At 41.0% G+C, this 52041-nt stretch overlaps 1 protein-coding gene across 2 annotated transcripts; it reads left to right on the top strand.

Moving 5' to 3' along the window:
* Nucleotides 1-3768: 3768 nt before the first annotated feature.
* LOC307226600 (leucyl-cystinyl aminopeptidase-like) lies at nt 3769-46196 on the top strand. Of its 2 annotated transcripts, none has more exons than XM_079995373.1 (18): nt 3769-4428; nt 13580-14426; nt 15474-15612; nt 17827-17958; nt 19385-19505; nt 19923-20077; nt 21601-21714; nt 23263-23394; nt 25263-25394; nt 27276-27439; nt 29382-29470; nt 32908-33091; nt 34435-34591; nt 35622-35806; nt 37584-37745; nt 38581-38721; nt 40132-40213; nt 40858-46196. In XM_079995373.1, exons 1-18 carry the CDS (start codon nt 4407-4409, stop codon nt 40987-40989), a joined length of 3090 nt encoding a protein of 1029 aa, XP_079851499.1. In that variant the 5' UTR covers nt 3769-4406; the 3' UTR covers nt 40990-46196. The 2 variants fall into 2 exon arrangements, with proteins under 2 accessions (XP_079851499.1, XP_079851500.1); XM_079995374.1 differs by lacking the exon at nt 3769-4428 and adding an exon at nt 4550-4666.
* The last annotated feature ends 5845 nt before the right edge of the window (nt 46197-52041 follow it).

The raw sequence follows: 52041 nt of genomic DNA, 5'->3' as shown, positions 1-52041 counted from the left end.
ATGATAATACAAACAGAGGTGTTGTGGTACTCGGGTGGTGAGTTTGGGGTGTTCCTGGACCTGCTCCTGCTTTTTGAGAGGTAGGTGGGGACAGTGGCCAAAAACAGAAACGAAAAGTGCTGACATGGTTCTCAGGAAATGGGTAGCAAAAATTGCTTTCTTGGGAAACAGAAACTTACTTGCTACAGGATTGATCAGTTGAAAGTAGAAAGGAAAAGTACAGTGTTTTCCTGTATTAGGTTGTTAGAGGAAAGCAAAGAAGCAGAGCTGTTGTTCTTTCTTTAGCTATGGATATCTGCAACTACTTCAAGAAGCAGAAGTTAGCTAGAAGGCCTCAGACACATACCTGAGGACTGCCCATGGCACCAGAATTTTGGTTCATCTCAAGAGACCAGTGTGGGTATCAGCCATAATGCAGTCTGGGACATATTCCCCTTTGCCTTCCTCCTCCCTGCTCTGGCCCTCTTGTCTCCATTGAATTCTACATGACATGAACACAAGCATCCTGGCTTTAACCTCAGCTGAACATCAAGGCAAGACGACATATTCAGACTTCAAAAAGGAGTCCCTGATACAGGCCTGTTGCTAAAGCGCACTGCCTAGCTAGAGGTTAATTTCTCCCCATTATGTATCATTCATAGCAAGGCTAAGGGTAGATCAAGGATTGTTTATCTAAAAATTGTTAAGTCAGCACAAGTCGTGCTGCACATCTTCCCTGGGGCAAGGAGAAGAGCCGTAAAAATTTGTGGCCCTACCATTTTCTCAGGTAAGCAAGGAGACATTCTCACCTTTCATTTGGATGTCATTAAAACCACTCCCGCACACTCCCACAGATAGACACATCTGTGAGAGGTAAAAGCATATCCAGGAAATCTGTTTTTGAAATGTTAATTAGCCTTTTTGAGCTCCACCTGGTTCCTCTTTCTAGGTGCTCTCACAAAGGCAGCTTTCATTGGACTGAAGGCCCCAAAGTTCTGGAGGAGGTCCTGGTGCCTCAGGTTTGGAGCATATCCCAAATGGATGAACCTTGCAGGCATGAGGCATCCCACTCCTGCTTTTAATCAAGAGCTCCTCCACATCTTTTCATCCACCCGGCAGCCAGGCGTTTCCCAATCTGAGCCAAGAGAAGTATATCTTTACAACCCATTTCTGTCTCTGGGAATTTGTATGACACTTGGTTGTACTCCAAACCTTCCATTTTTCCTTTTTCTTGTATGGAATTCTTAAATTCTTCCACTTAGAGTTATGAATGTGTTAGGGCGATAATCAAATGCACCTGCTTAGGCTGTTGTACATAAATTAGTCCTCAACTGCACTGTGATTTATATGCCTTCATATCCTTTTTTACTTTACAATAAACGGAAGTTTCCTTTTGAAAATGTTGCCTGGCTCTGCATTCTTGGTTGCACACCACACTTAGGCACATTCAGAACAGTGCCTATTTGCCTTTCAGCAAAAAGGAAAAAGGGGGGGGGGAGTCACCCATCTAAGAGGTGGGTGGAAAGGGACAGTTACAGGTAGGTAGCCGTGTTGGTCTGCCGTAGTTGAGACAAAAAAATAAATAAATTTTATTTTGGAAAGGGACTGTACAACTTGAACAGGAAAACCTGGATATGGGGAACTACATAGAAAGCAGATTCTCTACCAGATGTGTTAAAAGGGGGGCTGCTAACTGAATGCTGGACCCCTACAGTCATGGATTTTGCTATGCATGGCTTTTGAAATATTCTCCCTGATTAGCATACTTAGCTTTTTTGAAAGAACTTGTATATCATTTTTGCATTTTATTTCCCTAACCAGTAGTACAAGGGGTACAGGGCACATGCATTACCAAATTTGTACCAAGTACAAAGACTACAATGAAACTGCAAGAGAGCACTCAAAATGGATGGTACAGTAGATCAGATGAAGATGCTTCTAACATCCTGTCATGAACAGGAAAAAGGCGCCAGTTGCACAGCAGCTTATTGAGTTTTCTGCAAAAGCTTTTGAGGAAAATAAACAGAAGCTGTACAATATAATAACCATCGTGGGTCACGTAACCTCGGTCTTCGTAATAAGACCAGTATATAAAGCAGTTGACATGATAGACCTCTTACAGTTTTGTGTTGAGACAGAGTATGAATTGTTTGGTGTTGTTTTTTTTTAATGGGAGCTGGGTCAGGCATCTGTAAGAACACAGATTGCGTTAATAAAGTTGTGTAGCCAAATTATGAGGGAGATCCTGTAGTGAAGGCTAACACATCTATGAGATTCTCAGTTTTAGCCAAGGAAACAGCGTATATTTCTGGCACAGGGCAACTGTCTCTAGGTGTAAGATTTGTGTAAAAATGTGATCGAAATGCATCTATACATGGGCCAATTTCTTGGGGGACTCTCCACTGCAAACACAACAATAATTTTCACCAATCCAAATTACCATCCTTGCTAAACACTCAATATGCAAGATGATATCCTAGATCATAACAAATCAGGAACTGAGGTGCCACCTGCAAAATACGCCACCACACATCATGCACCCACACATCCAGGTGAGGGTCTTCTACAAGATGACATTGGATCCCACCTGGCCCAGAGCCCCCTCCAAGTGCACGGCATGGTCAAGCGCACTAATGTTCACCAGCAGCAGCCAAAACATGTATGGGGTGGGGGAATCAAGAACTGGGGGTCTCAATCACAGAACATGCTTTGGGCCACCACAAATCAGACACACAACTGGGAGGGTGTCATCTGCGATACAGCATTTTAATCCACCACTCATGGGTCCATGGCACAGTCAAGTGCATCTAGACATACCAACAATAGCCAAAATTGGGGCAGGGCAAGGAACTGGGGAAATGGGAACCCAAAATATAGGTTTTGGCCAAAAGATGGATCATATGACTCAACAAAAGAGGGCAGAGCTTGCATTTGATCTTAATTGACAATGCCCGTCACCATGACATTAACTTGGAGGTGGATTGGTCCAACATGCATAGTCAAATCTTGGCTGAGTACAGTATATGGCCAGCTGGTTTTCCATAGCCGTTTTTGTTTCTTTTAAAAGCTGCTTGGCCAACACACATCAGGTTACCATTTGGTGACAAGCCATGAAACTACTGCACTATCGTAAATTATTTCCCATATGGGTCATTCTCACATTTATCTCCCTCCAAAATGACCAAGTTCCAGTTCGAAAATGATACTGGTATCACACCACCTTTACCAGTTGTGGAAGATAATTTATCAGTTGATGTGGAGAAGCATCGCCTGCCGAATTCCTACTTGCTACGCAGTTGTCACGCAGAGGTGCCCTGTCATAATTTTTGCCCAATAGGAACAGTATGCGCGGTAATTCTTACGCCCTGTTTGATTCAGTGAAACGTGGAAAGGTTAAAGATGGGAGGGGGAAAGCCCTAGAAGCCGCAAATGCATACTCAAAATAATTTAACTCGCCCCCACCCCCGATCTCTTAAAACAGACATATTACTTGCGCTCACAACCAAGGGCTGGGAAAATGGTAGCTCCTAGAATGTCTTTACTGAATGTTTATGGTTAGCAACCCGATCCTAAGCGTGTTTACTCAGAGCTCACGTCTACTTGGCTCAGTGGGATTTATGATTGGGTTTAGGATCGCAGCCGGATCCGATTCTAATCCGGTTATGGGTGGGGTGTGCGTGCAGATCAATGTTTGGCCATATAGCAAACGATGGCGAATTATTCCAGATTAATACACACACACACACACACACACACACACACCCATAGCTGTCAACGTTTCCCTTTTTTTAAGGGGAATTCCCTTATTCCGAATAGGATTCCTCGCAAGAAAAGGGAAAAGTTGACAGCTATGACACACACGCAACTACGGGAACAGATACGGCAAGTGCTGCGAAACGGCGCGTCGACCTCTCCTCCTGGCTGTGGCGCCGATGGCCGCGGAGCAAGGCGCCTAGCCAGGCAAGCTGCGAGCTTCCTCTCCCACCGCCTGCTCTTGCAGCCGAGGCGGCAGGCGCTGCTCCGTCTGAAGCAGCCCAGCCCAGGCAGGGGGAGGGATTGCACAAGCCCCGGAGCAGAAAATGGTCGGCCGGGGTTGGTGCGAGAGGCGAAGCTAGCCGGGGACGCCGCCGTGCCGAGAAGAAGGGGAAGCGCAGCAGCTCCGGAGACCCTCTTTTTTTCCTGCCTTCGTCGTCATCCGGGCTGTTGTTTTCCCTGCTGTCGACCGATATTATTGCATGCACGCAGCGGATTTGAGCACCGGCCGCCGCAGCCGCCCGGGCAACATGCAGCTGTCTCCCTGCGGGGCGGAGGAAGCGGAGTGAGGAGGAGCCGCAGCGGCGGGTTTCTGCTTTCTTCTTCTTCATTTGCGTGCGTCTTTCTCCTCCTCCCGCCACCCCGCCTTGTTTGGGCTTTTTGCTCGCGGGAAAATGGAGCCTTTCCCCAGTAACGGTGAGTACGACAGCTCCTTCCTCCCCTCTGTCTCTCTGTCTGGCCTTTCGGCTCGCTAGCTGTAACCAGACTCCTCCTCGCCCCTCATGCTGTTGCTGCTGCTGGAGGAGGAGAGCTCCGAGGGGGGCAGAAAGCACCCGGCCCCGAGGCGGCAACAAGAGAGAGGCCGGGCGCCCCGGCGGCTGTGCCGGGAAAGGGAGACTTGCTGCATCCGCCCAAGGCCGCGCGCAGCCTGAAGGTCAGGGGGTCGCCTCCCCAAAAGGAAAGCGCCGGGGTGAAGGAGCCATGCACTAGCGCGCCCACCCTCCGCCTCGCCTCCGCCCGCAACTGGAAGCTCCGAGCTAAGCGAGTTCGCACGACCCCCGAGGCTCCTGGAGAGGAAAGTTTGGCGGGAGGAAGCCGCCTCGTGGCCTGAAGCGAGGCGCTTCTGAGGCGCACTAGCGCCTCTGGGTTGGAAAAGGAGGAGCGCCCAGCTAGCCTTCCAGGGAGGAAGAGCTTTCAGTGGGGCTGGAGTGGCCTGTCCGTGTGGACAAGAGCCCTTCTTTGGAAGGGTACCTGCCAACAGCCACAACCTTGGCCTTGGGGCAGCAGCCCCATCTTGAATGAGGCAGACGCTCCCCAACCTGTTGTAACTTGCTCTCTTGGTTCATTGACTTTTCCATTTTCAAAGCTCCTTCGAACTATGCACCGGTTTGCTCAAATGTCCCCGCTGTGTCGTTTTTGTTTTCAGCCCAAAGGCTCAATGCTAGGATGGAAGATGGCGACAAACTTTAGACATGCTGACTGTTGTTCAGTAGGCCGACAAACTTGACTTTAGTGGGGCTTGTTGTGGGGAGGGGACACCTAGCGAACCACTTCAGTGTCTGGGACAAGAAGCATTGCCTTCTCTACCCATGAACTCTAAATAATTGACCATTATTTTTGTTTAATAAACTTGCATATCTCCTTTTTAAAAAGTTACTGCTATTTAGAGAAAATCCACAAAGCACATCTCGCCTAAACAAAAGGAGAACCAAGACTATTACTTGAGTTCTTAGTGCAAGGATTGTTAGCAGCTGTTGGGGGGGGGTGTTATAAAAAGTTAAAACATTTGAAGCCATTCAGTGTAACTGCAAAATTGTTTGTTTGTTTTACTCCCATACTATTTACCGGTACATGATGATTGCGACAGTGAGTCTTGTGGCTCCCTTCAATACTTAATAAACATGGTGTGAGGTTTCATAGACTAGTTTATTTCAGGAGATGAATGAAGTGTTGCCCTGTGTTACAAGTGTATATATATGCATATAGTTGAGGCGGGGGATTGTAAACTGAAGTCAGAAGATAATTGTGTTCTTACTTAGGAGGACAACATTTCATGCACCTAATGAAGTGAAATGTAGTCCATGAAATCTTATGGCATAAAACATTTGTTTGCCTGTAAGGTGTCATAAGATTCGCTCCTGTTTTTACCAACTGTGTTGTTTCTCACGTATAAGATTTCATTCCCTGCCAGAATTTAGCTGTAAAATGCAAGGGGTGCTCTCAAATCTCCAAACTACATGACAGTTTGGAGTGGCAAACATTATCTGGCACCATCAAATTGATGATGTCAGTGAAACTTGTTAGGAAGAATGCAAGAGTAACAGTTCACAGGTGTGAAAATGTCTTAAAGCCGTTTAAAATAGATAGAATGCTAAAATTATGGAAGAATCTCTGTGATCTTTTCCTACATTTTAAAAAAGCTTTATGAAGCAGTAGCACACACATACAAAAACAACAACAACAAAACCCAGAATCAATATTGGAACCTGGGAATTTCCCCCTATATAGAGGCTTTGTATGTGGCTTTAGTCTGTAAAACTGTACTGCTTAAATTGAATTCATGCACGTTGCGCAAAACGCTCACAAGAGTTTATCACAAGAAATAAGAGATGCATGGGACAACATGTTACCTTCATAAAGGCATGATTCCAAATCCAGATTTGCCAGCATAACCAGAGGCAGATGTTGCAAATATGATGCCCTCTGGTTGGATTAAACTCCCATTAATCCTGACCTTTGGCCATGCTGGCTGGGACTGATGGGAGTTGTAGTCCAACAACAGCTGGAGGGCACAGCTTACTTTCTCTGATCTAGGGACAGGAGCATTTGAAGTGTGGGAAGGACTAATGACCTTCCAGGTGTGGGAAGGACTAATGGTACATCCCACCCACCAACCCCACCTCCCCTTAAGTGACTCCAAGGCTGTTTGTTTCTCACTAACTGGGCAAGGCTTTTGGTTTTAAAAACTTGCTGTGGCAGGAAGTGAGAGAATGGAACTTGCTTAAAGGGGCTGGGGGCCATTTGCAGACGAGAGAGGTGGATGGATTAAAAGTAAACCCTTTTCCCCACCTAACAAATGGTTTCCTGCCTTTGATTAGTGTTTTGAGAAAGTATAGTGAGTAACTATTATTATTATTATTATTAATTACATTTCTATAGGATCCTTCATCTAAGGATCACAGGGCAGTTTACAATATAAAAACAGATAGATAGATAGATAGATAGATAGATAGAACGGACAGTACTCCTTTGCTTTGGTATAGTTCTTAGTTGCCTGTACATAAGAATGTTCCTCAAGCATTCGTCTGAGACATGTCAAGGTTTCATTTATGGAGCATGTTATTGCATTTTTAACCACTGGCACCTGCAGCAGGTCCTTTTCCTGAGACTGGAGATACTATAGTAAGACCATACAAATGTCCTCCAAAGTGTCCTAAAATCCTTTTCCTTAAATGATATAGATTAGGAAGAAATGGGCTACTGGGCCAATGCCACTTTGGTTCAATTCACATGGTCTCTTATCCTGGGATATTTTATCTTGCGTCTTATTAACCCCCTCCGTTGGATGGCTTCTTCTTCTTCTTCTTCTTCTTCTTCTTCTTCTTCTTCTTCTTCTTCTTCATTTTGTTGCATTTATATATAGCTTTTCTGACGAGGCACCCAAGGCAGTTTACAATTTTAAATGACTAAAACACAGGGTCCCAACTCTATGATATTTTAAAGTGATATAACATTTGTTTGGTAGAGGGAAGGAGACGGGCTCTGATGTTGCCTGTGCCTTCCTGCTCCCTCATCTTTCTTCCTCCTAACAGTGCAGGTGGTGTCTTTCGGCCCTGTAGGCCTTGTGAATCATGATTGTGTTTTAAAGAATTCATATGTTATAGCAAGCGTCATTCAGGTAGCAGAGTATATTGGCATTTAAATTCTTTGCTTGCTTCTAAGCCACAGCACTTGAATAGGGAAAGGAGACACATAATCTGATCTGCCAAAGCTTTCTCTTGTTCTGGCAGAACAGGAAATATAAGTATTTCTGTTTCAGAGGGTAATCACATATTATGTTTGGGGTTTTTTCTTACTCAGTTACATCTGTGTTGTATCCATTTCTGCTATTTCTCCCCGTTAAAACTTAAAAAAAACACACCACATCTCAGTGCCCTTCCATCTGGGCTCTATTCAAACCTCTTCCATTGTTTAAAACCACCATGTTCCTTTCAGTGTCTTTTCATCTTTGCTTTACTCAAACTTCTCCCTTTTTTTTTTTTAAACCACCACTTTCCCTATCTCAGTGGGGAAGTGCTCTCTCTCTCTCTTTAACACCCCCACCCCCTTCTTATCCCCCACCAGTGCCTTCCATTAACCTGCCCCCACAAGTCATTTACTGTACTACAGACATGAGTTTCCTCCTTTTACTTCCTGCTTCTTCCTCCTTCCCCTGCCTATAGAATAATAGAAACAGACGGAAGACAAAGTAGTGTAAATGCAGTATAGACAGAAAAATCATTATCAGTGAGATGCAAATGTATTCTGGTCTCTAGTCAAGATTTATCTTCTTCTCAGTACTGCCTTGTTATGTTGACTGAATCTCAGGGGCCTGAGGAGAAACCTCTAGTTTCTGGCTGACTCATAAAACCATTTAAATACATGATTCCTTATAACTTTTTTGTAAACGTGCATTGTGTTTGCTAGCACCCAATCAGTCACAGAAATGGATGAAATTATTTGTTAGTAAGCTTACTTGACACCAGTAGTATCACCATACGAAACTGAATTTGCCAGAGATAAAATTGAGAGAATGGAATGGCTAAAGTCGGTTAGCTTAAAACCATAAAGCAATATCCTTTGTATATTACACCTGCAATGTAACCAAAAGATCCGAGAGATAATGGTTATGTATTGTGTTCTATAGTCTTGTTTTCAGTTCTCAATTTAAGTCTTTTATTTCTTCAGTGTGACTAAGTCTATGTGCATATGTGGTTGTGTTCTTGGTTTACCTTAACCGTTATTTGAACTGTGTGCTATTTCCATAAGAAACAGTTTGAGGTGTTCCAATATGTTTTGCTTTGGTTTGGCATCTCTGGAATTGAGAGTTTAATGTGCTAAGACAAGTTATTTGTCAAAGGTAGGTCAAGGAATCATTAGGTTTTAATGGAGGTACTGGAGTAAAAGTTGTCTTGCGTTCTTGTAGAAGAGACTTCGATTCTTTTTACAGAATGACAGGTGTTTTCTCATACCACTATGTTCAGAAAACATAATGTTATGTGCAGCATTCAAAACTCCCATTGTTCTAGGCGCATTTTGCTCTAGGTGCTAAAAAGCGAGCAATTTCTGAGCTCTGGACTCAGCACTGTGCCTAAGATTTCAGTTTAAAATCTCCACTCCTGACACTGAGGGTGTGGGAGGAGAAATTCCTGCCTGCTCGACTTCCAAGAAATCACAGCATCAGGCAAGCTGATAGGTTCTGCCTCTCAGCTGGCCTTACAGAAAGGCACCGTTTGGAGGGACCCTCATAAGAATATTAAGGGGTCTTTGTAGTCTTAAGATGACTAGACCATGTGAAAAATGAATTTAAGATTTTAGCTGCAATTCATTAATTTTCAGCTTTGTGTTCTTGTTATAAAAAAGTGTGCCTAGACATTCCATTGTTGTGCCCATAACCTAGGTTTAAGGTGCCATTTAGCTCCTAGCTTTCATTTCTCAGTTTCTAACACTGGTTATGTGGTTGTCATATCAGATTTAGGGCTGTGTTTATACTTAGCCTTTCCCCCTTCCAGGCAAGCTGATTACGCTTTAATGAGTATATTGGAAGGATGTGATAAGAGCATGCAACTAAACTAATTTTAATTACTATTTTTTTAAAGATGCTTTGGAAGAAAGAATTAGAAATAAACTAGGATTGGTATAGGATTGAATGAGAATGAGCATAGCATTTTGGCCATTTTCCACTACATTAGTAGTTTTTATTTCTATTGACACTTTCTGATGGAATATTAAGGTCAGCCAGGTTAAGAATGCAGAAGGCCATAATCCAAATCTCATTTGTTAAGACCCTTATCTGCTCTGCTGACATTCGTATGCTACTCTGTTTTGGCTTACTTGGCCGGATGTGTACTAGTATTAGCACCACACTATTGAAGAGAGGCTATAATCATATGATAACTCTACGGTGGAATAAAATACCCCCCACAGATTCAAACACTTATTACATTACAGTCAAATACTGACAGAGAGATGGATTGCATACAGGAAAACAACAGGTAATTCTCCAAGGGCAAAGGGGACTCTAGTCTGCTGATTAAACCTTTTATAGAAACACATGAATAACAGGGTGAATTAATTTAAACAATTGAGTTAAGTTGCCAAGGGGGCGAAAGACCAATTTAAGTTTAATGTTGTAAATACACAGCTATATGATGGGAGTTGATCAGATAGGTCCCAACCATGGAAGTGGTAGTCTGCTGCATGCGTGTGTTGATTCTTTGGAAAGACCCATGTGATTGGCCCCCATCATGTTATTAAAAAATGGCTGCCAGACTGCTAGTGCAATCCTTAAAGGAACCACTAATGGAAGATATTGTGGAAAACAAGCAGTTTGTCCTTCAGCACCATTTTTGTGGATGTGCCTCTTAAAAACTTTGTTTTGGGTTTCCTTTTTGACAAGCGTGCAGAAAAGTTGGAATGTGCAAGTTCCTTTCGGAGTCTTATGAAGTCCAGTTTATAAAGAGACCTGGATTCCAAATTGATTTCTAAGATCTCCTGAGTGCAGAGGAAAGATAAAGAGAGGGGGAGGATTTTTGACAAGTGCAGCCTTTGAAGAAGTTCTGATTGTACCCTCTGTGTCCCATTTGTTTCAATGAGATATGGCTTTTGACTTTACCTTCTTGCTATGTTTTTAGGTTGAATTCCTAAGGATTGTGTTGCTCAATGTATCTCAGCAATTTTGTTCTTTAGAATTTAGTCAAGTGTTTCTGAAATTCTTGCTGTTCACATGCTACTTACCGTATTTTTTGTACCATAACACTCACTTTTTTCCTCCTAAAAAGTAAAGGGAAATGTCTGTGCCTGTTATGGAGGGAATGCCTACGGGTGGCATGCCTACGGATTTCCCTCCTCTAAAAACTATGTGCCTGTTATGGTCGGGTGCGTGTTATAGAGCGAAAAATACGGCATATTTGGGAGTTCATAACCCATTTCTCCCCTCCCTCACCAAGGAGGAACAAGTTCATTGAAATAATATGGCTTCTCCTGTTTTCCTTATATTCCTGCAATACCTCACAATTCCACCATTAACTATATGTTCATGGAGTTGTTTCCTAGCGAGAGCAATGAGCAATGTAAATAATTTTAAGTGACCCTGATAGGGACGGAAAGAGCTATGCTTTCATTTTAGAGGAAAAGAGTTGAGTAGGATTTGTATTCATTTGTTCCTTTCACTGGTTAAAATGTTGAAATATTGAAAACTATTTTTAAAGTGCATTAGACTAAAGATGCGGAAAACATGGCCTATGCAGATGTCAGCTGTGGGTAGTTCTCTAGGCAAACAAAAGTCGTACAACGGTACAGGATGCAACTAACTTCTTACATCTACTCTCAGTTTTCAGGAACCATGAAAATGTGGGTGAGTCAGTTGCATGTAATTAAATATACAGCTTTAACCACACAGCTTACAGAGTAGCAGTGAACTTGTTAACTTTAAATATGAAAGACGTGGTTTTTCAATTAACATATGACATGTGTAACTTTTACTTTCTGGCACATCAGAGTTGGAGTTTAGATGTTGCAGACAGTCTCTATTGATCCCCCCCTCCCAATTCATGTTCATAAGTTAATATATGAAAAGTTTCTCTTAAACTGGTGCAAGGTAACCATCTGCCGGGTATTTCAGCAGAACAAGTTGTTCAGCATACCTTTCTCTGCAAAGGACTTGAACCAAAGTTGCCTGAAGGGTTTTGTTGCAAATCTTTATAAATAAGCTCAGGTGAGAAACTCTTAAAACAGATGTTAAGTTTCAGAAGCTGCTGTTACTGCAGTTATATGTGGGCATTTCAGAGTTCTCCAGTTTTTATCATTTACAGAATCTTGTAGCGACAAAGGATCTAGAAAAACCTGATCAGATTCCCTGTTCGCGTGCAACACAGGTCAATATTAACTAAAGTATAGGAATTTGGACACCAATTAATGTATAGCCCTTTTGCTTCAACTAGATGCATATTCCACCCCATTTCTCCCTTCTTCTAATGCACATAGATGAGAGAAGGTATAGTGAGCATTTGCTACTCAGTGTCCTACCGCTTTGAATATTGATTTAAATGCCTACTATCTTTTAAATGGGTCTTAATATTCTACCAGTCATTGCCAATGGGTTGGGGGAAAGAAGTGCTATGAAAAGATCTGTGATACAGCTATCATAATAGCAGCAATTGTACTGTGCTCTCTAAGGTAGCGTTCACCAAACTAATAATAATAATAATAATAATAATAATAATAATAATAATAATAATAATTTATACCCCGCCCATCTGGTTGGGTTTCCACAGCCACTCTGGGCGGCTTCCAACAAAACACTAAAATACAATAACCTATTAAACATCAAAAACTTCCCTATACAGAGCTGCCTTCAGATGTCCTCCATATGTTTTGGACTACAGTTTAAATATTTTTTCTTGGTTTTACTGTTTTATCATTTGTACATTGCCTTGAGGTTTGTTTTGTTTTTTTACAATCAGGCGGTGTATAAATTTTTGTTAAATAAATAAAGCAATTCCGATCAGCTTCAGGCAGCTAGCTTGGGAAGTACAATTTTCTGCAGCGAAATAATTTGCATAATAATGAAAATAGTGCTGGTTATACTTGGCAAGTTATTGGCATAATGTTGCTTGCTAATGCTTTCTTTCTTTTTTAATGAGCTTGCTTTGAAGGGTAGGGTGGGGGAGAATTTTATTATTGGACTCAAATGGTCTATATTGAAGCTTTGCTTTAAAAAAGTCAGGTGAGGTTTTATATGACATAGTTGTTATAAAGTTGTGTGCCTTTGAGCATAGAAAGGCAAGAAAGATGAATAAATGTAAATGTGAACCATAGTTTGGGAAAGTCTTTAACCAAATGCATGATGATGATGATGATGATCTCAATGATTTAGTTGTGGTGCATGTTTTGTTCTGGAAAAAGTCACAGATAGAAGCCAGTGCTATGCTGACTTTGTCGGTCTGACTTGGTAAAAATCCTTATGCATGAACTAACAGAGGCACTTCAATCCTTCTTGGAGGTTTTCGATAAAAGATTGAGCAGGAATCTTGTCACAGGTGCTCAGAGACCAGGCTATTCTGTATTGCTTGATTTCCATTTCATGGCTTGCTCTGAACTGCTGCTTGTCCAGATTTAAAACAGTTAGTATTACATTAATACTCTTTATAAAAGTCGAAATCTATTGCATTTTAATTAAGGCATTTCTAATACACAGTGTTTGGTGGTGAAAGTGTAGCATAAAACTGTTATATGTAGTACAGGTTTCATGTAAGAAGTGTTACTTTGTGGTGTTGGTAGTTTCATTCAGGTGCCGAAGTGTGTAAGAGCCCCTTGGCAAGTGGATAGCCCCAATTTCCATACTATTATGGCACATTGTTGGCTACAGCTAGCATAGACATGGACTCATCCACTTGTTAAGCAACTTTTGCTAATTAAATCTTCTGCATAAAGTTGTCCCTGCATGAACACATGTCCACTGTGTTCCTTCATGGGTACCATAATGAGAGACACAACCATCTGCATACATGCAAACTATGCTTGAAAAGCCCCAAATCCCCAACCACCCAACAATTCAAACAGCTGATATGCTTCTTTTGTGTTTCAGATCGAATTCCATTACCTAGGAATATGATTGAAAACAGCATGTTTGAAGAAGAACCTGATGTGGTTGACCTGGCTAAAGAGCCCTGCTTGCATCCCTTGGAGCCTGACGAAGTGGAGTATGAGCCAAGGAGTTCTCGGCTCCTTGTCCGTGGTCTTGGAGATCACGAAATGGATGAGGATGAAGAGGACTATGAATCGTCAGCCAAACTTCTGGGAATGTCTTTTATGAATAGAAGCACAGGCCTGCGTGGTAACACAGTGGGCTACAGGCAGAGTTCAAATGGATCATGTTCTGCACCATCTGTAAGGACCACAGTGATTTGTGCTGTTGTTCTTGTGATTGCTGTCTCTGTAATAATGGCAATCTACCTTCTTCCCAAATGTACCTTTACCAAAGAAGGCTGTCATAAGCAAAACCACACAATGGGTGATATATATCCTTTGGCAACAAATGGAAAGCCCTTTCCATGGGCAAATTTCAGGCTACCAGGTGCCGTTGTGCCAGTACATTATGATATTGTCTTGCAGCCAAACTTAACCACTATGAAGTTTTGGGGTTCAGTCCAGATAACTGTGAAAGTCCTCCAGATGACCTGGCATATCATTCTTCACAGCTCAAAACTTAACATTACCAAGGTAACTCTTTCTTCATCAGGCTCAAGCCAGCCAAAGCAAGCTGAGCTTCGCGAATATCCACTGAATGACCAGATTGCAATTTTTGCCCCTGAGGCTCTCCTTGTAGGACAACAATATAACATCAACATGGAGTATTCCTCTAATTTATCAGAAAGTTACTCTGGCTTTTACCGAATCGCTTATAACAATGACAACAGAAATTCAACAAAAAGGTAAAGTTGGGAAATGATGTATTTCTACCTCATTTGTAATACATTATGGGAGTTGAAGTATGGCAGTATCTGGAAGCTCACAGGATTCTCACTCATATTTCAAGGAACCTGCCACCTCCTTGAATTTTTTCAAGTGATCTACATGAAGTGTACTGCCCAAGACGAAATTATAAACCTTGTTCAAATCTCTTTGTTGCCATAAACCTAGTAGATAGATTTGGGCAAGCTACGTTCAATTTTAAACCATGTGCAACATGGAGATGATAACATTGCTTTCCTTAACTGGATTGTTCTAAGAATTACTGAGAGTGTATGCAAAGTGTTTTGAATATTCAAGGCACTCCATAAAATGTTAAGTATGTATTGAAAAGTTCAAGCATTCTGAACAAGGAAAACTTCCTTTGTAATCTTTTGATGTTGCAGTTATTGACTGTGCCTTTGGGTCTGGGAATTAAACCTGCTAAAGTGTTCTTCAGGAGTAAAAAGGAAAGTGTTCATCCTCTCCACTAGATTTTGTTCCTTTAGGTAGAATGCAGGCATATATGTAGACTGTAAACTATGTTTGTTTTTTGTTATCAAGCCTTGATCAAAACCAAATTCTAGAATTCAATCTAGAATTTTTGTTTCAGAGCCAGATCTTTGTGTAGCTTAATCCGTTAGGATACAGCAGATCTTTTGCAATGTATATTAAGCTAGGGCTAGTATAAGGAACGTAAAAGGCACAGTGGCAGACAACTCCTTAGAGCTTGTTTACAGGTGGCCTGAGAAACTATTTTTAAGATTCATATACAATTATGAAGTAATAAATATACATCATAATAAATATGCAAATTCCAAGCAGGAGCTGCATTGCCAAATATTCATGTGATCCTAATGTTGTAGTAATAAATTTGGCATTTTTTTAGTACAATTTTTGACAGGGTAGCAGTATTGCCTTTCCTGAACAAATGCATAGGGCTATATAATTTTCCTTTTAAGTATATTTTTCTCAATAGCTAATGGCTAATAATGATAATAGCAAATGGATTTTCTTTTGATTTTCATCAGGTGGCTTGCAGCAACCCAGTTTGAACCCTTGTCAGCAAGGTCAGCTTTTCCGTGCTTTGATGAACCAGCATTCAAAGCCACTTTCCAAGTCTCTGTCAAGAGAGATAATCAGCATTCTGCTTTGTCAAATATGCCAAAGGTAAAATCCTGCCATATTTTTGTTTGTGGGAGATGGGTACCTATGCTGCTATGCTCCACTGGATATATAGCATGGGCACCTCTGGCTGAAGGTGGCCCTCAAGGCCTCTCTTCCCACCCTTGGAATTATCCTGAGGTCATGCCCTACACTGCCTCTGCTCCTTAAGTGCTTTAAGCCTGGCTGGAATGTGACCTTGAACTGTGGTGATGCCTCTTACTCACCTGTATGGAGAGGGAGGGGTGTGTGTGCGTGAGAGAGAAACCTCTGACTCTTGCATGGTTGTAATGTAGCCCTAACTGTAGAAAGTTAAGAGTTGGAACCACTGTCCTAACCATGTTTGTCTGTGGTCGACCTACCTGCAGCCCCCAGAATACTGTCTATCAGAGGATCTGTTTCACAAGCTGAAAAAAGCATCAAACCACTGGTATATAATATATGCCTCAGAACACTAGTGGCTGGCGATCACAGTCTGGAGAACACGTTTGTGTTTTCTGTGTAGTATTCCCATAAGCATCTCATTGCCCACTATGGGAACAGAATGCCCGACTAGATGGGACTTTGCTCTTACATTCTTAATAATGTGCTCATAGTGTTGGCACAAAACAGCTGTTTAGTTCATCACGTGACATGGCATTCTGTGCTTTGCCTTTGCTTTTATGATGCAGAAAAATGTGAATATGTTGGCATTGTGTGGCTATAGGGAATTTGAAAACAAAAGAGCCATACAAAAAGTCCTGTTTTCCACAAAGTCCAGCTGGATGCCTCTGAGAAGTCCACAAGCAGTTTATGAAGGCAATAGCCTTCTCCTGCTTGCTCCCAGAAACTGGTGTTGCATTTGGTAACCTCTGCACTTTCCATTGGAAGGTTAAATACAGTAAGGTCTATGATTTTCCAGCTGGGAAATGTGGTACTTGGTTCTCTGTGCTGTTATGGTAGCTGTGTATAGTTCTTTGGTTGCTATTTATGGCGCTGGTTGGGGTGAAATGGAAAGCACGGCAGCACCATTTTGCCCATGTTCTTTAAGATCCAGGAGACCCAGAAGGTGAAGAACCTGTGGCAGCAAGATGATGTTGTACTCCCAATTCCTATCAGCCCCAGCCAGTCCAGCAACATCTGGAGAGCTGCAGGTTCTCTACCCCTGCTTGAGACAAATGGTGTTGGGGAGGAAGCATCTATGAAATTGATGGAACAGGGAACAGGACTCAGCCATAGCAATCAACAAGTCAGTTAAATCTCAGACAGGTGTTGGTGTTCTTTAGATACCCTATACCAAATACATAAGTTTTTTTGTCTTCTGGTTCTGGCCAGACATTTAAAAAATGTGGTTTGAGAAGCAATCCGCAGATAGGATATCTCTCTGCAGTGTGTCTTCTAGGGAGGCCCAACTGATGAGATATGTATCCGGGATTCATCATATTTGTTTTAGTCTGTTAGATATAATGTCTGTGTGTATCAATAAGTTAGCCTCATTCTATGTATGTGTGGTGATAGGACTGCCGCATCAAAATTGTAGGGGCGAAAGTGGGAGTTGAGCGTGTATGAGTTTTTCCTAATCCTTTGCTTATCTTTTTATCTCTTTTGCAAGCTATTCACGGCCTGTTTGCCACTGCTTCTTTGTCCATTCTGCAGCTTCGGCACAGTTTTTCTTAAAAAATAAGAGCAGCTTGCTGAGGCAACAGAGGTCATACAAGGAGTGTAATGTCATGTAGCCATGAAGCCATTCAGGTTTGGCTAAAGGATATTATGAAACCGCATCAGAGTGAGCTCAGGAAGCATTGCCTTCTGTCTGAATTGACTCTGTGGTGATATCACAGAGCTAAATTAATTGTGTGACATCACTACAGAGCCAAAACTGAGAGAGTGTCCTAACTCTTCGGGTGAACATTTCTCCCCTGTTTCAACTACTTTTCATGGAACAGACAGAAAAAAGGGTGCCTTACCTGGGGGGTGAAGTTTTTCATAAAACATGTTGCCCACTATTTAGTTTCAGTCATCATAATACTAATTGCAAACCATTGGGCAATACAAGCCTAGGGAAATAACGATATGCAACACTTAACATTTTGCATATTAATTCCAGTTCTAGCCTGTATATAGTTTGCATCACTCTATTTTTTTTACTGTGTCAACACAGGGTAGGCATCTTTGAGCTTTACTCTTGCCCCAGGGCCTCTAGGTTTCTATTAAACACTTACATTTTGTTTGTGTTTCCAGAAAGCAACCAAATCTCTGGCAGATGGATTGGTTCAAGATGAGTTCTATCCAAGTGTGAAAATGAGCACTTACCTAGTAGCTATCATCGTTGGAAACTTGGCAAATCGCACTAAGGAAACAAACGGGATTCAGGTATGTGTTCCTTTAGCTCTTGAGCGTAAGCTTTTTCATTCTCAGAATTTTTCAGGAAGTGCCCTTGCTGTGAATTGAAGAAAGCTGTGTCCCCTCCCTTGTGCCAGCATACACTGTCTGAAGTAGGTTGTGGTTTTCTGGCCTAGACCCACCAGAACCAGCCAGCTCTGCTGCTGCTGCTTGCTTGTTTCAAATTACTATGAAGGAATCTCAAAGTTCAGCTAAACCAAATAAGCCACATAGGTGTATATTTGTGAACTGCCGCAGGTGGGGCAGTGGTATTACAAATAACCTTGCAGAAGGAAGGGTAGCTTCTTCCTTGGGTCGTTTTTCCTGGGTGTGGCTACAAACCCGCTGCTGACCCAAATATGAAGTTTTGTGTGTCGGAGCCGTAAACTCATATTTAGCTCTGTAGAGTCTCAGTTGGTAGTAGCAGCCTATGGGGTATAACATAGTCGTGGAGCTGCACTCCTGACACCTGCTTCACTGCAGCGTATCTGGGAGGCAGGGAGGCAGCAGGGTGAGGGCTGCACAGGTACCCTGGTCTCTACTTAGTCCACGCATGCAGTGCAGGCCTCTCTACTGCTTTGCCTTGCCTCAGCCCTATCCAAGTAAGCTAATGTGATGCTAGTGTTAGGAAGGCAGCTCTTCCTTACCACAGAGGTTGCTGCTGCCAATTGTGAAGGCAGCTTTTGGTTTCCCCTGTATTCTCTTTTTTTAATCTCTGGAATAATAACCACTTCTGGTGGTAGTTAGTGGTGGCTCATGGGGGTGTGTGTGGTAGAAGCACATGCACCCCCCTGGGCTCATTGAGAAGATGATGGGGATGAGGTCAGGGGTCCTCTAGGAGGGCAGTCTCCATCCAGGGGGTGCACACCTGTGGGGCAGCCACAACCAAATCAAAGGTTCCCCAAGGATACACAGCCTCCATCCAGGGGGTGGGCACTCTTGTGGGGCAGCCACAACCAAATCCCCAAGGATACACAGCCACATCCCTGTCCCAGTAAACCCAGTACAACCACTGGGAGGATGCCGCTGCCTGCCCCCTCTCTCCCTCTGACCATGAGCCACCAGTGTTGCTGGTGGAGTTACTCAGAAAGTAGCATAAAGCTAAAACATGAACAAGGTTGTATTTACACAGTAGAAGCTGTTCAGAACTGCGGAACTCTTTGGAAATGTCCCGATGTTGTTTGCATTCCGTTTTATTGCCTTGTTTAACAAGTGGTTCTCAGCCATAAAACACAGAAATCGGTTCTTTGAGCTGCCTTGCAAATGCTGCCTTTGCCAACTGTTTTAGTAAAACTGTGTTCATAAGAGCAGTTTTCTCACTTAAAAACTATCAGTGAAGCATATGCGTCTCGTGGGATTTTCTGTTTCATATTCTCTCTCCCCACCCCCACCCCTTTCCTTTTTTCCACTGTGATAGGTATCTGTCTATTCTGTGCCACAAAAGTTGAACCATACTGAATATGCCTTAGACACAGCAGTGGAGCTCCTCAAGTTTTATCAGAAGTATTTTAATATAACATACCCGCTTCAAAAATTAGGTGAGATGCTTTATAATCTTGTGAGTTTGCATCTGTTGTTCATGTATTCTTATGAGTTTGTTTTTAACCTGGTTTTTAATAGTATAAAGGTAGAGGAGAATTAATCACTGTAACATGGGGAAATAATTAATTATATAACTAAAATTAAGTGGAGTCCTTGTTAGGTCCTTGTTACATTGTTCGAGAAAGTGCATGTTTCCTATGTTCATTGAGATTTGTGGGACTCATTAAATGTATAAACAAAATGGACATAGGTTTGCAAGAGGCGCCATGATGTTGAGCATGGAACATGGACATGTTCTATGAGCTTAAAGTTTAGTCTGTTTGACTAGGTTTTTTAAAAATTAAACTTGGTAAGTTTTTTTTTTCATTTTAGTACTGGTTTATTTACAAACTGGTGCCTTGTTCTTCATCTAGACTTGGTAGCTCTTCCTGACTTTGAGGCTGGAGCAATGGAAAACTGGGGTTTGATCACTTTTCGAGAGACAACACTCCTTCACGAGGACACGACATCTTCAGCCATGGATAAAAAGAGAGTAACAAGAGTGATTGCTCATGAGCTGGCACACCAGGTATGAAGGATCTCCCAATTTCTTCTTGTACTGCAGGATTTTCTCTTTTTTAAAAAAAATCATTGCAGTTCTGATTCATGCTGCTTACAAGAAAGCTTGCCTTTTCTCATTTTCTGCTGAGACAATTAGGCCACATGTTTTGCACCACTAGTAGGAAGTAGTTTCTCTCTCCCTTCCCCCTGCCTCAAATGAAAATTACTGTTTCTGTGCACTCGTGATGGAGCAATGCTTTTGAGACAGCCCTAGAGTGATTATATTTTCTCACGCTGCAAATCTGTCCAGACAGCATATAAGGAAGACAGAGCAACTGCAAGCTAGGTTTTTGTTTTTTTTAATCTAATTTGACTACACGCTGTAACTCTTTGTACTAGGAGCAATGGAAAAGCATGATGGGATATGCACTGCTGATGTGCATTATCTGCAATTGCCAAGTGGTGGATAAAAAAATCAATGATTTTTTTTTTATTTAAGAAACTGGATTTTTTAAAAATTTAAATCGGATTTTTAAAATAAAATGCTTTTGGAGGAAAAATCTTTCTAAAGATAGTTTTCTATTTAAGTTACATTATAGTCCAAAGGCTATTCATCAGGAAATAAGGATTTGTTTTAAGTTTTTCATGTGTGCTAAAACTCAGTCTAAGTTTTTTTTTTAATCCTTTAACCACATCAGTTAACAAACATGGATACGTATGCAATAATATTATTGTTTTAGTTAAATAAATTGTTTAAACTGTTATTAAGGAAATGATTATTTTTCTCCTTCCAATAAAGTACAGCAGAAAAGTTGTCCAAATATAAACAGTTAACTTATTAAACTTCACAATAATTTCATAATTATCTGTCTATGTATTTCTAATAGCATAACCAAATCAGCAATTTTTGATATAACTATAAAAACTACTCTGAAAATTTATTATTCTTCATCTGGTTGTAAATATTAAGATTACACCAGCAAGAATGAGTCTTTCTGTAAAAAAATGATTTAAATCAAGTCTTACTGACTAGTGATTTAAATCAATTTGATTTAAACCAAATCCACCCTGGGGGGGATGTAAAATTTCTGTTCACAAGCACTCTTTCAGTTTAAATTAAAACAATTAAATGAGCAATTTTAAAAATATGTATATACAATATTTATTTACATTCAGATTTGTGTTTTGGGTTAACTGGGTGGTTAGGCCAATTTGCAGCAGCATGCCCCACTGAATGCTTCTGAAATGTTTGTTTCACATTCATGCACGATAAGCTGCCAGTATAAACATCTATGCAGCTGTAATGTGGTTTTCCTGAGTTGAGAAAATGCATGTAGCCCCACATGTCAAGGCAGTATGGGCTGTTTTACTGCTTCCTGTTGATGAAGATGATTGATGAAGACGGTTTGTTTCCCAATATGAAACCTTCCTATCTATCTTGCATAGCTCCTTGAACACTCTTTAAAATCTTTATTCTTATACATAATCCATGGATTTATCTTTGGGCATGTTATCTAATAATGGGAATATGTATTTCCTTTGCATTCTTAGTGGTTTGGCAATCTAGTAACTATGGAATGGTGGAACGACCTGTGGCTGAATGAAGGATTTGCCACTTTTATGGAAAATTTTGCCTTGAAGAAAGTCTTCCCAGAATTATATACTGTAAGTGCAGTGAAGGGGTGTGTACAAAGTTTTTTTTTGAACTTGGCATAATCCGCTTTGGTCTCAGACTTCGTAGTTATACTTTGTTTTTAGGAGTTCTATTGTTCGAAGAAAAGAAAAATCCTTGCTTTTGAAGCACTTGTAGTAAAATTCTAGCCATGGTGGAGTTTAACATATATATGGAATTCAACACACACACACACACAGAGAGAGAGAGAGAGAGAGAGAGAGAGAGAGAGAGAAAGTTTATTAGATAGCTCAGTTGGTACAGCATGAGACTCTTAATCTCAGGGTTGAGGTTCGAGACCCATATTGGGCAATGGATTCCTGCAGGGGGTTGGACTAGATGACCCACGTGGTCCCTTTCAACTCTAGGATATTTTTAAAAGCGTATTTAGGCTCCTTTTTAGGGCCTAACCCATTGAAGACAACTTCCATAATACACACCTTGTGTGAGCACAAGTGTGACTGATTGAGAAGAAAGTGTTGTATGTCTGCATCTGGTGCTTGTATGGTGGTAACAATAAGAGAGAGGAATAGGGGCACATGCATTTTTGTTTTCCCCAGCTCATTTTTGCTTGCCTAGCCTTGCACCCCTGAAGTGTTGATTAAGTTTGAATCCGGGCCTTGGGGTAAAATAGTTTTTACAGGCTTATAAACAAGTCAAGAATCGCTTGGAGAAAACTGCACACATTGGTGCCCTGAAGAAATAAAACTTCACCACTTGGTGGTGCCAGATTGCTTTAAAGAATGCACATTTTCTTTGTGGGCGACAGAAAACTTACCAACTTGATTTGTACTATTGACTATCTTCTTGACCTTTTCTGCTCTCCTAATCTTTTGAAACGAATGGTCACCTGGGGTTGAACCTGGACATTGTGTTCAGGCCTCTGCATCTGAAGTGTTTGCCAATGGACGGTGCATTGAGGAACAGGCCTAACAGTTTATGTAGAAATCTGAGTGTAGAATGAATTATAATAGACAGCCCTATGGCATTTAATAGCTTACCTGTTTCATTCAGTAAAGTGGAAACATAAAATATAGTCCATATCTTATAGCTGAAGTACACAATCTAAAATCCAAATCGGCTATAGTCCTCATACTGCTAATCTAGCTCTTTATTGCTAACACCTTGTTCAATATTGTTCTGGCTCAGTATTTCAGTCTTATGCATCATATGCTAGAATGCAAGTTTCAGCACACTTGGAAATAAATCCCACTGTGTTCTGGGGAGCTTGCTTCCTGGTTATTACATTCAGAACTGCATTGTTGGTGTGACTTGGGAGCGGGTGCTGTTGCATTCAGGTACTGCTTGCAGTTTTCCACAGCTATCAGGTTGTCCACTGTGAGCACAGACTGCTGAACTAGATGGACTGTTGGACAGGGCCAGTTGTAAATCTTCAAAGGCACACCAGTATCTAGAAGGGATTGTGTACAAGATAACTTATTTCTCCAGATCTCCAATTCTGATAACAGTACTTACAGACTGGTCAAATTCCTCATGTTAGCATCTACTTGAGTTCACTTAAACTTTTTCCTGTTCTTCAGGATTACTCTTTTCCAAATCTGCAATTCAAGACAATGGAGAAAGATTCCATGAATTCATCTCACCCCATCTCCCTTGCCGTCCAGTCGTCAGAGGAGATCGAGCAAATGTTTGATGCCGTCTCCTATATCAAGGTAACTTCAAAAGTACTGGCAAATGTGCTTCTAATAAAATTAAATGCGCTTGAAAAGTTCGCACAAATATGTTTCAAATCACATTCCTGACGTGGGCAGCAGCAGGTCAGGCCCTGAAAGGTGGGGGGGGGGGAAGGGTTTGCAGGGCAAGAGGACCATATAATGGAAACCTTTCACACCAACATGAGCAATTTTTAATCAGAAATTTTAGCTCAACAAGAATTGGTTAGAAACGTTGCCTTTTCTCAGTGGAGGGGGGGGGGAATGGAATGTTGTTTCTCACACGCTTTTGCACTGAAATATCAATCCATTGTTTCTGAACATTTTAAGACACGACTAGAAGATCAGATGCACTTCATAGACTTGCTGTCCTTACACTCTGTATCAATTTTCAGAATGTGATGCAGGGGTAGCCTTTGAATTCCAACTCCCATAAGCCCCAGGCAGCATGGGCAATGGTTGGGATAATGAGAGTTGTGCTCCAATATATCTGGAGGGCCGGAAGCGCCCCATCCCTGGGATAGTTCTCAGCCTTCATCAGAGTTAGTTCGAAAACAACATTTGAGCTATCCATGGTTACTCTTTGTTAACCAGGGTGTCTTACCATATTGTCCTACTTTGAATGTAGCCAAAAGACTTTATAATCTGAATGAATAGGAGAGACATTGCATGCTCTTTTTGTAGTTCATGAAAATCTTTAATAAAAAATATTTTAAAAGCCAAAAAGAAAGAAGAGAGGGAGGGAGGCCACAAATCTCTGTGCCCCCCCCCCAATTCTTGTGGTTAAAAGGATGTCATCTACACTAAGCCATCATTTATAAATATTTAGATTGAATTTTGCTAGTTCCTGTTTTCAGTTAATTCCCATAATTATCCACCATAAAACTCTTCGTTTCTAAACTTCTGTTTTCCCTTTTTGTAAACACTGTTTTGATTCAAAGAAGGAGCTCTTTGCTTAGGTTTAATACAGTTTTGATAAAATCAGGTGTGTATTCTTTCAAGACTAGATGCAACACTGTTTCTTTTCACAAAGTGGGCTTTTGCAAATAAAAGGCTATTCGTACACACCCTTGAATATTTGTAAATGTATAAAAGGGAACTGGTATCTGTATAGATGATGACTTTGCTAGATATACATAATGGTTTAAATGCACATAATAAATGTGTAGAAAGCAGATGTATGTGAACTGATACTTTTTCATCTGCTATTTCCAATCAGTCCTAGTCATATGTGGCCAGATCACATCTTGTTCAGATTTGAGGAATAGCTGAGACCGGCTTTTACCCTCCCATCTGTAAGCATGGCCAGAGGTGAAGTTTCGTTCACATCTCGAGCTGTTGATATGGAAGGGAGGGGAATTATAATATTGGGGGCATGTTATCCTTTTTGAGCCTTTATCTTTATATTCAGCCATCTCCAGCTGCTTGTGATCTTGAGGCCCTGCAGACATCTGGAAGAGGGAGAGGAGGAACACATACAAAAGCATGGTGGAAACTAATTATATAACTCCCTGTGGCAGCCACTTCTGTAGCCATTTCTGTATTCCTGGCTTTAACCACATGGAGTTTCTTAATACCACTGCAACTCCTGATGGTCAGTTACTTAGCTCTCCCTTCCTACAGTTTCCACAAACTAATATTTTCTCCAACTGTGAAGGCAGTGCATAGCCATCATGGCTGGTAGCTACTGATGTTTTCTCCATGAATTCGTTCTAATTTTCTTTTAAAGCCATCTATATAGTGGCCCAAGTACCTTTTCCTCAGCAAGGAAAAAGCAAAAGCCAGTTGGTATGCTCTGTTGCAAACGGAAACTGAAAACATGGCCATTGCATTTCAAATAGGTATGTGATCTATTTTTCTCTTTACAGGGAGCTTCTCTCTTGTCAATGTTGAAAAACTATCTCCACAGTGATATCTTCCAAGCTAGTATTCAGTTATATCTGCATGACCACAGCTATGGGTCCACCCAAAGTGATGACTTGTGGGATAGCATGAATCAGGTAAAACTCTTGGACTAGGGGAGGGGAAGTGAACAAAGGTTTATTGATGTTACTTAGGTTGGCCACCACTGAATTGTACTGCAAAGTGTGCCATGATGGATTTTGCTGGGAGCTCATCCGCATGTCTGATTGTCCTGGCTCTTCCCCCTGGGAAAACCCGCTGAATCGGAACAGGCGTCCATTGGTTTTTTCTGTGAATTGACATTCTGATTGAGCGGTAAACAGTGGGTTTTGCCCGGAAAAGTGATGGGACAAATGGGGGAAAAAACTGCTCTGTTCTATGCTTAGGAAGCTTAGGTCAATTGGGAAACTTCTCAGACCTCTGCTTTCTATGCATAGGGCAAGCCCTGTCCCTATCAGTGCCACAGTAATCAACATGAAACCATAGTAGAATTGCAAATAGCATGTTTATTAATATATATCCTTTAGTAACCCTGCAATTTCAGAGTCAACCTTTTCTAAACATGGGTTCTCTTGTACCTTAACGTGCCAAAAGGCAAGAATGTGAACACAACAGTAGAAAAAAATATTTATTTGCCTGCATACACAAATTGTTTTTAATTCAATTGTAATTGTTAGCCTCTCTGAAAACCCTTGTTTATTGTTGAAGAGTGTTGTTTAAATTTATTTAAATAAAATGTGTACATGTACATAACGCGATCACATATTATTCCCATTTTGCAGACAGGAAGCTGAGCAAGTTACTGAGCCCAGAGGCTCCGTATAAGTCTGGCAGACCATTCTTACTAGATATAGGTGACTGTTCCCCTGATTAACTTGCAAGGGGGAGAAAAAAGGGACCCAATCTGTGGGTGGAATTTACTCTCGGAACTCTGGATCTAAGCCAATCTCTTAATGTGGCATGGCAGGATTTTCTTTTCCTGACTTGCCCTATTCCCTGCCAGCCCCCACACCAAAAATCAGTAAATAATAACAATAAACATTCTGTGGCATTTAAAATGTGTCTGTGGGAGGGGGCTTATTATGTGTTTGTATTTTTATGTTGTGAAGCACTCTGTGGTCTTTGGATAAAGGGCGGTATGAAAACTTAATAAAGGGCAGTATATGAAAATTTAATAAATAAATAATAAATGCTCCGTGGATGTTCAGCCATTCAGGAATGTGCTTCTGAGCACAGCTTGAAAGCAAAGGTGTAAATAGAGCATTAAAACGGCTACAAAGTTGACGTTTGCTTGCTCTCTTGTTGGCTTCCACAAGTCTATAGGTAGCCTGCCCAGCTTCTTGCTCCCTCTCTCTTGCGAAAACTATTGCCAGTTTGTTTTAGTTTTCCCCTAAAGACAGTAGATTAGAAGAAGTGATTAGTAATGCTCTGCTTTCGGCCAACAACCAAGAAGCAGCTTGTGGCCTTCAAACAACTTCCCCCTTTAGTCCTGCTTGTTTTCCCCATGAAGAGGTAGCTTAGGCCTTCCTAAGACAGGCCTCTCTCTAGAAAACTGAGCCATATCCCAAATATAATTTTCTGAAATTAAAATTTCAACTCTTAAATGGGAAGTTTACTGTGTTGTGACCCAAGATCCATGGATCTTTTCTGTTGTCTCTCAGAAGGGCAAAGAGACCCAAAGATGACCTGCAGTTTAGTGCTTTGACTTTTTCTCTGTTTCTTGCTTTTCTCAAACGCTTCCACTGCATAGCTGAAGCAGTGTGGAAATAGGAAGGTAGAGTTCAGCTCCTGGACTTTTCTCTTCTTTAAAAAAAAAAAAAAGGAAGTATCACTGATAAACTTGGCAGTTACAATTCTGTTTAACTACTTAAAACCCTGGTTTCACAAGGGTCCTTGTTGAGTGAATTGATTAGGCAGCTGTTGAAGGTATCCCATAATATATTTTTCCTCAAAAGTTGATTTTTCCTGTGCTTTCCTAGGTGATAAATGACACCCGTGTCGATATCAAAAAAATCATGAAGACCTGGACTCTCCAGAAAGGATTTCCTTTGGTGACTGTCAAAAGAGAAGGCAAACTGATCCATCTGCAGCAGGAGCCATTTGTGCACAATGTGGAATCGGAAAATCAGACCGTACCTGCCAGGTTTATTTCTTTTTTTCTTATATTTAAATTCGGGTGATTTAACTCTGCAGACAGTGTTTTAGCTTATGGAGTGAGACTGCTGAATGCTTACTGCTGATGGCAAATAAATCCACTGAGGTGTGCTGTAAATATTAAGCTGAGTGGTACACGGTCCAGCACATCTGCCCAGGTTGGGAGAGAACAGTTGGAAATGATGGGAACTTGTTGGAGGGGTGGGTTGGAGAATAGTAGCTCACTCACCTTCTAGTACACCTCAAATCTGTTTTGAAACATGGATTAGAGGGGCAGTGACAAGATAAAGATGGAAGGTGGGCCTATAAATTGATAAGGAAGAATACACTTTTGGACATGAAGGTGGGTTTATACCGTCTACATAGGAGTGTCTGGGTTGCTGATGAATCTATTGGACATGAGCTCCACTCTTTGCTGTTCTTTTTACACACGGATTATATCAACATTTTGTGGCAGAAACCTGTTTCAAGGAAGTATATTTTTTGACTAGCCAAGGTTGTTGGCATTGCCGGGAAAGGCAAGGAGATTAAATGGGGGAGGGGGGCGGGACATAAAAGTTTGTGCTATAAAATAAAGGTGGAGTATTAAACTGGAGGTGTTTTGTACATTCCAAGTTGCACAAAAGTGCAAATGACTTGTATCCACCCTCCCTGCATACTTTTTCTGGTGTAAAATGGAATGTTGGAATTGCTGAACTTCTCCGCAGAGAAATCCGTGAATTCCACCTCCTTTGTTATGCTGGGAAATGTCTTGCATTTAGAATGATGGCCCCAATCCCACGAAGAGCAGCTGAGGTTGCACATGCAGAGTCGTTTTAAAAAGTCTAAAACCCAGCTATTAGGTAAAAAGAGGGGAGGTGACTACTGTGATTTTTCACATGTTTCTTTGCCTGAAATGCAGAATGGCCCAAATATTGCATAGCTGGAAAATTTCTTAACACGTCTGTAATGGGATAAAGGGGCTACTCGTGCGTAAGCGTTTAAGCCCTCAAGGCTTTGCAATCAGTTTCTAAACTCTCCCAGTCCGCGGAGCCATGGGTGCATGACTACCTCAATCGCTGGCAGAATCCGTCAGTGGGCGCTTCCGGAATTTACGCCAACATAAGAGTTCCTTAACAGAAACTCTCCTTCTGGATTCTCTGCGTGACAGTTTCCTGCGCGGAGTAGGCGTCCCCAGCGGAGGTCCTGAGACCTCCCCGCTGTTCTCACTGGAAGTATCTTGGAGCCATTCCTCCGACTGTGTTTCTGCAGGAACTCTCCCTCTCCCCCTGCTGGTTCCTTCCTCAGCATCCGAGGGTCTCCCAGCTTCCTTGAGCCCTTCCACCACCTGACTCTCCGATGGCAGTTCCCTGACAACGTCACTGCTGATTGTGGCAATTGAATGTCTTCGTTAAAAAAAACCTTGTGTTATTTGAATGACACTTAAGGCCAATTGCTACTTACAAATATATGCAGAAAAGCAGAATGGGAGGAGAAGATTGATTGATTTTAAATGTATAAGTGTATTACATACCATGAACATAAGAGCTCCCTGTAGATCCATGGTTTTGTGTGTGCATTTGTACAAAACTGATTTGCTTCTACAAAAGCAAATTGCGTAGTGAACCTGTAAAGCACAAGATTTGTAGGCACAGGTTTGGTCTTGATCTTTATAACTGTACCCTCAACTAATTCTGTTAAGTTTAATAAACAATGCTTCTGCACACAAACATAGGAAGATATCAATATCTGTTTTTTCTTTTAAGCTACAGTGCATAAGCAAACTTGGCCCTCCAGATGTTTTGGAACTACAGTTCCCATCATCCCTGACCACTGGTCCTGTTAGCTAGGGATCATGGGAGTTGTAGTACCAAAACATCTGGAAGGCCGAGTTTGCCTATGCTTGGGATATGCAATCTTTAACACTTTGTAAACACTTTCTCCTCTTCCAGTTATTTGTGGAGCATTCCTCTTTCTTATACCACCAGCAATGACAGCTTACCCTACAGTTCTCACAATTATTTATTGCAGCAAAAGTCAGGTATGTATGTTTTTGAAGGCTTTTGTCCTCCCAGATGGTAAAGTCAACCAATGCACAAATACGTTCTTGATGTGGAATAGTTTTCCCCTGGAGAGTCTCCAGAGCCAAATTATGAGCATCTTTCAGAAGCATCATCGTTGATATTTGATGGCTAGTGTTGGAACAATGGCAGGGGACTCTTTAGGGTTTAATTTCCGTAAAATAAATGATCAATGTTCAGAGCTTATAGTTAAGAAAGAAGAAAAGTGCATATGCCCTCATTATTTTGGGTTTGCAATACAGTTCATTTACTTCATTTACATAATGCGTTTACAGTCAAAACACTTCTTTTTTTTGGCATGGTTAGGAAAGGGGGGCATACCAAAATGATTATTTTCTTAAATGCTAAGCATTTTAGGATTTTAAACCTCTGAACTAGTACAATCTCTGTAGCAACTAAATTCTGTAGCTTCTGACTGGTTACACCTTGTTAACCAAGAGTGCATGCAAGTCCTGCTTTCCGAACACCATATGCTCCCCAGAGAATTGTTAGGCAAGCATTTGCACAATGGGCTGAAATAATTTCCATTATTTTCCAAGAGAACATTTTAAATCCATGCTTTCTACTTCCATGCTTTCTGCCTGAAACTGCTGCAGCCAATCAGCAGAAGGCAGATAAAGATTTGTCCATTCTCTCCTGCTCCCTGATTTGTCCAGTCTTTCTCCCTCCCTCCATAGTTTCTGCCCAAAATGGCTCCTGGCCACCAGCAAAACACAAACAATTAAGGAAGTGTGCAAACTCTATCTGTTTGGATATCTGAATCAGCAGTTTGTATAGTGAGGTTTAAGTATAATTCTTTGTGTTCGGATAACGGAGATTTTGGATGAGTGTTCTGATATCGGGCCCTGTGTGTATTTCTGTCCCTTGCAGAATAATTGTGGCCAATAAAAATTTGTCCTAGATTTTTAGCGGTAGTAATCATTTTACATTTTGTCCCCCCCCCCAATATCACTAATTTTCAGGTGCATTTTATTTGAATAGTGTTCCCTCCCTGACTTTACTAGTGCTCACTTCTGATTTGGCTCTTCATGAGTTGGCGTACGTTAAAGCAAGGAAATGTCTCACCTCTTTATTTATTTATTTATTTATTTATTTATTTATTTATTTACTGGCGGTACTTGTATATGACTTTGAGAACTTGAGAAAGTTGAAGCATAACACGATAAAATTACTTTTTAATAGTAAAGCATGGGTAGGATTTGTTCCCCGAAAATGGAATATAAATAATTGAAAGAAACAAATAGTTTAAATTGTGTTAGCTTCTGGTGTCTATAGAAGATAATTTTTTAACCAAGATTGCAACCGAAGTTTAGAACATGAGACTTGAAAATATACATTTCCCCAGTTTGGATTAATCATGAGCCAATCCCAAATCTCTTCAAAGGTCAAACACAGCTTAACATTAGTACAACCTTCTTTCCCTCAGACACTAACGTGGTAGCAGCAGCGAGGAGTAGCTGAAATGGCCTTCATTTGTTAGGTGCCAGGTGCCTGGAAATTGCAGCTTCTTTTAGGTCCTTAGTAAATTGTACTTTCCAAAAATCCTGCCACCAAAGCATATTCTCAGCAGCATCCCAGCACCAGGATTTATAGAAAGTAATTTCTCAAGGCTTATATTTCTTGACAAGGCTTTGGAAACCTTGGAAATCTACGATACCCTAGAAGCAAATTGTCTGGGACTGTGTTCCTGTAGTATCTGGGGCAAATGAAGACTGAAGTCTTTCTGTACTGCTGCCAGGCAAGGCTTTTATGTTTTTGTTGTTTTGGAGTGGGGCGGTCAAGAAGAGTTTGGGTTGGGAAGGCCTCTAGGACTGCTCTCTTTTCTCGGTGGATGAGGCAGCTCAGGAAGGTTTGGAGAGGAAGTTTTGCATTGCTAGTGACATTAAGGGTCTAGTCAAACCTAGAGTCCAGAATGGGTCTGAGCATAAAATGAACTCAACTACCCATCATGAGTAGTTGTTTTCTTTAACCAGGTTAGGATGTGGAAAAGCAAAACTAGTTCATCTAAATAGGGGTCTTCCAGCTGCTTTTGGACTGCAGTTCCCATCATCCCTGACCACTGGTCCTATTAGCTAGGATGATGGGAGTTGTAGTCCAAAAACAGCTGGAGACCCAAGTTTGGGAAACCTTGATTTAAATGAATAAATGCTGTTAAGCCCGAAAAGGACTTATGTGACTCTCAGCTAATTAGTGAGCTGTTCTCCTTGTGTGCCTCCCTTGAGACGAACAGTTCTTTGATGTGTAGCCTAAACCTACCTTCTGTTTGCCTGGAGGTACATTCTTGGATATAGCAGACCTGCTTCATGGTAGAAATTGGAATTAAGTTTGTAATGGATAGCTTTCTGTAACCTGGCTCCTCTAAAATATAAAAGGATGGGGCAATGGTGCCAACCACAGAGACTCAAGTAATTCACTTCTGGACAGATACATTTCTATAATTGAAAACTGGTTTCCAGAGAAGATGAAAGCAGCGTGTGTTAAAAATATATACATATCCCACTGCCAAAATCCAGGCTGCTGCATAGTTGAGAAGTTAAATATGCTAATGAAAAGCAGTAAACCTATTTTAAGGAAAAAGGGTTTAAACCAATGCCATCCACAACATTTTCTGGAAAAAGCATGCAAAAATGTACTGTCGGTAGGTAAGTTGACTTACAAAATATATCTTTGTACCGGGATTAACTTTAGAAAGCTTTATACAAGGATGGGATTCCTCCCCGTTTTTTTATATAGTGTGAGGTGAAATGCAAGACTGGATTCAACACATTAATATGCCTATCAAATGTGCTAAGTTCTCTGCAGTTGATTCTTTTTTTCTGGCCCATGTGGCCATTCAGCAGATAAATAAAACTGAGTACTTCCTGTCACCTCTGTAGGTTGAGAGGGAGTGATCCTATGGGAGGTCTCTGCCAGCATTACTGTTAATAGCCTATCAACACAGTATTAACTTTGGGAATAGGTTATGTGCATCAGATCTTTTGATGCATGACATTTCACAGCACGACCTCGAGCTTTAGTTATTTCCTCTCTTCCCTTTTACACGGCTGCTGGGACAATTGCAGGTAGCAGGGCAGTTTGCATAGGTATTTTGCTATGTTGCCGTGTGTAGTGGCATGCAGTAAAGGCACATTTGTCCAATGAAGGCTTGCTGTGCACACTGTCATTGTCTCAGATTGATTGCTGATAGTATTGGCTGCAAGTCAGTTGTAGCTAAGAGGTGCTCTGCAGCTGTAATCATTGGCTGGCTCCTACTGCTGCCAGTAAAATTTAGGAAGGCAGAGAGCTTAAATGATGCCAGTGAAGTGTTAGTGCCCTGATATACTAGAAATTTGCAAGTGATCTGAAGACTGTATCAGTTCAGTGCTTTCTTACTCTCCTCCTTTTCCCCCTTTCCTAGATGCCGTTGAACTTCCAGGTGATACGCAGTGGGTGAAGTTCAATGTAGACTCAAATGGTTACTATATTGTACAGTATGCGGAAAAGGACTGGACTGCTCTAATTGACCTGCTGAAGACGGAGCCCACTGCTCTGAGTTCCAGAGACAGAGCCAATTTGATCCACAACATTTTTAATCTGGCAGGGTAATTCTTTAAAGTTATTACATTGAACTGTGATATAAAAGGTAAAGGGTAAAGGGGCCCCTGACCATTAGGTCCAGTCGTGGCTGACTCTGGGGTTGCGGCACTCATCTCGCTTTATTGGCCGAGGAAGTCGGCGTACAGCTTCCGGGTCATGTGGCCAGCATGACTAAGCAGCTTCTGGCGAACCAGAGCAGTGCATGGAAATGCTGTTTACCTTCTTGCTGGAGTGGTACCTATTTATCTACTTGCACGTTGACGTGCTTTCGAACTGCTAGGTTGGCAGGAGCTGGGACCGAGCAATGGGAACTCACCCCCTCACAGAGATTTGAACCGCCAACCTTCTGATCAGCAAGCCCTAGGCTCTGTGGTTTAACCCACAGCACCACCCGCGTCCCTCGAACTGTGATATATCTGTCTGTGATATATCCATCTTCAAATCCAGAGTCTTAAGAACAAACCTTCTAGGAAAGGGGCGGGGAAGCTTTTCTGGCCCACGGGACATATCTTTATCTCCCCACTGCTGGTAGGCAAGGCTGCTCATCGGTCAGTCACCTGGGAGTCCAGGTTGTTGGGACTTCACTGTGCAGTGGTGGGCTAGTTCAGAGCCTTTGGTTTCAGCACAATTCCATGCAAACCCCTTCTGATCCAGTAACTGGGTTTTCATGGAAAACCCTGCTAAAAGGGAGGGTTTTTGTCTTCATTTTAGTAGGCGATGCAGGTTTTAAATCCTGCCTTGGCTGCATGTGCCTGGTTCTTGCTGGGAACGAATGCACACAGCCATTGCAGGATTTAACTCTTCCTTCTGCCCATCTGCTGATGTTACGAGTGGGCAGGTGAGTGTGGTTAGGGGAAATGACCTTGTGGGTCAAACTGGACGGCCTGTTGGGCCAGAGGGATAAAGGAGAACCTTATCTAATCTGGATGTGTTAATTATTTTTTACCTTTTGTTATCCTGGATGTTCACTGTTGCGCATAATGAAACTCTTTAAGTATGAAATTGCAAAGGTTTTAGTTTAGGATCCTTCTGTTAAGGGCGAGAAATGGTGAGTTTGTAAGAAGAGTGAAAGATGCAGGAATTTAGTCCAGTGTTGTTTGATAGATCTTAACAGCACTTTTGGGGACTTATCAATAGAATCTTATAATGAATCAAACTTATCATCTGTTATGGAGGTTTTGCCTCCAGAATAAATAAATAAATCTAATAATATGAAGAAATAAAGCAAAACAATTTTATATTTGAAGAATTTATATCCTGTACCACAAACAAGGTCTTTTACATTTGTTTAGGCTTGTCAGAATGCTTGACAGTATCTTCTTGTTGTTGTTTTTGATGCCCCCTTTAGACTAGGAAAGGTGTCTTTGTCCAAAGCCTTTGACCTGATTGACTACCTAGTGAAAGAAAACAGCACTTCTCCAATCATACAAGCATTGGACCAAATGAACCATATCTTCAACCTGGTTGAAAAAAGAGGAATGCAGACCCTTTCAGCGAGAATATTGGTAAGTTACTAAAAGCAGGCAGGTGGTGGAAGCTAGATATGAAGTTCATAGTAGGGCAGAATAGTTTGTACTACATGGAAGTACAGTATCTAAATTATACTGTTTTGTTGTGGTTAGTGTTAGAATGTTGGATGGGTTGCTTATGAGCTTTCCATTTAAAAGCACGTTGTATTTTCTCAGTAGTAAATGCCTCAGTAGTAAATTCTCAGATGTAAATGCCATTTGTAACTTCTGAACCCCAACTGCAAAGAGATGGATACCTTAGATAAAATAGAAGAGCAGGTGGTTTTTTGGCATTCCTTTAGAGTGGCTGGGGAGACCTGGCCCGGTGGGTGGAATATAAGTAATTATTATTATTATTATTATTATTATTATTATTATTATTATTAGGGTCCTCTTAAATTTGTAACTAGCTGCTTTTTGCTTTGTAGTCATATACCAAAGGAGGAGAGCATCTATTCGTGTCCATCCCAAACAAACCATTTAGTCTTTAAGGTGCCACAGCATGCATTTTTGTAACGTTTCGACCATGCAGAAAGCATACACCTTAACAATCAAATAATTTGTTTCCACATGAATCTGCTGATTATTATTATTCAGTGATAATGTGGAATGTGTGCCTGGCAGAACTGTCAAACTGTTTCAGCTCATGAACTCTGGAAACCAGACAAATAAAAAAGATTTTATTGAAAGTGGGGTTGGGTTAAAAAAAAAAAAGTCTATGAAAGTGAGTTAAAGATGGTGTGACTGGTTTTATGTGCCTTTTAATATAATTCATATAGATTTGAACTAGCCTATTGAGCCGCAGGTCATTCAAAGACTCACTGGGCTCATTTTGGTGCCAGCTGAGGCAGTGAGGAAATTCTCTTCAGAACTGAATGGCAGACCTGCCAGAATGGAGCATTACATACAGGAGTGTTGCAAGGAGCTGTGTGATTTGGGGGATGTTTGCAGTTTATAGTCTCCAACCTAGCACAGGCTTGTTGTGACAGAGTTTGCATAGTGAAAACTTTTCCTCTTTATTCTCCAGCATAAGATGTTACAACTATTTAAAGACAAGATTAATCAACAGAAATGGACAAGTGATGGGACCCTTTCAGAACAAGAGCTGAAGTCAAGTCTGCTGACCTTTGCCTGCACCCATAATTTGGAAGACTGCAGCACGGATGCTACCAAGCTATTTAATGAATGGAAAGACTCCAATGGCACAAAAAGGTAAAACACAGACTTGCTCTTTGATTCAAGCTGCCTCTTGTGTTCTATGGCATTCAGAAATAGTTTTCTATTACATAGTCTCAATGCAGTCAAGCATCTTGCAGCCTGACGGGTTTAAATAGAAATATGGATCAGCATCTCTTAGAGCTGTGGTTTTGCTCCCTCAGGTGAGCTACTCATGATTAAGCATTCTCCAGCTTTATATCAGGTTAAGAGAACCTGATCTGGCTTGTGGGCCAGATTCTCATCTCTTCATCTTCTCACAGACAACATATGAAAATTGGCTGGAGCAGCCTTCATGTCACCCACCTGACATCACAGTGGCATCAGGTGATGATCGTCAGGACTTGAAAGCACCACACAGGGCTTGCAAAGAGCCCTCCGTGGTGCTTTCAAAGTCCCGCTGATCAAGATTGAAGCCAACACTGATGGGCAACGAATTCAGGCCTGCTTCTGGAGGGATCAGCTATGCAGTCCAACTCCCCATGGATGTCTCTACCTGCCTCACTCCTGATGTTTCATAGGCTTCTTTGCAGCGGGTGGAGAAGCTTTGTGGCTCCATGGGCCAGATCCTTATCAGGATCAGCCACACGGGCCAAATTTGACAGGTAAGTGGGACCTCCCACCTGTCAATCACATGTCATTTGGATAATAATAATAATAATAATAATAATAATAATAGGGACATGGGTGGCGCTGTGGGTTAAACCACAGAGCCTAGGACTTGCCGATCAGAAGGTCGGCGGTTCGAATCCCCGTGACGGGATGAGCTCCCGTTGCTTAGTCCCTGCTCCTGCCAACCTAGCAGTACGAAAGCACATCAAAGTGCAAGTAGATAAATAGGTACCGCTCCGGCGGGAAGGTAAACGCCGTTTCCGTGCGCTGCCCTGGTTTGCCAGAAGTGGCTTAGTCATGCTGGCCACATGACCCGGAAGCTGTACGCCAGCTCCCTCAGCCAGTAAAGCGAGATGAGCGCCGCAACCCCAGAGTCAGCCACGACTGGACCTAATGGTCAGGGGTCCCTTTACCTTTACTACTACTAATAATTTTATTATTTATACCCCACCCATCTGGCTGAGTTTCCCCAGCCACTCTTGGATCACTTGCACATTTAAAATTCCCAGGGAACCATATGAAGACGTGCAAAAGACTTTGCGTATCTCCCCACACTTCCTCTTTAAACCCTGCTTTTTGGAGGATTAAAGGGGCGGATCACACAGACTTGCAAAGGCTTTGGGGCAGCCTCCGCGTTCCCATTTGAGCTTCTGGAGGCTCAGGCCAGGAGCAAGGGAGCTGTCTTAAAGCCCTTTGGAAAAGCGCTGTTTGCAGCAGCCATCTCCTCTTCATCATTGAAATGTGGGAGAGACTACTGCCCACCTGCTCGCAGCAATGGTTAGAGGAGAAGTGGTGAGGAATGGCTGCTTTGCAGAGAGCTGGTCCTTTGCAAAAGTGCTCTTTATAGCAGCTCTGCTTTTCCTTTAAGCGAGTGGGTGGTGATGGGGAGTCTCCCACCACTTCTGCCGCACAAACACACACATCCCTGATAAGCAGTGGCGAAAACCTCCTGCCTTGGCTGCTATATCCTACTCTGTGCTTGGAACAGGGCATATAGCCAGTGTAGGATCCCTGTCCTTCCACTCATCGGACGACTTCAAATTAGCCTCTTGGTTAAGGACTTACTGAGAGAAGCCATGGTTCATATCATGCTAGCTAATGCTTTGATGTGACTTACTCTTTTTAGGCTGTTCTTATAAAGGTTTGCACTTTCTCTCTGTAGCCTGCCAACAGATGTTATGAAGATCATATTCACAGCCGGAGCAAAAACTGAAAGTGGCTGGAACTATCTTTTAAGCATGTATGCATATTTGGTGTCTGAACCAGAAAAGCTCAAAATCCTTGAAGCGTTGGCCAGTGCAGATGATGTTAAAAAACTGATATGGTATGAAGCAGCATATATTACACATATAATCATAAAGAAAATCCTAAGAGCAATTTCTATATGTCACTGTAAAAGGAAGTCTAAAAAAATATGTGCAGCATTTAACACACCTTCCCTTCTTTGACCTTTTGCACTGACAAGAGAGATTTCACTCATTGACTTTAATGTCAGGGCAAGTTTTGACTTGGCAGCAGCTGTATGTGGGGTGTGTGAGCTTTCTCTCCTTGCTTTATGGACATGTGTTATACATTGCTTCAAAACTTGAGGCTACAAGTTACCTTTTCTTGTGCTGTCCTTCCTTGAAATATTTAGGTATACTTGTAGGAACAAATTTCTAGAATAAAGCGTTTAATGGACTCATAGAATTGTAGAGTTGGAAAGGGACCACCAGGGTCATCTAGCCCAACCCCCTGCGATGCAGGAACGTTTTATCCAACATGAGACTCTAACTCACGACCCTTCCAGAAAATTTGTCAGTTTGCAGTTCAAAAAAACATATGCTTCTAATTTCCAGTTGCAAGGTTACTGAGGTGTTTTTATTCGAAGTTTCTGTATTTCACTTTTTGTCCAATGAGCATAGAAAAGTTTCCACCAGTTCCAGCAGTAGGCAGCCTGATAAAAACATACACATTTTAAACGACATCCCAGCTAAAGGGTGGTTCAGATTTATTTGCTGAATGAATGGACAGGTAGTATTTGCATATACAAACGTAGACATTTTTAGTTGTGAGATGGCCCTCATTGGCCCTGCCCCCTTACAGTATCTGTTATAAATTGTCTAGATCTCTAAAAAGAATGCACATGTGCTTATAATCTTGACTGTTTTGCTTCATAGGTTAATGCAAACAAGCCTGGAAGGAAGCATCATCAGATCACAGGATCTTCCAACTGTTATAACAACAGCCAGTCAGAATTTGCCTGGACACTTACTAGCATGGGATTTCGTTAAGGAGAACTGGGATCAGCTTATAAGGAAGTAAGGCTTTCCTTCAGTTCTTGTAATAAAATTCTGTCTTTATCCTTCCTTCTGCTACACACACACACACACAGAGAGAGAGAGAGAGATGTGTACATATAAAACAGGATTTTTACTGGCACTAAATAAGCATGCTGCTCAGGTCTTGCCCTAGTCCCTTGGGTGCCCTTGTCGTTGCTGTTTAGAATAAACACCTACTGAATAAAAGATTTCAGCACTATAGCATGTGCTACGTGGAGACTTGCTGGGTTGCTGAAGCTGCATGCAAATCACGGTAACTCACCAAAAGCACATTTCACTGCTACTTGAGTCTTTTACTTCTTTTGAAACACCTTAAAGCACCTCAAAAACTCAACAAATTTATTGTGGCATAAGCATTCCTGAACTACAGTCCCATTTCATCATACTCATGAAGTTTCAGGCACATGGACATATGGCTGAGGGTAGATCAGAAGGAGAGGAAATGCTGAAAAGTGCAGGCACTCATGTTGCGGAATTGTAGCTATTTATCATTCTTTGTGCCAGTTTATTTCCTTCGGTGTCCCCGGTATAATTAACCTGTTGTCTTTTGATCTATAAAAAGAGTTGTTCTCAGTGTGTGCTCTCTGGCTTTGTTCATTGTCCTCTGGAATTGTGAAAAATACTGAACTTATCTGACCAGAGCCTTATTTTAGTTGAATACTGAACCAGTTTTAGTTTTGGGGTTCACCTGAGCAGGATTCTGCCTGAGCCACCCCAATTGGTGCATGGACCTCAAAGGCAATTCGGGTTGATTTGGATGTTTAAAAGCCTGTGCAAGGCTGCCTTTCATGAAAACCATTGCAGCTATACTTTGGCAAAGTGATAGGACTGCCATGCCTGCAGATTTCACCCCATTCTGCCAAAAAAGAAAGTTGTAGACCATTCATTTTGTAAAAAAAAATAATGCATAGATAAAACACCAAAGGTGTCCTGTGAGTCCATAATTAGGTAGGCTTCATCTACTTAGGAGGGCCTACTGTGACTACCAATTTCATCTAATTCTTTCAAAAGGGAAAAAGTTATAGCCTTTAAAAAAAGCCCTCAAATGGGAGAAGACAACGCAGAGGGTGTGTGGTTTTTTTCAAATTAGGTATCAGATTTGGATCCCTAGATTAATCAGAGAGCCTTCAAAGTGCTTTGGGCCAAATCAGACTGTTTTCTGGAGCATTGAATCAAGGTCCAAACGGTGTCTAGCATAGTCAGTGCACACCATTACTTATTTTGTATGTCTAGTAGTTTAGCGACCAGGAGTAACAGATTTCTTTAAATGCTGATCACTTTTAAGAACGTTAAATACTGTAATTCACCATGAGCTTCCAAAATAGGTAAGGCATGAATTGAGTTAAATATGCTTTGAATAAACGTTTGATTCATTCTCCTAAACTTCAGGTTTCACCGTGGATCATACACCATGCAAAGTATTGTGATTGCGACAACTTGTCAGTTCTCAACACAAGAACATCTGCTTGAGGTTTGTTTGAATAAAGTATTCCGAAGAGTGTTAGGGGGTAAAATATATAAAATAGAAGTTGGAACATTGTATTTTGCTTTGTTACTGCTGGCTTTTAGTAGCTGTGTATTCTTGGTACACAGCAATGTGGAAGATGGCATTTAAAGTTCGAGAAACCACTGCTGGTGAGTTAACTGCCTTTAATCACACAAGTAAAATAAGGAGTTAATTAAGCTTTTTTAAAAATAAAAATAAAAAAAGACTCGTAAGATTGGAAGGGACCTCAAAAGTCATCTAATCCAACCTCCTGCTAATGCAGGAAATTTGTTCCTCCATCCCTGATGGATGGCTATCCCAGCTGCTCAAAAGCATCAAATATAATAGAGTCTACCACCTTCTGAGACAGCCTCTCCCTCAGTCCATCAGGAAGTTATTCCAAATGTTTACAAAAAAGGGGGATTTCAGTAAATAGTTTGGATTTTTAATATTTACTTGGTATGCATTGGTGTAACTAGGACTAAACTAGAAGAGGCAGTTTGTCCAAGTCCTAAATGAAGGCTCCTCCTCACCACCAACCCACCTGTTGTGCCACTTGGAAGCACAAGGGTAAAGTTAATTTTTTTTATTGTCCTTACATATTCCTGTTACGTGCGTTGCTTCTGCAGGTTAAGACATTCTTCGAATCCAAGTCGGAGGAGACTGCTCAGCTACGCTTTGTTCGAGAGGCCATTGAGAGGATTCAGCTGAATATCCAGTGGATGGAGAAGAACTTGGAGACGCTGGAAAAATTACTATAGTGATCGTATCCACCAGAGTCCGTGTTAGCCACTTAGAATGTGGCAGTTCTTGCTCTTTTGTGCAAAAAGAAGCGTGTGCGAAAAGGGACAGTGCAACTTGCTTTGCGCTGCGAGGGTTAGAGTTAGCTCAGGGTACATCTCTTAAGTTGGCACTCTTTGCAGTGCTTGTAGATGAAACAGAGAGATGCTAATCTAAGGGAATGTTCGTTCATTGACCAAACATTCACGCAAAACAAAGACAGTAACTTGTCATGGAGCCTTCCTTCCGTCATAGGAAAATCCAGTTCTACTTTCTACATATTGAATGAAAGTTGAACAACAGCAACAAAAAAAGAGCAGCTAAACGAGAACTCTCCTGTGATCTGTTTTCTCTCTTTGCAGGGTGCTGTCTAATCAGACTTCCTCAATGTCTGTAGCTTCTTGAATGGTAAATACCGTACCTGCTCTGAAGCACGTTTTTTAAAAAAACGATTATAAGCTGCTGCTAAGACACACAATATGGAAGTGAACAACTAAAGTGAAAATGTTGAATTTTGGGAAGCTCTGAGTTTTGTTTCATCAAAGTAATTTCTAGACATTATGCAAATATCAGAAATAATATAATTATTGGTAGAAATCTCTTATTTTTTGTCTGCAACATGGCTGGGTGCTACCAGTGCCACGTAGTGAACAGCTTTTTTTGCAAATAGCTTTGTGAAGGGAGTTTTCATTGTGCAATTGATCAGAGTAAAACCCCAAAGATTTTGACTCCTATCTCATTAGGGTACTTATAAAAAAATTAGTTTCCATTGTTGTTTGGCTGACACTATAGAACAGAGTGTTCTGATTGTTCTGGTTGATTTGATGTTTTTTAAATACTGATTTGACTTAATTTACTTCTCCCAGAGGATCCTCATTAATACATGCTGTGGAACCTTGTTAATCTCCAATATTTAAGTGCTATAGTGCTCCACTTTTCTATGTTATATTAGCCCAATACAGTAAAGCTCACTTCATTTCCTCGTAAGTTGTCCCATGATTTAGAAACAGCTGATAATATAACTTCGAAACAAATGAGCCAAACCAGGGAAATGGCCAAAGGTTGTGCGGTCTCAGTTTTTGAAACAGCTTTGGGCTGCTATGAAGAAAGTCATGATAATTTGTTCAAGAGAAGCATTCAGAACTTACCATGCCATAGTTTTATTTCGCAGAGCTTTCTGTGCATATCCCCTCTGCGTTGATTTCACAATAAATGCAGTGAAATGGTGGCTTTTTCAGATAGGTTGAAATTTGCAACAAGAGGAGAAAAATAATTGTATACATTAAGGTAATAAAGATTTAATACTTCTGGGTCTCTAATAGGCTGAAGTAGAAATTCATCAATTTCTGCTTCACTTTCTAAAATGGCCTCAGAGCTTCTCATTCAGTGGAAAACATTACCATGCATTCATTCTTTGATTGGGAGGAGATAATTATTGTCATGAACTATGGTTGTTGGTTAGTGCTTGAATGGCTTTGCTTTTTCCCCTCTTTCTGGCCTGTAGTCACTCCTGCCACTGCACCCCTTTCATTTCCCCCCCATATAATAGTATTTATGGTCAAGATTCTGTTGCTTCCCTTTTTGTTTAAGGGCAGGGAGTCACTTGAGGCTGTCCTCTATTTATATATAGATGCGCTTGCTACTGGAAATGTGAAATGTACTTGAAAATATAGTGCACCTGCCTTCTAGAATTAAGACTGTATTGTTTAAATTAAAGAGCTGTTGGATTAAGAGTATTTTTCAATTATTTATTTTTAAAATAATGGGTTTTGGAATGTGTGACATTTTCTATTTAAACAATATTAATCAAACTTGTCTGGACCTAGGATCCAGTCTATAGGAGAAGCTATAAAAACTCATCAATCTTCCAGAAAATACTAGTGAGATCAAGGTTTAATGCCAACTGCTGGGTACCATAATTACTTCACTGCAAACTGGAGGGATTAGAATCCTCCCCCCATTTTATTTTATTTTTTTGTAAATTCAAGCTGTAAGTGGCAGCTCACAGGTATTGTATCTTGTTTTAACCTAATCTTAATCTGTTTTGTGATGTCTCTTTCAGGAGAAAAATGCACTGTAGTAATAGAGTATATATTTTCACTAGCTGAATTATATGTGGAGTTAAAGAGTTTTCTACTGTGTTTAAGAGAAATCTAGGGCTAATGTCTAGTTTGGGTGTATTCCTTCTTTATGGTAAATTTTCTGTTCCGTTAAAGTAATTGACTTCAAATTGTGTTCGAGATTCATTTTTTTTAAGATTGTTTTTCTAAAAGCAATCACCTCGGTGTAGAAATATAGTTTAGAAATTTGAAAACTGTGTGTGTGTCCCCACCCGCTTGTTAATCAAATACTGAATTTAATTTTAAGCTTTTCTTTGATGATCTTGTATGAAAAGAATGGTATCGATCTTGGTTGTGCTTTTAAATCAAATAGTAATGATTCATGTGCCTTAGAGTATATTGTAATGATTGCACAAGGAATATGTTAATGATATATAAAAGGATGTCTCTTTATTTAAAAACCCTCCATTCACAATATTTTACGGCTATAGAAATGTGTAATTATATGCATACTCGGTGATAGGAAAACTGCATTCAGAAGTACTTTCTGGTTCTTTTGAGACTGGGAGTCAAGGAACATAATTCACATTTCTGTGGTGCTCCATTGTGCAGCCACAGAGCTTTTACACCATGCGGTGAATTGCCTGTTCTCTTCAGTGTTAGGAAATGTGTTGTGCACATGACTGGAAACAGAAGTATGCTTTTTTGCTATGTATGCATCCAAGCCCTGGATTTGGGGGATTGTAACGAAATAGGCTTCCATCCAAATTGTCTGGCTTAGCCAATTTATAGGTTGCACCTCCAGCTGTTTTGTCTTCACACAATTTAAGCACAACTTCAATGTTACATAGTTAGACTTATTGCTGCCCCCCTTGCGTAAATGTTATCCAGCTATTTAAATATAAATACACACATAGAAACATGTATCTACCATGTATGTACCACACACCTAATGTTCACAAATGGAGAGTTATCTTCTGTACATCTTCTTTAAATGAAAACCAGATGCCCATTGTTCCAGTGATGTTCACCCATTTAGTGTGATGTCTTATAAACATACAGCTGTATTCACCTAGGTTCCTCTTTCAGATTTTGGGGGTTGAGGTTAGCAGAGCATGCAACGTTGCGAAAGGGCTGCCAACCACAGTCCTCCTCTGCCCCTCACGAGTTTAATGAAAGCCGGATGGGGGTTGTGTGTGAAAAGCTTAAGACTCAATTACTTAGAACCAACTGGTGACAGCCATTTATCAGCTTTTTGTGTGTGGTGAGGCGAATGGTACAAAAAAGTCCCATCTCTCCTACTGCCTTCGGATTGCGGCTTCCACATGTCATCAGGCTCAAACATTAGGATTTTATCGTGCAGAATTGTACCCTCAGAAACAAAGGGGAAACGTGTGGTGCTTATAAACAAGTTTTGACGTAATATCTAAAAAACATTTGTGTTTTGAGCTCCTGTGCAAACTTCAGGTAATTCTGGAAAATGCTGCACGAATATCCGTTCACACTTAAAGCTTCTGAACGGGTGGAGAACTTTGGAGGGGAAAGATGTGCTGCGTTCTTTAGAATTCCCTGAAGCGGTCACAGTAGCTTGAAACACACCAAATGTTCATAGAGAAATCGTCAATAAAGTTGTTTTTAAATGCCTTGAAACACCCCGTCTGTGTGTCTTTATCGTTAGATACAATTCAGGAAAGGAGAGAGATACACAGAATATAGGATATCTGAAATCTCCTCTAGCTAAAGCAGTGGTACATAGTCTCTCAGAAGCATCAAGCTGCTTATATTTGCAGAACCAGCTTGGCTGAAGATAATTTCACAAAGCTGCTGCATATACCTGCATTTTAACTGTAAAATCTGTATCTTTCTAGCTGTGAGTGAGGCGTGGGGATGTAGGGATGGATATGGCAGGTTTGTAATGGATCCTGTTGCTTAAAACAAGTTGCCTCCTCCATTACATCTTACCATATGTGAATTCAGGCGTGCATTGTAAGGATAATACTCTTAAGGAATGTGGCCTTAATTTTTCCTTACTAGCACTATGCTGCAGGATGCTGACCTTTGAGCTGATTTTGTATTTATATTGCTGTGTATCTTTCACCTGTTCTCCATTAGAACATTCCTCCTCCTGATAGATTGGCTTTCTTAAATCTCTTCTGGAAGATGTTATCTTTCATTGCACTCTGAAATTTAAAAGGTTGCCTCATTTAAGTGTATGCTTTGTATGCATTTCATGAACTGAAACGCCAGTGAATTTTTAGATACATGTTCCTTAATTTCAGTTTCAAAGGCTTTGCTTAGATGCATAAAATAACCCCCCCTTTGCCCCCATGCACACACTTTTTTTTTTAACGCATGGGTAAACTCTGCTTTGCTCTGATGCTACTAAATGTTTACAATGTTTTATCCTTTGTTTAATGAAATGTTTAAAGTTCTAGCCACCTTAAAAAAAATATTTTTTTGCCATATTAAGTTCTCAGGTCTTAGCCTTCAATAACTTAAACCTCCCAGAATTGCTGTGTTACTTAAACCTGCTGTTTTGAAGTAGAAATTCAGATCTTTGCACATGACAACATCTCTTTGATCAAAAGCAATGGTCTGGCATCTTTTTTAAGTTAGTCATGGCACCATGTAGCAAATTACTGTAAAAATCTAACATAGTTACCTTTTTAAAATTGGAATGAATGATGGAGTCTGAAGTCTTTTAATTTGCAAAGTCTTCAGAAAAAGAGAGAATGGATTTGAGAGTAAATTTGCACCAGATCCGTAGTTATATTGATAACAAGAATTTGGCTTTAATAATGGTAACATCAAAGTATTTCTGGAATATCAACTGCAACAGGAATTTTTTCGAACCTTGCATAGTAAAAGAGTAAAAGACCCAAGTTGTACAATATTACCTTGAGGAGAAGGATTTTTGAAAATGGTGTGCATATGTACATGTATAAGCATTATATGCAAATTTTTTGTTTTCCTTAATTTGTAAAGGAGAAATAAAGCCTATTTTCTTATATTTCAAATAAAAATGGTGTGCATATAATGAGCACTGATTGAAGGGCATGTGTATTGCAAACACTGTTGCGTTTTATTTTATTTTTGGTGAAATGAAAATAAAATCTTTTAAATACAAACGTATGTGACTTTCTTCTAGCTTTATCTTGATTCCTCAGATGTATTTAACAGGATTTCAGCTGAGACTTTGGACTTCTTTCTACATTGTTCGACACATTCTAAATCAGGAAGGTCTAACCTGTGTCCCTCCCAGGTACTGGACTCAAATTCTGTCTTCCCAAACCCATCACTTGGCTAGGACTGATGCGAGTTGGATCTAAGCGATGTCTGGAGTACCACAAGCTATTCACCCATGCTCTGCATTCTACAATATTTAATGGGCTGAAATATTTCAGTTGTTCAGGTGGCAAGGTGCAGGAGCTGTGGCTTGTTCTAGACTCATAAGGCAAGGGTACAAGGAGAGTGGCATCTTGAGCCTTTCTATGCTCTGGGTGTTGTAGAATCTGTTAAGGACAGCTGTACAGCTATCTGTATTCAGCAATACACCCTAGTGAAAAGGTTGAACTGTTTCAACTGAGTGCTGTGTTGAAAACACATTTTTTTTAAAGCATAGAGAAATTTGCATTTGAAAGTTATCAAAGGGGAAGATAACCTTTCTGAAACTTTCAGGGTACAGGAGTTTTAGTCTGCTTTGCTTTCTTTCAAAGGTGCCCTATTTTATCTACAAATTGTATCCCCATTGTTTACACTGCAGTCTTCCTGGGGATTGTATTTTCTGAAAACTCCATGATATCCTCACTGGGTTTTACTTCATGTGTAGAAGTCGGGGATGTTATCTGCTATGTACCTGGCCACTGTGGGTGAGTCTCCACCCCTATTTTTTTTTACTTTAAAGTACTAAGAGATTTAAAAAATAAAATAAAAATGACATTCCGAACAAAATCTGAGCGTACTGATCTCAGGTACTCCAAAGCTACTTCCCTCCCCAGCTTCTTGTAGTTTGATTAAAACCCAGGAGAGGTTAGCATGAAGTAACATCCCATGGTGCTTTTTGAGATCAGGAAGCAGAGGCCTGAGGCTACAATGTGCTAGGGAAAAACACACCTTTTAATAGACGAAAGATCCCCTGCCATCAATACCTGAGGGGATCCCCTTTGCCCCATATGCCCCTGCCTGATGATTTAATTTCTAAAATAAGGCATCGCTAATTGATCTGTATGCCTGACATCAAGTAGAAACCCACGCATTAAGGTTGTGCTTCCAGCTTTGTGGAATTCTTGCTTTTAGATGGCTATTGAAACCTGGCATTTCAAAGAGAGCTTACGCCACATATTTTATATTGTATGCTTATACGGAACGTGTGTAATTAGGATTTTTTTCAAGATAGTTAACGGATATTTCATTTTTACTATACATGTCTTATATTTCTGTTGCACACTTCAGAAACGTTCATTAGAAAGCCGTACAATAAACGCTTAAATAAAAACGCATGTATCCACAGCCAATCTGCAATAATATATTAGGTCAATCTCACACGCACCCACCCAAAATGTAAAATTCTAAAGAGGGAAATGGGCCTCTTTTGCAGGTGGTGAAAACCTGGAGGACAATTTTCTGCTCTACTTCCTCAGGCACATTGTGTGTCATGGGAGCTTTAAGTCAGTAGAATCAAGCTCTAAGCAAGTAGATGCAGTGACCCTCCAGGTGCCATTGGGTGCCAGATTCCACAATCTCTGGCTAGCATGGCCAGTGATCGTGGATGGTGGGACTTTTAAGTTCAACAGTGTCTGGGGAGCCACAGGTCCCGAGCCCCCCCCCCCATGCTGATATAAAAAACTGACGCACTGTAGACTTCCACTTTGAAATCAAAACTTGCAAAGTTTAATAGAAAGGATGGTATTTTTATTTGCTTTCTTGGAAAAGGTCCTTCCCCCCCCCCTTCACACTTTCTTGCATATCCTTGCAAATCATGAAGACATTGGAATGAAGAGGAGTCAAACTCCTGTGTGGTCTTCATGTGAACCATGAAGGAAGAAAAACCACATTTTATAGACTGTCCACCTACCAAGATGTGATAACTGACTCCTTTATTTATCTGCATAGAACTTAAACCCGCATACTTTTGAGGAGGAAAGTATAAATAAATAAAAGTGATCCTGCACTTATATTTCTCTCTCTGAAGTGCTCCCACCTGGGGGTGATGTTACCCAACCTCACTTCCCCTCAGCCTTCCAAAAAGCAGTCTGTCTTCTGCATCATAGCATGGGGAACAGATGATGATGTGTTTAAAACTGGACGACTGATTGGAAAACTTAAAACATGAAATGCTAACACTGCAGTTATGCTAGTAAATCAGAGATGTAAACAGATCTGCTTTCTGCACAGAGAACCGACTTCAGCTGTCTTACATCTCCAAACCTATTATTCTCTTTCCTGTATGTTTGTGGTTTTCAAATACGACTCAAATATCTGATTAGTGCACCCTAGAGTTAAGCTACTTGGCTTTCTCAAGCTTGCACGATTATTCTTCCAGGGTTTCCCTTCTGAAGTTTGCACATGAGTATGCAATCCATAAAGCAAGGGGGAAGTGGTGCTACAGAGTGGCCTTCTTTTCAATCCATAATGTTATTGAATGTGACCAGGAGATCAGCTACAAATCGTTAACATCTGAATTTCAGCACTCATAAACTAAAAACACAATTGTTCAGTAGCAGTGTTTTCTTCTGCCTTCCGCCAACATAGCTTGACAGTGTTTGGTGGCACAATTTATATTCTGAACCTTCTTAATCGTTTTCCTTTTCACTCAAGAAAGCACTGAAGCCAGCATCTCGCCCTAATATTTCAGTTTGCATGGGAGAGAGGGGCTTATTGCTCTTGTTGTGATTGCCAGTTGAGGCCTCTGTAAACCCTTTGATATGGAAATGGCTGCCATTTGTGTGTCTGCCCCATGAGGCAGCTAGAGGTTCTCACTCACCTCTGCAGGTCTCCTTGGCGCAAAGAAAACGGTCCATAGTAGTGACAGCTGCCATACTGAACTAGAATTCTTATTTTTAAAGCAGCTGCTGGCTACGATCTAGAATTCTCTATGACACTTGTAATCTTTCCTGTCAGATGCCCAAGGCAGCACACATGGGATTATCCCACACTTAGCCTTAAACCAACTCTTGTTTGTGTCAATCCCATAAGCAGAACGGGGGGTGGGGGGTGGGGGGTGGGGACCTTGAACTGAGTCATCTCTGCCCCAGCTCTTTTAACACTTGATCCACACCACTGACACAAGCTTTTTGGCTTCCTGCCATGGCAAAGTACAGAACAGGATTTGAACATGATGGGGTTGCAAGCCAAGCCCATCATCATTTTGCCACATTGGAATATGTAAAGCAGCCAATTTATATGATGTGTGTTGCAATTGTTCTGAGAGAAGACACAATCATATTAATTGAAATTAAGACCTAAAGCTTTCTTACCAATGATCCACAAGTCTTACTTAGAAAATGGCGTAGAGCAAAAATGTATGAGTAACTGGAATGGCATAGTATTACATTTTTTAAAAAATTGTTCCGGCCATTTCCCAAGGAGCTCATGGCTGCTTATATGGTTCTTCTCCCTTTTTTGTCCTTACAAGGTAAGTAAGTCATTACGCCAATAAAGGCTGAATGAATGAAAGCAAGTAAGTCTGAGATACAGTAGCTGGGCCAGGGAGCATCAGTAGAGCTTTGAAACCAAGTCCTGCTCCAAGTCCACAATGTCCTGCTTTCCAGATGTTTAAGACTACACATTCTCCCATCCCTGGCCATTGACCATATCGGTTGGGTCTCAAGTACATTACAGACCACCTGTCTGTTGAGTATTCGCCCTCATTTGCCAGCACAAAGCTTTCACAGAGGTTGTACAGTGCCTGCTCTTTATTGAGCATCCTGATTTGTTTGTGCAGAGGTCATACAAGTAAAGGGGTGGGACATAGAATCGTAGAATAGTAGAGTTGGAAGGGACTACAAGAGTTCTCCAATCCAACCCCTTGCATTACAGGAATCATTTGCCTAATGTGGGGCTTGAACCCATGACCATAAGATAAAGAATCTCCTGCTCTACTGACTGAGGTGTGTAAGAGTATGCAGGTAAGGTAAAGGTAAACGACCCCTGGATGGTTAAGTCCAGTCAAAGGTGACTATGGGGTTGTAGTGCTCATCTCGCTTTCAGGCCAAGGGAGCCAGCGTTTGTCCACAGACAGCTTTCCAGGTCATGTGGCCAGCAGGACTAAACCACTTCTGGCGCACCGGAACACTTTGACAGAAACCAGAGTGCACGGAAGCACTGTGTACCTTCCCGCCGCAGCAGTACCTATTTATCTACTTGTACTGGCATGCTTTCTTATGGTGAGGCTCTTCTTATGTTCTTACATCTTCCCATCAATTGATGGGTTATACCACACTTTTTATTGCATTTCCCTGTCACTTTCCTAACAGCAAAAATATCTTTTTTAAGCAGACCACAGTGGTACCTCGGGTTACAGACGCTTCAGGTTACAGAATCTGCAAACCCAGAAATAGTACCTCGGGTTAAGAACTTAGCTTCAGGATGAGAACAGAAATCGCGTGGCGGTGGCGCAGCGGCAGCGGGAGGCCCCATTAGCTAAAGTGGTACCTCAGGTTAAGAACAGTTTCAGGTTAAGAACGGACCTCCGGAACAAATTAAGTTCTTAATCCGAGGTACCACTGTACTTGTGCCAGAACACTTTAAACTGCCTTAATTCTACAAAGCAACATTTCTGGTATACGGCGGAGTCCTCCCCACAAACTTCTGACATTCTGGAGGCAACCATAGTCCTAAACGTTGGGAAAGCTCCTTTAGTCTGACTGTTAATGGCAGTAGTATGCAAATAATTTTGTCTGTCTAACTAAAATAAAGAAGTTCAGCCCTCCCCCATGATCATAACATGGGGAAATGTGCCCCAGTTCTGGATAATCTGTGTAGCCTGGCCCTGTACATATTTAGCAAGTTTGCAGAAGATTAAATTTTGTATGCTTTTTAAATGCTGCATAAAATTATGGGGCTAGCCTAAATAATTTTCCCTTTGTCTATATGTGCTGCAGGAAGTCTGAGATTCTGATATACGATCGTACATCTTTTGCTTGACTCCCATTAAAGGGAATGCTCTTTTTCTCTCTGTGTGCTGATATTATCTTTCATTGCACTCTGAAATATAAAACAACGTTGCTTCATCTAACCATACACTTTTGTATGCATTTATGTATCCGGATGTATATGCTAACTCTTGGAGTTTCTGTATCATGTTTCACATGGTTATTTCATTCCACCACATGGTAAACGTTACTGTTATGCATTTAGCTATATTGTGTATTTTTAGGCTTTTTATTTTTTTATTTTTAAAAAAAAAAACATTGGGCAAATTTTTAAACATTGCAGCATTTTTCTTTTATTTAGATGCTGCCAAATTTTGAAAAGAACATTTTGTTTGTGTCACTTTATAGCAATAAAATGGTAGTTAATTCGCCCAAAATGTAATCTAGTTATAACCATTTACAATGTCAATGAAACTTCTGGATGTAGTTGAAATGGAATCACCAATAATAATAATAATAATAATAATAATTATTATTATTATTTATTATTTGTACCCCAGCCACTCTGGGCGGCTACATTTAGAGTCTCAAGTGCAACATGCAGCAAGTTCCTTAAATGCTGGTACTGCAATATATATATATATATATATATATATATATATATATATATATATGGATGGAAGAAAAAAATGTTTAGTTATAATTGGCTTTAAACAGGAGTGACCAACCCTTGGCCTTTCAGATGGTAAGATGTTACTGAACTACAACTTCCATGCTGGCTGGGGCTGATGGGAGTTGGAGTGCAACAAGATTTGGAAGCCCACAATTAGCCACTATCTCTAAATGCTTATGAAGCATGGAGGTCTGAATTCTTAAAAAC

This window comes from Podarcis cretensis (genome assembly GCF_951804945.1).
Source record: "Podarcis cretensis genome assembly, chromosome: 11".
NCBI lineage: Eukaryota > Metazoa > Chordata > Lepidosauria > Squamata > Lacertidae > Podarcis > Podarcis cretensis.
This window is presented reverse-complemented; position numbering and strand designations above follow the sequence as displayed.

Bases quoted from the DNA above. Each gene is read 5' to 3' on its own strand.
- LOC307226600 (XM_079995373.1), top strand. From the start codon at position 4,407: ATGGAGCCTTTCCCCAGTAACG. The intron at 19,506-19,922 runs GTGAGATGCTTT...TTCTTCATCTAG, and splicing joins ATACCCGCTTCAAAAATTAG to ACTTGGTAGCTCTTCCTGAC. The intron at 23,395-25,262 runs GTAACTTCAAAA...TTCTCTTTACAG, and splicing joins ATGCCGTCTCCTATATCAAG to GGAGCTTCTCTCTTGTCAAT.